Source organism: Helianthus annuus, chromosome 16, assembly GCF_002127325.2.
Source record: "Helianthus annuus cultivar XRQ/B chromosome 16, HanXRQr2.0-SUNRISE, whole genome shotgun sequence".
In the NCBI taxonomy this organism is placed as follows: Eukaryota; Viridiplantae; Streptophyta; class Magnoliopsida; order Asterales; family Asteraceae; genus Helianthus; species Helianthus annuus.
Window position 1 is genome coordinate 6,644,335 of NC_035448.2, and position 57,446 is coordinate 6,701,780.

The 57,446-nt window shown below is 36.2% G+C and overlaps 3 protein-coding genes across 6 annotated transcripts; 1 reads left to right on the plus strand and 2 right to left on the minus strand.

Moving 5' to 3' along the window:
• Positions 1-26,054: 26,054 nt before the first annotated feature.
• Positions 26,055-40,666, minus strand: LOC110914975 (N-terminal acetyltransferase A complex auxiliary subunit NAA15). Of its 3 annotated transcripts, none has more exons than XM_022159591.2 (26): positions 40,462-40,657; positions 39,057-39,135; positions 38,406-38,488; positions 38,159-38,308; positions 35,596-35,711; positions 34,436-34,541; positions 34,280-34,351; positions 34,073-34,188; positions 33,869-34,001; positions 33,275-33,352; positions 33,149-33,202; positions 32,988-33,058; positions 32,830-32,884; positions 32,657-32,752; positions 31,952-32,080; positions 31,790-31,872; positions 31,484-31,714; positions 31,260-31,392; positions 30,146-30,253; positions 29,880-30,011; positions 29,394-29,450; positions 29,115-29,212; positions 28,475-28,533; positions 28,252-28,360; positions 27,455-27,543; positions 26,055-26,575 (listed from the first exon to the last, which is right to left on the minus strand). In XM_022159591.2, exons 1-26 carry the CDS (start codon positions 40,510-40,512, stop codon positions 26,415-26,417), a joined length of 2,649 nt encoding a protein of 882 aa, XP_022015283.1. In that variant the 5' UTR covers positions 40,513-40,657; the 3' UTR covers positions 26,055-26,414. The 3 variants fall into 3 exon arrangements, with proteins under 3 accessions (XP_022015283.1, XP_022015281.1, XP_022015280.1); XM_022159589.2 differs by having other exon boundaries at positions 27,455-27,546; XM_022159588.2 differs by having other exon boundaries at positions 27,455-27,546; positions 32,988-33,202; positions 40,462-40,666.
• A 2,286-nt stretch (positions 40,667-42,952) lies between these two features.
• Positions 42,953-49,076, minus strand: LOC110915903 (DNA-repair protein XRCC1). 2 transcript variants are annotated; one of them, XM_022160654.2, is made up of 8 exons: positions 48,922-49,076; positions 46,434-46,558; positions 46,161-46,349; positions 45,917-46,028; positions 45,026-45,111; positions 44,800-44,916; positions 44,616-44,702; positions 42,953-43,426 (listed from the first exon to the last, which is right to left on the minus strand). In XM_022160654.2, exons 2-8 carry the CDS (start codon positions 46,536-46,538, stop codon positions 43,121-43,123), a joined length of 1,002 nt encoding a protein of 333 aa, XP_022016346.1. In that variant the 5' UTR covers positions 46,539-46,558; positions 48,922-49,076; the 3' UTR covers positions 42,953-43,120. The 2 variants fall into 2 exon arrangements, with proteins under 2 accessions (XP_022016346.1, XP_022016345.1); XM_022160653.2 differs by having other exon boundaries at positions 46,434-46,627; positions 48,922-49,073.
• Positions 49,077-53,511: 4,435 nt separating this feature from the next.
• Positions 53,512-54,570, plus strand: LOC110918909 (F-box/kelch-repeat protein At1g15670-like). Its single transcript, XM_022163187.1, has one exon. It carries the CDS (start codon positions 53,512-53,514, stop codon positions 54,568-54,570), a length of 1,059 nt encoding a protein of 352 aa, XP_022018879.1.
• The last annotated feature ends 2,876 nt before the right edge of the window (positions 54,571-57,446 follow it).

Here is a 57,446-nt window from a genome sequence, read left to right on the forward strand (position 1 = left end):
ACATTAGAAAAATTTGAAAAATACAAAAACATGATAAAATTCAAAAATGAGTATCGTTGAGAAAAAGAGGAAATGATAGTACATCAGTGGACTGTCACAGCATGCTAAAGAAATGGAAATTAAAATGTGATAAACAATCTTACTGTGGATGTGTCAGTACGTTTTCGCACATTTAGTAAATTGTGACGAGATATAAACTAAATTTCAAACTTGCTTGTTCTGTGGGTTAATAACGACTTGAATATATAGGTAACCCCTGAAATCTTGTTTGAAAGGTCCCTTATTCTGAGATACTAGGTCTTTATGCTCAGTGATATCTGGGGTATTATCCCGGGACTTCTGCTGTATGGCAGTACTGACCTAGTCCCCGGATAATGCTTTCTGCAAATGCTTGAAACATAGCATCGCCTTCAGCAAGCTGATGAAACAATAAAATTGATAGTCGCTGTTGTTGTAATCAAAAGATCCTCTAAAGGAGACACACCGAAAAGTCGAAGCCGTCATCTCTTTGCGTATACGGAAGTATCGACCTGAGCTCTCACGGCCCTTGCAATCTAACCCTGAACAGATATCATCTGTGGTATACTCACCTGTAAGACTGAATATTGGGATCTGGATACGGGAGTATATTCAAGAAGTAGGACACACGAATAAGTTAGTATCTAAGACAAATTAATATCGTATCTCGAAGCAATTGAACTTTGTGTGAAAATTTAAGTGGACAAACATACTGACAATCTAGGTGAATTGTTTAGAACTGAAAATGTAATCAAGCTTAACGGTGTTAGTGACATGTCTCATAAACTGATATGATCCTCTTACACGAACTCACAAAAATATTGTCTGTAATATTTTAGATTCTGCTTTATTCTGATTCAACAAATAGTGTTTACTTTCTTTCAGAAAATCCAAAAAGATTTTGTGTGTGTTTTAGCATAAACTTTTGAAAAAAATCAAAAAGATTTTCGACAAACTGATATTGGAAAGCTGATTTTCAAAGTTCCGAGTGCTAAACATGATGACATTGTTGTGAGGGGGAGTGTATCTTAATGGTCAAAATATGTTTTAAATCAACAAGTGGTTCATCATATGTGTGTAATTTGAGAGAGAGTAGTTGTTGGTGAATATGTTATGAGAGGAAGTTATCTGACTATGTCAGGAGTTGGTGCAATACAAATTGTTAAATTTAGAAGATTTACTTCTGGGTTAAGTATGTGCAGGTTTATCCAAGTTTTGATCCTGAAAATTGAAGTCTCTATAGTTTGAGCCAGGTCTCGATCTTGGAACATGAAGAAGCAGACAACGATCCTGTATCAGATATTGCTGAAGAACAAAGGAATGCCAGCAAATCGAGAGGGGGAGTCTGAAGATAGAGAGAGAGAAAAGCCCAGAGACTAATCAAGACTGAAGATGTGAAGACACAGCATTGTCGTAACTCGATGAGCGACTCCATCAACATCTGAGGGGGAGTTTGTTGGTGCACTACATCTGTTGATTTCGTCTTGAATCGAGTCATTCATTGTATTGTATAGGTTAGGGCGCGTTTTACGAGAAAACTGGAGAGTATATGTGTTTAGGCAGTTAGTTTCGCTCATTTGGACATGAAGTTCCGCTTTTCTGTCATTGTAAAGGTTCCGCTTATGTGTCATGTACACATAAGCGAAACCATGAGGCCTATATATAGCTGTTCCCATGAGCGAAACAATAGAGAACCATTCCATTGTATTCCACGCCGAAGTGCTGCCGGTGTGACGATCGAGCTGTAATCATTGTCAAATCAATAAAATCAGTAGATTAAGTGAAGATTCAACTGTTTCTACCTACATTTCTTGTAATTCCGCACCTGAAACGTAGTTGAACGCCTCTGAACGACTCAATTGGGTCAGAACACGATCCTACAACTGATTATTCAACGAAGAGCAACACGATTTATCAGAACTGTTATCTGATCTTCCGGTTGTATCCGAGGACAAAATCTTTTCGAGATACTCCCTCGCCTTCTTCCTTTTCTTTCTCAGTCTGTCTTTCTGCCCGTGAGAAAGTTTCACTTTCTTTTCTTCCACTTTCTGTGTTTTGGGCTTTTCTTCGACTTTGACTGATTTCTTTGCCTTTTTCTGAGATTCAGCCCTCGATCTTCCCTCTTGTCACACCCCAACCGATGGCGGAATCATCGGGGCATGGCACTGAGCGAAACAAATTGTCCAGAAGTTTCCATAACAACTATCATTACCATTCAATTTATATAATACGTCCCATACCGTACCTCAAATGGCAGACAAATTATTACAGATAACATCTAGTCAAATATTCTGTTCCGACAACTCAGATTTAAATATAAAAATTTGTTTATCTATGTCTAGAGACTCAAGCTGCAAGATCTACAGACAACTATACTCTAGACTTTTATTCTAGCTTCGCCTTCCTAGCAGATAAGCATCTTAAATACCTGTCACATACGTTAAAATAAAGTCAATACATAACATGTAAAGGTGAGCATACAAGTTTGATAATAGCATAATAGAGTTCGAAATAGTTTACGCATAACAGCACGTACACAGAGGAAAACGAAGCATGTTAATTATCGACATGGATCTATCGATACCAATGACTGCGGGTTGACTGCCCGAGGCAGTTCGCAATACATGATTACCACCGTAATCCATGCAAGTAATTGTCCTTAACAACCCCCGTGTGAACGGGTGCTGAGTCCAAACTATAGTACTATCGTCGTTAAGGTAGGTAGACAGCATTCCACGTGTAAACATAACAACAAGCATTCATTTAGTCACGTAATACATGCGGTAACGGTTAGCGTTTAAAGTAATTGAGTAGTGTGTTCGATTGTGATTTAGAGTAAGTAACATATGTAACACCCAAAAGTGCTAAAAGCAAAAAAGGATCGAGTATACTCACAGTGATTGATGGATTGAAGGGAGCACTTGAGAGTAGGGTTAGCCTGAATAGTTCGATAGAATAACGATAAGCAACGCGTAAAACGGAAAAACAAGTGTTGGAGGGTCGGACAGCTGGTCGATCAGACGGTTGTCCGATCGAACGGCTTGACCGTTCGGATTGGCATTCCGTTCGGACAGCCTGTCCGGTCGGTCAGTAGGCCGATCGGATGGCTGTTCGAGTGGATTGTTTCTTCCTTTGAGAAGGAGGTGTTTGTGTATGATGGTTTGACTTTTGAAGTTTTCGTTGTAGCATTTTGAAAACATTGAAGTATCTTTACCTTTCAGGTCGATCGATCGAACGGTCCGTTCGATCGGCCAGCTAACCGGTCGGTTAGGTACTTCAGCAAACAAGTTCTTATCAGGATGTCACCTGATCGGACGGTTGTTCGATCGGGTGGCACTCCAACGCGTTGAACATGTTGAAAATCGATTAAGTGTTGAAGCATAGTGTCTCATGATCCGAAGAGTAATTCAGATCAGACGATAGTCCGCTCGAACAGTAGTTCGTTCAATACTAGACTTCATGGAATTGGTCAAGTGAGGGGCCAGGTGCTAGCCGATCGGCTGGCCTGGTCGATCGGCTGATTGTCCGATCGGCTGGGCAGTCCGTTCAGACAGTCAGTCCGATCGGTTAGCATCCTGACCTGATCAGCCTATTCGTCTAACCCTTGGTTGTTCTGATTGTTTGACGTTATATCGAGGTGTTTTGACAACAAGTTGAACCATAGAACCCTCGTTCTTACTTGTTCCTCCTGATCGGACAGGAATCACCCAAATCCGGCCGGTGTACTGTTCGGAACGGAGTTTAACGTTTAACCTGAAGTCGGTGAACCTCGTGGATAGAATCCGGATCTTTAGTCGTGCAACCACCAAAATGATTAGCAAGTCGGCACAAGCTCCGTTTCTATCGGTTTGAAGGCATTGAGGTTAAAAGAGTTGAAAGAAAGTTGGAAAACCATCTTTCAATCCTTTTCACCGAGAAATGTTCAGATCTATGAAAGATCTTTGCTTGTTTATGTGGAAATCGGCTAGATCCAAGTGATTCTTGGTGGATTGAAGCCAAAACATGAAGTTCTTCAAGAACACCATGATGACATCATCCTAGAACACTTGAATCTTGATGATTTCACGGTTAGAAATCAAGATTTGAAAGACAGAAAGGTGTAGGAGTGTGTATAGATCAAGAAAGTACAAGATTTAGGATGAAATCTTACCGGAATCGGAAGGAATCTGAAAAGAAGGGGAGCACGAGCTGGTCGGTCAGAGCTTTCCAAAAGTGGTAAAGATGACAATGACAGGGGTATTTATAGGATGCCAAAAGTGGAAAGGGCTGGCCGATCGGACAGCCTGTCCGATCGGACAGTAGTCCGTTCGGCTGGGCCGTTCGATCGGCTGAGAGCCTAATCGTTCAGCTGCCTGATTCGAGCGTTCGGTGCGACGATTTTTTTGATATTTCAATTTCGATTGCGATTGATGAGAATACGATAGAGTTTCCTATTCAAATTACTTTTAATCCCAACCACTATATCTAACATACAATCGTCTATGTCTCGCGCTGTCTTTTCGTCACCAATAATCATAATTCGATTTTGATTGAGTTCGATTAAGTTTTGATCCGAGTTTCGATTGATTATCTCACATAACATAAAGTAAACATGCACAGGTAACACACAAGGCACACACACATATTAACCCAAAAAATCGCGTAATTCGAGTCTCGAGTTCGATGATGATTGGATTAGCTCGACTATTGATTAGTTGACTTTATCGCATTGTTACTTCCTATTATTCACAGTCGTAAAGCGGTTCGCGTCGATAAATAAACTTCGATTAATTCGATTGTAATTAATTACTCCACATAATACAACTAACGTAAGCATGAACACAAAATAGACTAACTAAGGTCAAAGGAGTCAGTCTTGACTTTGACTTTGACTTTCGGTAACACGGGGTGTTACAGCCTCCCCTTGTTTAGGGAATTTCGTCCCGAAATTAGGCTGAAAGCTGTACATCACCGCGAATCACGTGTGAGAACTTTCTCTCTCTAGACTTTCACTTGAACAACTGCGGGTACTTCGCCTTCATGTCGCTTTCGAGTTCCCAAGTGAACTATGCGCCTCGTTTGCCTTCCCATCGGACTTTTACATTAGGAATGCGCGAGCATCTGAGTTGCTTGGTTTGGCGATCCATGATTTCGATAGGCTTCTCCACGAAGTGTAGCGTTTCGTTTATTTGAAGGTTGTCGAGAGGTACAATTAGATCATGCTCAGCCAGGCATTTTCGGAGGTTTGACACATGGAAAGTCGGGTGGACATTACTGAGTTCCTCCGGTAGTTCGAGTCTGTAGGCGACTTTTCTGATCCTTTCCAAAATCTTAAAAGGTCCAACATATCGAGGCACTAGTTTCCCTTTCTTGCCGAATCTGACCACACCCTTCCAAGGTGATACCTTTAAGAGTACGTAGTCGCCAACCTCAAATTCAAGGGGCTTGCGTCTTTTATCGGCGTAACTTTTCTGTCTATCCTGGGCTTTCGACAAGTTGTCTCGAATCTGGAGGACTTTGTCAGTCGTTTCTTGCAATAGCTCAGGACCGGTTAATTGCGAGTGACCGATCCCATGCCACACAATAGGCGATCGACATCTTCTTCCATATAGGGCCTCAAATGGTGCCATTTGGATGCTGGTATGATAACTGTTATTGTACGAGAATTCGACTAGCGGCAGATATTTGTTCCAATTACCGCCAAAGTCTATGACACATGCACGGAGCAAGTCTTCGAGAGTACGGATCGTTCTTTCAGTCTGTACGTCGGTCTGATGATGGAATGCGGTACTTAGGTTAAGCGACGTACCGAGTACTGCTTGAAACGTTTCCCACAATCGCGACGTAAACCGAGCATCACGGTCAGAGATGATGTCACGAGGCATACCATGATTACAAATGATCTCGTCGGTGTAGATTCGGGCTAATCGTTCTACCTTGTAGTCTTCCCGTATTGGTAAAAAGTGGGCTGATTTGGTCAAACGATCAACGACAACCCAAATGCTGCCGTGACCTGATGACATGGGTGGAAGCTTGGTTATGAAATCCATAGCTATACTCTCCCATTTCCATATAGGGATTGGCGGTTGTTCGAGTAAGCCAGACGGTCTTTGATGTTCAGCCTTGACCCTTGCACAAGTCAGGCATCTCTCGACATAGAGAGCGGTATCCCTTTTCATACCCGGCCACCAGTACTTGTAGCGAAGATCCTGGTACATTTTATCGGCACCGGGATGAATAGAATACTGAGATTTGTGAGCTTCGTCCATTAAAATCTTTCGCAATTCGGTCCGCTTGGGGATCCAAATTCGGTCCAGAAAACAGAAGATCCCATTCAATTTGCTTACAAGCTGAGCTCCATCGTGATAGACTCTCTCCTTCTTCAAGGTGCGTTCATTAAAGCAAGCATGTTGGGCTTCGCGGATGAGGGTTTCGAGATCGTGCTGGGCTTGGGTATTACGAATACTGAGCAAATAACTCCGTCTACTGAGCGCGTCGGCAACGACATTTGCTTTGCCTGGGTGATAACGAATCTCACAGTCGTAATCGTTGAGGAGTTCTACCCATCGGCGTTGACGCATATTGAGTTCTCTCTGATTAAAGATGTGTTGTAAACTCCTGTGATCGGTGAAGATCGTACACTTGGTACCATACAGGTAGTGTCGCCAAATCTTTAATGCAAAAATAACCACGCCTAGCTCGAGATCATGGGTTGTGTAGTTCTTCTCGTGGATTTTGAGCTGTCGAAAAGCGTAGGCTATAACCTTGTCTCGTTGCATGAGGACACAACCAAGGCCAAGGTTGGAAGCATCACAGTAGACAATGAAATCATCGTCCCCATCGGGCAATGAGAGAACAGGAGCATTGCAAAGCTTATGCTTGAGGGTTTGGAAAGCAGACTCTTGTTCGGTTCCCCAAACAAAAGACCTATCTTTATGCGTAAGAGCGGTAAGCGGCACAGCGATCTTAGAGAATCCTTCGATAAATCGTCGATAATAGCCCGCTAATCCGAGAAAAGAACGGACTTCAGACGGGTTCTTTGGTGTAATCCAACTCTTAACTGCTTCAATCTTCGCAGGGTCGACATGGATACCTTGACTATTCACGATGTGACCCAAAAACTGAACCTCTTCTAACCAGAATTCGCACTTGGAGAACTTGGCATAGAGTTGGTTCCCCTGGAGTAACTCGAGAACCAAACGTAGATGTTGCGCGTGTTCGGATTTTGATTTGGAATAAATCAAGACGTCGTCGATGAACACGATGACGAAATGGTCAAGATACGGCTTACACACACGATTCATCAGATCCATGAAAACCGCGGGTGCGTTGGTTAAACCAAAAGGCATAACAACGAACTCATAGTGGCCGTAACGAGTGCGAAAAGCGGTTTTGGGTATATCTTCTTCCTGAATACGTAACTGATGATAGCCTGAGCGTAGATCGATCTTCGAGAAACACGTAGCACCTTGTAGCTGATCAAACAAATCGTCGATGCGAGGTAGGGGGTAACGGTTCTTGATGGTTAACTTATTCAACTCCCGGTAGTCGATAGACATCCTGAACGACCCATCCTTCTTTTTGACGAAAAGGACTGGTGCGCCCCAAGGAGAGGTGCTCGGGCGAATAAAGCCTTTTTCAAGTAACTCCTGGAGTTAGTTCGAGAGTTCCCGCATTTCGGATGGTGCGAGTCGATAAGGGGCTTTGGCTACGGGGTTAGCTCCAGGAATGAGGTCGATATGGAAGTCGATATCACGACTGGGCGGTAATCCGGGAAGATCATCAGGGAACACCTGAGGAAATTCACGGACCACAGGGACGTCTCTGATATCTGTCTTCCTTTTCTTTTCCTTCTCCGCTACTACGATGTTGGCCAAGAGAGCTCTGTATTCCTTGCGGAGATATTTGCTAGCTTGGACACATGACATGAGCTTGAGACCTTTCGAAGCAGTTTCACCGTACACACATAATAAATCACCTTTCGTGAGCGAGAATCGAATCATCTTGTCGAAGCACACAACTTCAGCATGGTTTTCGCGTAGAAAGTCCATGCCTACTACGATGTCAAAACTTCCGAGCTGCATCGGAATAAAGTCGATTGGAAAGATGTAATTGTTGAGCTCGAGAGTACAATCACGAAGAACAGAATTAACGACGACAGTTCTTCCAGTAGCGACTTCAACTTCGAATGACGGGGGAAGATAAGAACGCTTACGACTAAGGAGCTTCTCAAATTCAAACGACACAAAGCAGTTATCGGCTCCAATATTAAACAAACACGATGCATAAATACCATTCACAAGGAACGTACCATTAACCACGTTGTTGTCAGCCTGGGCTTAGCGAGCATTGATGTTGAAGGTTCTGGCGCGTGCTGCTTGTTGCTGTTGCTGGGGCTGCTGCTGCTGCTGCTGTTGGGGCTCTTGCTTCACAACCCTGTTCGGGAACATGTTTGCAAAGTGGTTAGGGTCACCACATGCAAAACAGACTCGAGCATTGATCGTGGGTGCCTGAGCTGCGTGTTGGCCTTGCGGGGCTGGGAGTAGAGCTTGATGAGCAGTGGCCTGAACTGGGGCTTGACGAGGACCATAGCGACAATTGGCAGTAAAATGGCCGTACAAATTGCAATGAGCGCAGAAGCGACAGGCAAGACCCACCAGGTGATGATATGAGCATGTCGGGCAGAGCGGGTGGGGACCTGTGTAAGCACGCTTTGCTGGCGGCGCTTGAGTAACTGGTGCTGGTCGATGATGAGACTGCTGCTAAGCCGGTACGGCTTGCAGAGGAGCAGCAGTGGTAGTGACAGCACAGTTCTTGTTGCTGGAGCTGTTGTTGTTGTGCTTCTTCTTGCGGCGTGATGACTTGGATGGTTGAGCAGTGGCGGTTTCGGCGGTTGGTGCAGTGGTAGCTTGATGCAGAGACTTGGAGGGCTTATCCCAGAAACCAGCTTCTACTCGCTTGTCGTTGATCTCGGCGGCAAGCAAGTAAGTCTCTTCAATTGTTGACGTCTTCGCGGCGTGAACAAAGTCGGCAACACAATCGGGCAGAGATCGAATGTACTTCTTGATGGCCATGTCTGACGTCTTGACTTGATCGGGACAGATGATGCTAAGCTGTTTAAGGCGAGCAGTCAAGGCAGCGTTATCTCCATCCTTCTGCTTAATGTTCCAAAACCCGTCCTCCAGCTTTTGGCGTTCATGGGGAGGGCAGAATTCGTCCATCATGATGGCTTTCAGCTCTTTCCATGTCAGCTCATAAGCTGCTTCATTCCCGCGTTTGTTTCGTTCGGCCGTCCACCAGTCTAGAGCTCGGGACTGGAAGACGCCGGTTGCGTTTAGGGTACGAAGATTTTCTAGACAGCCGCTTTGGCGCAGAGTGACTTCGATGGAATCTAACCATTGAAACATAGCTGTTGGGCCATCTTCTCCGGTGAATTCCTTTGGTCCGCATGCCTTGAACTGTTTAAAGCTGAAAACAGTCTTGGTAGCGTCTTTGGGAGCTTCAGTTCTCGACTCCTTGGAAGATTTGCTGACGTTTTCATAGACATCGCTCACAGCTTTTGCTACTTACTTGGCGATGATAGCAGCAAGACGTCTGTCTCTCTTTTCTTGGCGGTTAAGTGGGGTTCGGTGTCCGGATGACGACATGGTCTGCAACAGACATCGTCGTAGGTCTCAGACACATCAAAATCGAATCTCACCTCACACGTCTACTACTTACTAAAGCTCAGGAACACGTCGAAACACGTATCGCATAAACACATAAGCACATAATCACAGATTCACGTAGTCACAGAAGCACATAAGCACGTAGGGCACAGAAGCACAAAACACAGAAAACACATACGTATTTAATCATAGAGGCAGATAATATCACGTAATCCTCCTACCAACACACAGTAGCACTTACAGTATCCTGACTGCCTTTAAGTTTTGCGAGTATTTGAATATAGCGATCGCGTATAGCATATTGAATAGCATAGTATATTTGTATAGCATGTCGAGTATAGTATAAGCGTATATCGTAGCATAATTTCATCTAGATTTGCAGCTACTTATTACCGTTTTGAGATAGAAGAGCAATGCGAGTCGTGTGTGTCGATCGAAGTGAAAGCAATAATCGAATAAATCTAAAAAATTTAAACACATAAACAGATAAATTCACATAAAACATAGAAAATCGACGAATTATCAGAGTTAGCAGTTGCGGGCTCAGAATCGAAACACATAAAATCGAGAAATAGATTGTCTGCGGCTATTAGACATTGACTACCCAAAGCGATTCGACTATTCTCAATAGACTTGTCGTCACATTTCGACTCTCGGGATCGTGTTTCCGCCTCGATTCTTGGGCATTCAGCACGTATTCCCTAGGTCATACTCGTGAGTTCAGGTCGTTGGAGTCCGTCGAGGCCTTGGTGAGATAAATAAAAGTCGGAACAAGTTGTCAAGGTTAGGGTTTCACCCCTGGCTTAGCAACTTCTTCCTTGTTTTTAGTAAAATAGAGGAGATTATTCATCAAAATATGGATTTCACTCCTGATTTGGTATAATTCTCCTCGTTAAAACAAGCGTCCGTTATTGAAAAATAGTGAAGAAATCATTGATAAAGCAATATTGACCTGGCAACTTAGTCGAGAGTTTGCGGTTTTCACACCTAATCCCGACTTAGTCACTCGTCGTTGTCTGAAAATTCGAGTGCGGTGATGATGAGAATTAGCAGGATATATAGCACATAAGCTTGGTCTGTTGGTTCCTAACTATTGTCTAGGTCTCTAAGACTTCGACCCGGACTAGGTCGAGTCTAGCCTAATTCCCTATAGTTATGGCTCCGATACCAATCTGTCACACCCCAACCGATGGCGGAATCATCGGGGCATAGCACTGAGCGAAATAGATTGTCCAGAAGTTTCCATAACAACTATCATTACCATTCAATTTATATAATACGTTCCATACCGTACCTCAAATTGCAAACAAATTATTACAGATAACATCTAGTCAAATATTCTGTTCCGACAACTCAGATTTAAATATAAAAATTTGTTTATCTATGTCTAGAGACTTAAGCTGCAAGATATACAGACAACTATACTCTAGACTTTTATTCTAGCTTCGCCTTCCTAGCAGATAAGCATTTTAAGTACCTGTCACATACGTTAAAATAAAGTCAATACATAAAATGTGAAGGTGAGCATACAAGTTTGATAATAGCATAATAGAGTTCAAAATAGTTTACGCATAACCAGCACGTACACAGAGGAAAACGAAGCATGTTAATTATCGACATGGATCTATCGATACCAATGACTGCGAGTTGACTGCCCGAGGCAGTTCGCAATACATGATTACCACCGTAATCCATGCAAGTAATTGTCCTTAACAACCCCCGTGTGAACGGGTGCTGAGTCCAAACTATAGTACTATCGTCGTTAAGGCAGGTAGACAGCATTCCACGTGTAAACATAACAACAAGCATTCATTTAGTCACGTAATACATGCGGTAACGGTTAGCGTTTAAAGTAATTGAGTAGTGTGTTCGATTGTGATTTAGAATAAGTAACGTATGTAACATCCAAAAGTGCCAAAAGCAAAAAGGGATCGAGTATACTCACAGTAATTGATGGATTGAAGGGAGCACTTGAGAGTAGTGTTAGCCTGAATAGTTCGATGGCATAACGATAAGCAACGCGTAAAACGGAAAAACAAGTGTTGGAGGGTCGGACAGCTGGTCGATCGGACGGTTTTCCGATCGAACGGCTTGACCGTTCGGATTGGCATTCCGTTCGGACAGCCTGTCCGGTCGGATGGCTGTTCGAGTGGATTGTTTCTTCCTTTGAGAAGGAGGTGTTTGTGTATGATGGTTTGACTTTTGAAGTTTTCGTTGTAGCATTTTGAAAACATTGAAGTATCTTTACCTTTCAGGTCGATCGATCGAACGGTGCGTTCGATCGGCCGGCTAACCGGTCGGTTAGGTACTTCAGCAAACAAGTTCTTATCAGGATATCACCTGATCAGACGGCTGTTCGATCGGGTGGCACTCCAACGCGTTGAACATGTTGAAAATCGATTAAATGTTGAAGCATAGTATCTCATGATCCGAAGAGTACTTCAGATCAGACGATAGTCCAATCGAACAGTAGTTCGTTCAATACTAGACTTCATGGAATTGTTCAAGTGTGGGGCCAGGTGCTAGCCGTTCGGCTGGCCTGGTCGATCGGCTGGGCTGTCTGTTCGGACAGTCAGTCCGATCGTCAGCATCCTGACCTGATCAGCCTGTTCGTCTAACCCTTGGCTGTTCTGATTGTTTGACATTATATCGAGGTGTTTTGACAACAAGTTGAACCATAGAACCCCCGTTCTTACTTGTTCCTCCTGATCGAACAGGAATCACCCAAATCTGGCCGGTGAACTGTTCGGAATGGAGTTTAACGTTTAACCCGAAGTTGGTGAACCTCGTGGATAGAATCCGGATCTTGAGTCGTGTAACCACCGAAATGATTAGCAAGTCGGCACAAGCTCCATTCCTATCGGTTTGAAGGCATTGAGTGTAAAAGAGTTGAAAGAAAGTTGAAAAACCATCTTTCAATCCTTTTCACCGAGAAATGTTCAGATCTATGAAAGATCTTTGCTTGTTTATGTGGAAATGGGCTAGATCCAAGTGATTTTTAGTGGATTGAAGCCAAAACATGAAGTTCTTCAAGAACACCATGATGACATCATCCTATAACACTTGAATCTTGATGATTTCACGGTTAGAAATCAAGATTTAAAAGATAGAAAGGTGTAGGAGTGTGTATAGATCAAGAAAGTACAAGATTTAGGATGAAATCTTACCGGAATTGGAAGGAATCTGAGAAAAGAAGGGGAGCACGAGCTGGTCGGTCAGAGCTTTCCAAAAGTGGTAAAGATGACAATGACAGGGGTATTTATAAGATGCCAAAAGTGGAAAGGGCTGGCTGATCGGCCAGGCATCCCGATCGGACAGCTTGTCCGATCGGACAGTAGTCCGATCAGCTGTCCGATCAGCTGGGCCGTTCGATCGGCTGAGAGCCTGATCGTTCAGCTGCCTGATTCGAGCGTTCGGTGCGACGATTTTTTGATATTTCGATTGCGATTGATGAGAATACGATAGAGTTTCCTATTCAAATTAATTTTAACCCCAACCACTATATCTAACATACAATCGTCTATGTCTCGCGCTGTCTTTTCGTCACCAATTATCATAATTCGATTTTGATTGAGTTCGATTGAGTTTCGAGTTTCGATTGATTATCACACATAACATAAAGTAAACATGCACAGGTAACACACAAGGCACACACACATATATTAACCCCAAAATTCGCGTAATTCGAGTCTCGAGTTCGATGATGATTGGATTAGCTCGACTATTGATTAATTGACTTTATCGCATTGTTACTTCCTATTATTCACAGTCGTAAAGTGGTTCGCGTCGATAAATGAACTTCGATTAATTCGATTGTAATTAATTACTCCACATAATACAACTAACGTAAGCATGAACACAAAATAGACTAACTAAGGTCAACGGAGTCAATCTTGACTTTGACTTTGACTTTCGGTAACACGGGGTGGTACACCTCTGATCTCACTAGGCAATCTCTGGCAATATGTCCTTTGATTTGACATTCAAAGCATCTTCTCGTCCCAAAATTCTGACTTTGGCAGTTAACAGCAATGTGTCCTTGATAACCACACTTGTAACACACTCTGTTATCGTACCATTCACCACTTCCAAACCACACACTTAAATCATAACATTGTTTGGCTTTGTGGTAGTCATCACTCCTCTTGTAAGCTGGATTTGACTTTTGAGCATTGTGGTCAAACCTGCACCACTTATTACCAACTTTTTGTGAGTTTTGATTTTCCAATTTTTGTGGTTTTTTATCACGATTGGATGATCGAACTGATGAGCTTTTATTCTTGTTTTGAACTTTTTCTGAATTTTTAACACTTTGTTTTTGTTCTGCATTCTTCTTCAAAGGTTTCTGTGATGAACATTCACCTTTTTCTGTAGATTGCAAAACAGTTTCTTGAAATTTTTCTTTTAACTTAAAAAATATTTTTCTTTTCTCATCTTCATCATCAGTTTTCTCATCACAATCTTCAATTTTGACTTTGTCAAAATTTGTGACATTGTCACTTGTTGGAACTGAATTGATCGGTTTTGGACAAAGATGATTCAGAAATTCTGACGATGTCACAAAACTTTTTTCTTTTCAAGCTCATCAATTTTATTTCTTGCACTCTCAGCTTCATTTTCAAGCTGAGAGATTTTCTCAAGATAAGAATTTATACTTTTTCATTTTCAACTTTATTCTTTTCAAGAACAAATTTTTCATTTTCTAAAACTTTTATTTGATCTTGAAATTTTATTTCATTTTCTTTCAAATTTTTATTTTCAAGTTTTATCCAAAAATCTTCATTTTCTGAAGCTTTTATTTTGCTTTCAAACTCTTTTTTTTTCTTTTAAATTTTTGATTTCCGATGTCAAACTGTCAACATCTCTCAACAGTTTGACATTTTCAGATTTTGATTTTTCACAGTTTGAGCACATCCCAAGAATCTGTTTATCATCAGCTTTCTTTTCAACCATCAAAGCTGGAATTTTTTCAACTTGTTTCTTCTCCACTTGAACACTTTCATCATTACTTTCATCATTTGATGAATGATCGAAGATAGGAGCTTTTTCTTCAATCTCTTTCTTTAACACTGGTTCAGGATTTGAAGATCCAAGTTTCTCAGATTCTTCATTCTTTGGAATTTGCTTTGTCTCTGTCTTGTATGTACCTGCACAAAAAATTTTAACAAAATCAAGAGAATTCATATTTTCATCAATATAACATCCCTTTTTAATGTCATATTTCATGATATTTTTTGCTGCAAGACATACACAGACTCTTCTTCTTATTTCAACCAACACATCCAAATTTATGTCTTTTAAATCCTTTTCTATATCTTTTAGCAAAACCTTCTTTTTCTTATTGTTTTCATATTCATGAGTTTCAAGTTTACTGATGAACCCATTTAGAGATAACTTTGAAAAACTAGAATCCTCTTTTAGAGTTTTCAAAAATTCATCCCATTCTGCAGGTAATGCATCTGCAAACTTTGATATCTTTTCAGCATCTGACATTCTTATCTCGTAATTCTTTAGATAGTCAATTAAGGTTCCATATCGTTGTGCTAACTCATCCAACTTTTCATTTTTCTTACATAAAAAGTCTTCAAAACTTTTAACCCAACCAGTCTTTTTCACATCTCTATAACTACTATCCAAATACTCTCGATACCAATTATTAAATCTTTCAAGATCATGGTTTTCCATGTCATCAAACATTTTCATCATACTTCAAACAATCTGACAAATTTCACACAAAATAAACTTTTCAAACGAAATCACTTCAAGTGAAATAACCTGCACAACAATTTCACACGAAATCAACTGTTTCAAACGAAATAGTAATATGAACTGATCAAACGAAATATGATTTCGTACGAAATTACTTTATTTCAAACGAAATTAACCTCTTTGGAACGAAATAGCTAATTTCGTGTGAAATAGTACACTTTCAAACGAAATATGTGATTTTGTGTGAAATTATCAAACGAAATTACAACTTGATGCGAAATTACTAATTTCGTGTGAAACTCTTCAAACGAAATTACGCTTTGATGTGAAATTAGGCTATTTCATGCGAAATAAGAACCTAATTTCATGCGAAATACTTCTGATGTCATCATCTCGAGCTGTTTTTGTCAAAATTGATCAAGTTCTAGGCCGAAAATCAGTCCATTTTAACCGTTAAAACTTGATTAATTTTGAATAGAAGGTGTAGAAAACAGAATTTTCCAGCGAAAATGAGCTAAACGGTAAGAACTCTTCCTCCTGAGCTCTGATACCACATGTAGGATCGTTTTACCGACCAAACGAGTCGTTCAGAAGTGTTCTTAGACAGAATCAGAGGCGGAATTCATTGACTCAGTCTTCGTTTAGCTTGTATTCACTTTTAATTGTCTTGTTTATTGATCTGACAAAGATTTACAGCACAGAGACACTTCGGCTCCGGAATACACCTTCGTAATTTCGTACGAAATGAAACATCAAGACACCTATTTATAGACTTCTAATTTCGCAAGAAATAGCCATGCTATTTCGTACGAAATAACAACTGCTAATTTCGTATGAAATAGCCAAGTGCTATTTCGTGCGAAATACCTTGAACACATAATTTCGTGCGAAATTACACTATGTAATTTCGTGCGAAATTACATTACAACATACATTTCTCGTTTTTCATGCCTTGATCTTTCAATACTAATCTAAGACTCGAACGAAGACAAAGTCGATAGACGTATGCACTAACAGACATGAAGTGTATAACTAGGGATATTAACCTAGTTAATATAGTTTTTTATCAGTGAAGAATAAGTGAGTTATGAACAAACCAAAATACTAACCTAAACCTAAGGGGCTAAAGTTGGACAAATGAGAAGTTAAAAGATTAAAAGCTTAAATAAAACTAAAACACACACATAGGGTGTGTGTGTGTGTGGTAAGAGATGAAAGAGAACATGAGTTTTCTCTTTGATCAAGTGTACAAATTCGGCAAGAGTAAAAGGTGAAATCAAGTAATTTTGTTGCATGTTGAAGGATTTAGGTCATTTAACATCAACTAAGCCTAAGGTATGTTTCAATTTCACTTTTGGTGGATTTTCTAGTTTAGAGAATTCATGAAATAGAAAGGTCTAGCGGAAATTGTAGCAAGATAATGTAAATTGATGTTGTATTGGTGTTTATAGACATCATACTAACTCGTAAGTATGAATTACTTGAACAAATTAGGACTTTTGTTAAGTGTTCATAAGTGACTAGAAGTGGGTTTTGACATAAGAGTTGAACCCATGATTATGATGGTCAAATTGTGTATTTGCTTATAGTAACTAAAAATACATCTTAATTGATTGTTACTTCAGGCATGAAATGGTTGACTTATAATGAGACAGTAGGATGATGAAAAATTGAGCTAATAAGAAAAGCTTCAAAATTATACACATAAGGTGTTTGGTGAAATGTCTAAGTGAAATCTAGATGCTAATATTACATGAAAAGCTTTGATCAAGAATCCTATGAATGGTTGTTAGCAAGGATTGATAGAATAGCTTAATATGATAGCCTAAAATTGATTCCTACCAAGTATTTGATAAAATGCCTAAATGAGTTTATTCAACTTGTTAAATCATTAGAGCATTCACAATTAGTTCTTTATCCATATCTATATAATTGCACTAGAAACAACTATTTTTTCTCTCTTTTTTTCAATTAAATAATATTTTTATACCTTTATCATTATATTTCTCTCTCTTTTCCACTCACAACCACTTCTAAAAATATTAAAAAATTTATAAGGGGTGAACAATATTTCCCATATATTTGCAGATGAACAGTAACATTCTCATATATTTTCTCTCTCCTCCACTCACAACCGCTTACAACCACTCAAAACCACTAACAACAATTACTTATAAATATAAGTAATCTACTCCAATGTTTTCAGGACCGGACGGATCGAAGGTTGACCCGATCGCCTTACGGGGTCAAAGGTCGGAGCGGTCCGACCGGATTACGTCATAGATTATATAAAATATATATATAATATATATAGGGTAGGGATAGTGTACATTAATTCAGAAGTGTGAGAACTGTGAGAAGTGTATTATAACACTATATATAACACTATATAACACCATATAAACACCGTATGGTTAGACGGTGTTTATATAGTGTTATATATAGTGTTATAATACACTTCTCACACTTCTGGATTAATGTACAGGATCCTCTACCTATATATATATATATATATATATATATATATATATATATATATATATATATATATATATATATATATATCACCTATAAAATTATAAATTAGACATAAAATATATTAAAAAGGTTGTTATAAGTAATAAGTATGCTTTAAATAAAAATAATAAACTAATTAATAAGTTGATTAAATAATATAATGATCAATAAACTGATAATACATAAGTTGATTACATACTATATAATTAATAGAATAATTATATGTAAGTTATCTTTGTAAATGTAATTTATAACTAATAAATAAAATAGGAGAATAATAAAGTGAGTCAGCAGCCCACGTGGGTTGTAGGGCACTTTCCAATTTTCAAGAAAGGATAATAATTCAAATAATAACAATAATCTTTTAGTTTTAAAAAACATAAAAGAGTATCTTCTTCTTCATTCTCTGCAACAACGTCGGCCGGAGATTTAGGTTTTCTTCAAATTATTTATTTTTCTTCTCTAATATAATACTCAGCGGTATCCCTAGTATTTCCTCATGTGTATCTGAATATATAAAATCGAAAATAATTTTCTTTTGTATTTTCGTCAAGAATGTTGAGGGTATCCGGTGCAACCTCTGCCTTCTACATAGATCCGCCCCTGAATGTCGAGGATGTTACAGGTTAGAAAAAAAAAAAGTGAAATGGAAACCGGCCCGACCTCTCCGGTTCACTAAACATTCGGCCGAACCGTTGGCAACCGGCCAAACCGCCGGCCCACTGCAAAAACGGCTTGAACATGTGAACCGGCCCTGTATTACTAGCGGTTCCCGGTCCGACCCGCCGGTCTGGTCCTTGTTTAAAAACATTGATCTACTCACATATTTTTAGGGGTTTCAATGCGAATGCTCTTAGTATATGACAATTGGCAGTTTGACTTTTAAAAGTCAAACAGACCTATAACATATTAGAATGAAAAAGATGGTTTAAAAATCCATAAGGTGATGGTCATGGTATATGATGACTAATCTAACCATCTTTTGGATATTATACTACTAGTATGATGCCCGCGCGATGCGGCGGGGGCTACACTTTGCATTGCAACACTTGTTTCTGGTAGTTTTCTTATTCGTATAATATTTATGATAACATTATTGTGGTGGATATATGTCATAAGTGTTATACATATGTAAAGTTTTGTTTTTTTATAAAAATTAATAATCAAAAGACAAAAATATTGTTTTTTTTTATAAAAATTAATAATCAAAAGACAAAAAATAAAAGATGAGTTGTTATAATTGTAAAGTATGTTTATTTTATTGGTTAAATTATAAAGTATAAATTTATTATTTAAAATTCATAACTTTTTTTAAATATCCACATAGTACTTATCTAATAAACTTTAAGTTTAAAATTTTTGTTTTTATAAAAATAAAAAATAGTATTTGACTCGTAAGTACGTTTTAGACCTTTAACTTAAATTGTTAAATTTCGTTTTTTTACAAATATAAAAATTTCATATTTTTATAAAATTTCAAGAACTGTTTTTATAAAAAAATATAGGATGTTAAGAGTTTATATCTTTATTAACTTTATATCATGCTAAGTTCAGATTTTTAGTTCCTAACTAATCTTATCTATATGAGTCTGCTTTTTAACTTATAATCCCTAAAAATATGCAACACAATTCACTATGTGTCTAGTTAAGTTGGTAAACAATTCTTTGAGACTGACTAATATTATCTATAACAATATAGTTGAATTTATAGTTCCTAAAAATTTGCAACACAATTTAGTATTTATCTAGTAAAAATTGTAAATTTTTGGAGTATTTTATTTATATTACTTGTTACAAAAAATGTTTATAAAAGAATTATTTTTTTATAAAAACAAAATGATTTGTTTATAAATAAAGTAAAAAAACTGTTTTACACATGTAAAGTTTCGCTTTAATAAAAAAATAATCAAATGACATAAAATAAAAGATAAGTTGTTATAGTTGTAAAGTAAGTTTATTTTGTTAGTTAAATGATAAAGTTTATAATTTTATTCTTTAAAGTTCATAACTTTTTTTTAAATATACACATGGTACTCATCCAATAAACTTTAAGTTTAAAGTTTTTATTTTTATAAAAATAAAAAATAAAAAACAGAAGTGCATTAGAGTTTAATTTTAGATTTGTCACCCCTTTATTTAGGAAGTTTGTTGTGGCTAGTTTTAAGTTTTTATAAGATATATCTAAGTATAGATATTAGGCAGTTTTAGTAAAATAAAATATGACACATAATATCTTCATTTTATGTTACGTTACTTTTAATTCTTTTTGTTTTTGTTTGCATAGATGGAGCCCATCTTTGTAGATTAGGCGCATTAGATCACAAGTATTAAGTACTTGTACATTAAAGCATTATCGACTTGAGCAAGACAACTACCGAAACGTCGACAAAAATGTGTAGGCCGTCATGCTATCTTTCGATTTTTTTTCAAACAGTATAGTTTATAAGATATGTCAAGAATACGTAAAAAATTATAAGTTTGTTGTAGATGGGTGAATTGTAACTAATTATCTATAATTTTGTTAAAACCTCAGGGATTTAAGTGTAATAAGTTTAGGGGCTAAAAAATAAATAGTGTTTAAAAGACCAAATTACCCTCATTTTAGTGGTCTTTCTATAAATAAAAGGGAGGGGGAGTTCTTATTTTTTGGGTATCATAAAATACCCCTTCCTCATGCATTATAATATAGTATAGATAGTTTGACTCTTAACAAGCTAGGTGAGAGCTTGGAAAGAAATGAGTCAAACGGGTCAAAGTTGCGAGAAAACATGGACGGACGAAAGTTAAGTATAGCTTACACCTCTTAAATAGAACCCCCCCTACTTATGTAACTGGTAAAGAACAAGATGAACAAAGAATCAGAGGAATTTTTGAAATAAGATGTTCTGATGCGGACCAATACGAGTCGAACGAGTAAAATGATAAGTAACCATATTTTGGTGGTAAACCAATGAGTTTTGAAGAGGATACTCTATGGTGTAAGCCATAAAGGGTCAAATTGGTAATGTGGTAATTTGATCACGTGTTGACAAATTACTCATGTATTACTCATGTAATCATCAAGACACGTTTAAATCATTCAAAAACCGAGTTACGTTGTGTAAATTCGATATTCGAGACCCAATCAACCAACTATTGTGTCATACTATGCTTATACATTATGTTAGAAACTCAAATTTATATATATAATAAAAGAGAAATGCATAGAACAAACAATCTCATAACATCAGGGACCAAAAAAATAAAAATATATATATATATATTAATGGGTCAATTTTCTCCAAGTTTTCATCTTTTCCACCACCTGTAACCCTAATCCATCACCTATAAATACCACACTCATTCCACCGCTTTTTCTTTGCATCTTCTAAAGAATTCTCCAACTTTTGAAAGTGAGACTCGTCTCCTTTCACCTTTTTCTTCCTTTCTTGTTTTTCTTTTGTTTTCCATACTTCACCCACATTGGAAAAACCTCTACGGAATGTCACCCAATGTTCACCATGGTGAACAAAGGTGGTGCATCACCAAAATGAGGACCAATCTTGGGTTTTATTTTATAACTTTCAACCTTTCATTATTGTATGTCATTTATATTTTATACATGCCCAACCAAGATCATCACCTAAGTTGATGATTCTTAGTATAACAAAGGGGTAAAATGGATGATAATTATCCTACCACTATAACATGGTCATTACATTACTAACTCATTACTAATAACTACTATATTATCTAACTTATTAATATTATTATTATTATTCTTATTCATGCCTAACTTACATAATATTATTAACTAACATATTATTACCATGTATAACATTACTAACCCATGCTAACTCTTTTAATCATGCTACTAACTACTAACTCTTCTAATCATACTACTAACTCTTTTAATTTAGTCATTTACTTATTTAGTCTTACAATTACATCATTATTACCAATTCATTAATTATTATTATATATTAAAATATATTAAATTACTAACTCTTTTAATTTTGTCATTTGCGTATTTAGTCTTACAATTAGATCATTATTACCAATTCATTAATCATTATTACATACTAAAAATATATATGAATGTACTAACTCTTTAGTTTTTGTTATTTACTTATTTAGACTTGCAATTTAATTATCATTGTCAATCCATTATTTAATATTATGTACTAAAGATATATAAATATTAAATCTAGTCATGACATCAACCAATTTATGGTGGAAAGTTGTGTGCAAAGGTAAAACACTTATCTTAGAATAAATTCCTAACATATGGACTTCTAGTAGGTGAATTAGTGCCCATGAAATACACATAAATTTATAGTGTCCAAAGTGAGTGTTTAGACAAGATAATATTTTATGTGTTTTTATATGTATTATTATTATGAATTATTACTTATTCAAACCTCATTTACATTTCAACTCTTAAATTCTTGTACTTACACACCTTTTTTCATCCTTGTTAGGATAACTTGGTGCTCCAACCTCACAAGTCAATCATCTCATGTTTGTGAAAACCTTTGCAAATTGTGAGTATACTCGAACCCTTTTCCCTTTAAACACACTTTGGGTTGCAATATATGAAATTATAAAAACTCACCTACACACAATCAATCATATTAACCAAACACTCAATCTATGAATACATGCTATTTGTCATACATACATGCTAGAAGTTAATCCTGTGTACTCAATCTGCTACCTTAACGATTATAACACTATAGGAGTAGCACGTCACCCTTATGTGGTATTGTTAAGTATTCAATCTTGTACGATCTCTCCCTTATCTGGAAAGGATATGCTAGTGGACACTTTGGTTTGATTGATGGTTTACACATGCTAGTAGTATACAAATTGACATGTTAGAATGAGACTTTTATTCTATATTATGTAAACTAAACTTGTATGCTCACCAACCATTGTGTTAACATTTATTATGCATATATTGCAGGAAATTGATGATGATATCCAAGAAAGAAATCTACTTAGGTGAATTTAGAAACGCACCAAATTTAATGTCTTTTCTTTTATTTGAGTACTTGATTCTATGTAATGTCTTTCTTTACAATGTATCGAACAGAGTCATGAAATAAAAATGGATTTATTCAAATATTGTCACTTTTAGTTGTATGATGCTTTGAACAATCATCCATTCGCTCACGCCTCGATGTTTCCGTCATTGGTTGGTGAAACGCCCATTTCTTAGTCTGTCAAATACCAAAGTTTAAACAATAAAATTTACGTCCAAATTTAAACTTTTACATATTATTAAAGTAAACTTGGTTATGCATACAAAAATTTAACAATTTTTAACTAGCTACAACACATCCAACGTTTATCAAAAGTTACGAACACAAGTCTTAGAGTAAAGTTTAACAACTACCCTTTAACTACGTGATAACAAAAGTATTTTGACCTGTTTACTAAATTTAAACCCGGAAGCGCGTGAGGGCGACATGGGGTGTGTTCGTCCGAGCGTAGCATGCCATTTAAAGTGATTAAAGTTCGAGCAGTGCTCAAGTTAAAAATCAAATTAAATTATCTTGGGCTTGACCCAAAGAACAACGCAAGAAAGGTTTCGGGGACGAAACCTCTTTAAGGGGTGTAGACTTATATCATTCCAAAAATGGACTTAGTAATTATTCCAAATTAACCAGGGATGAGCGGGTAAACTACCATTAGTGGTAAAAGGTTAACCCATAAACATTAGGATTTAAATAAATAAATCTAATGTTAAATAAAAGGTGAGTAAATGTTTATAGAAAATAAAGTTTATAAAAGGCTCGGGTCATCGGGACTTAATCAAGGTCGGGTAGTAACATTCCCGAGCTTGGTAAATTGAATTACCATGTTCAATTAACAATTGACATAAAGTGTATAACTAGGAATATTAACCTAGTTAATATAATTGTTTATTATTGAAGAATAAGTGAGTTATGAACAAACCAAAATACCAACCTAAACCTAAGGGGAAAAAGTTGGACAAATGAGAAGTTAAAAGATTAAAAGCTTAAATAAAACTAAAATACACATTTAGGGTGTGTTTTGGTACGAGATAAGGGAAAGAGAACAAGAGTTCTCTCTTTGATCAAGTGTACAAATTCAATAAGAATCAAAGGTGAAATCAAGCAATTTTGTTGCATGTTGAAGGATTTAGTCCATCTAACATCAACTGCCTGAGGTATGTTACAATTTCACTTTTGGTGGGTTTTCTAGTTTAGAGAATCCACGAAATAGAAAGATCTAGTGGAAATTGTAGCAAGATAATACAAATTGATGTTGTATTGGTGTCTATAAACATCATACTAACTCGTATGTATGAATTACTTGCACAAATTAGGAATTTTGTTAAGTGTTCATAAGTGTCACAACCAACTACTGTTTTTGTTATCTTTTGAAAACAAAAAAAGGTGAGGATGCTCAACTTCTTCTTTGAAATTAAAGTAGTAGATTGATTTTCTAATTCTTTTGCCACTCGTATAAATCTTATCATTTTCTAAACCAAATAGCAAACATGTATCAGGTAAGAAGGTTACTTTGATGCCTTTGTCACAGAATTGTCCATAACTTAGAAGATTATATTTCAAACCTTCTACATATGTCACTTTGTCTATTGTAAGTGACATTCTTGTTCTTGAATTATGTTTTAGAAACTGGCATTCTTGTTCTTGAATTATGTTTTAGAATACGTTGTTTATTTTATTAAGTTATTGGATTTCCTCATGTTTTGTAAGACGTGTTTCGGATGTACATGTTTAATGTTAAAGTTTAATAAAATGAAAACAATTGTCCGGTTTTGTATATAATCTATACAAGTGTATGTCATGTGTGGGTTATTAAAAATATATGAACAAATTAGTTTAATGGTTTTTATATACATAACTTATTATACTATGTACGAATAAAAAAATTAAACAAATATGATTATAGATTAAAAAACGATTTAAATTTGTTCTTATTGTTCTTGTTGTTCTTGTAATAGTTTAGTGTTTTGTAATGATTCTCACACTATGCATATTGCTTCAAAGTTAGAAAGGAGATCAGATTTCAGCTTGGGCATGTGTTAAGCAGATTTGATTTAGGAATTGCAACAATTGTTATTTGGATGTATAAATGACTCACCAACAAGTTCATTTTCTTAACAAATTAAGGCTAGCAAGAATTTATTTGTTTGATTAAGATCACCAATATTGACATAAACAAGTCTCATTTGTGTTTTTTATAAGAAGACAAAATATGTCATAATCTAAACTGTGTTCAAATCTATGTGCCCCATCATGTTCGATGAATTTCATGGTGTCTTTGTTCACTTTTAAAATAATTTCTATATATATATAGATAAAGAAAAAAAATTGTAATTCACTCTAAAATCTAAAATCTAAAATCAAATACCAAGGAAAGTATTATTAAGTGAAAAAAAGGTGTATTGTTTTTTTACAATATCTTCTAACCCACTTGATGTAATTTCCATGTGTAATTTAACATGAACATAGAAACATTTAGTGGGCCAATGGGTGGGCCTACAAAATACGTAATGCACTAAAACCAAAATTTATGTTCCTTATTACCATGACAAAACTATGGGCCTGAAAACTTTGGTCCCTACTTTGGTCATTGTAGTTGATTAAGTGGGCCCAAAGTTGGTGTATGGATAAGATCTAAAAAACGTGTGCATATATGTGTCCATGGATACAGATATTTAACAACTGGATAAAATGGATGCCACGTGGATATGAAATTGGGCCTTGAGGCTTGCCTTAATTTACATTTTAAATGCAAGTAAATCCTTGAATTGACTACTTTTGAATCGTCCTGCACTCCTGTGTTTAATGTATAAAACTGATTAACAGTTTAGCACAAAGTAATTTATTTATAATTAAAAAAAATAAAAGACCAGTCAAATATTGCATTAGAACCGTCTGACCGGTTAAACTAGACACTTACCAGTCCAGTTAGAAGCTAATGGACCGAACATAAACAAATCTCGCCTCTCTCTTTTTTTGCCTACAGCCGGTGTTTTTGACCGGCCGGGTAAGCAACTAAGGACGCTGGTTCGATATTCGTTAACATTGGTCTCAACATAATATTTTCTACCCCCCCCCCCCCCCAAAAAAAAAAAAAAATGTGATCTCCATTCTTAACACACAAACTTGATACTATATCCCTACACACATTAATGTTGATCAACTTGTTTATAGCAGTAAAAACCCTCAATGCCAAAATTTTCATAGCATTTGTACAAGTTTGAAAAATAAAAAGTACAACATACTTTTGGGATCTTCTCGACTCTTCCTCTATCGAAAAGGAAAAAAAAACCTCAAAAACCATACACGTAAACAAGTATACACCGTTTTAGAAACGTAAAAACTCTACGACTAATGGTACAAAGGTTTATGGTGTCTTTTTTTTTGTTTTACCTAGGTCGGCTGTCGTGTTATTTAATCATTGTACCAAACCCGCAAAATTAGTGCATGGAAGTTTGTCAATTTGAAGTTATACCCAAGAAAAAATTTGCATTCTTGTGTTTATCTAGATTGCTAGATTTTTCAATGCACTTGATGGAAGAAATTCAACTGAACCGTTTTCAGACTCCGTTTGTTTGGAATCTTTGTTTAAAGCATGAGTAGAGCAGTTTCGGCCTTCAAAGTAGGTTGAGTATGGAAAATATTCTGCACATCGGAGTTTCCACCCTGCAAAATATTTTATATATATTAATAATAATTAAATACTAACGCAAAAAAAAAAAAATAAGAGTTAATTACTGTTTTCGTCCCTGTGGTTTGTCAAAAATCAGTATTTCAGTCCATTAGTTTAAAAATTGCGATTTCAGTCCCTGTGGTTTCACTTTCGTAACCATTTCAGTCCATGTGGTTTCACTTTAGTAACCATTTCAATCCATTTATTATGTTAGTACAGGGACTGAAATGGTTACGAGATGGACTGAAATGGTTACAAAAGTGAAACCACAGGGACTGAAATCGCAATTTTTAAACTAATGGACTGAAATAGTGATTTTTGACAAACCACAGGGACGAAAACATACAATGAATATTACACCTTATTACAGATTTAACGTCCAATTTTCCAATATTAGTGTCATCCCGTAAATGTTCACGAATCGCATTATGAAGTTCATTTTTGTCTTTACGTTTCTAAATTACAGAATAGGGTTGTAATTTATCTCAAACGGGCCAAGTAAAAAATAGCTAAAAGGAGAACGGATGAAATGGGCTACACGTCGCCAAAAGTTTATTTTCAATGTACGAGTCCTAGATGGTTGTATTTGAAGTTATAGATTATTATCGCAATAATAATGTGTTTTTGTAATAAAAACTGATACATCAATCATCACTATAAAAACTGACAACTTTTTGGTGGTCAACTATACTAGTTTGACCCATACCAAAAAATGATACATTTCAACAAAAACCCAGTTTGACCCATTACCCGACCCGCCCATCTATAAAACTCTAGGGTGAACTAAATTCTAATTCAGTTTCAGCATTTGAAATTTCATCGGCAACAGCTACTCAGTAAGAAATATCAAGAAAAAAACATAACAAACTTACTTGTTGCAGCATCATTATCATTGAAAACCGTCCCCAACATTTTGTGAACTGCAACACAGTCTTTTAGCTTCCATTCTCTAACCGATCCATTACTGATTAAGAAAAAAAAAGGTTCTCTTAAAATTAAATGAAGTATAAATAATCAAACTGAAGTGAAACGAGCAACGGTAATACTGTTGGAACCAAAAAATAAGAGTAACTAGGGCTGCAAACTAACCAAACGTTCGGCGAACAGTTCGTGAACCGTTCGGCAGGAAGTTCGTTTGTGTTCGTTCGTTTATTAAACAAACAAACAAACACGAACAAGAAATTCCGTTCGTTTAGTTAAATGAACAAACATGAACAGAGGTCGTGTTCGTTCGTTTACGTTCGTGAACGTTCGGTAACGTGTTTGTTTATGTTCGATAGTTCATTAGTGTTTTTAGTTTTTATATCCATTTAAACACTTCAAAATTCTGACAAATTAAATATCTAATAAGTGTCGGTGTATTATATATTATGTTCATGAACGATTATTTGTGTTCATTTGTTTCATTTGTGTTCATGAACATTATTTTGTGTTCATTTGTGTTCGTCAATGTTCTTTTTGTTTGATTCCTAAAATTAACAAACAAACACAAACGAACACGAACAAGTTCATTTCCTTAACAAACGAACACGAACATAAAATCTCGTTCGATAAGTGTTCGTGAACAGTTCGCGAACACATATATTTCTTAACAAACAAACACGAACAAGGTCTTGTTCGTGTTCGTTCGGTTCATTTACAGCCCTAAGAGTAACAGACAAACACTGACCTCGACACAAGATTATTGGGTGATTCTTCTATCAATTTAATCGCATCACCCTTGTTCCGTTCTAGACAATAAATCATCTCGGCTACTGCTGCTCTGTGCAATAAGGAATCTGCATTGCCACCATAACAATCATCTTAAAGGTAAAACAATGATCATGAATGTGGACCCAAATCATTAAGAATATAACCCAGTGTTGTAAAGTAAAAAGAAAAAAGAAAATTACCTTTATGTTGCTCGAGGAAAACAGTATTTGCTTCCGTCAGAGATTTACCATGCAACTGACTAAAAAAAGACAAAGGCTTGATTAACAATAAATAAAAAAAGAAAAAAAAACGTCAAAGATGAGGTAATCTTCAGAAGAAAAATTAAAGAGTAAACTGCCATTTTGGTCCCTGTGGTTTGGTCACTTTTGCCACTTTAGTCCAAAACTCAAACTTTTTGCATCTGGATCCCTGTGGTTTCAATTTTATTGCCATTTTGGTCCAAAAATGAAATCAGATCATATTTTTCTTATAAAATCCTGCAATTTTGTCATTTTCCTCAGAGGTAAATCAGGTCATATTTGTCTTATAAAATATGGTATTTATTTATAAAAGAGAAATGATCATTTTGCCCCTGCGGAAAATGACAAAATAACAGGATTTTATAAGGCAAATATGACCTGATTTCATTTTTGGACCAAAATGGCAATAAAACTAAAACCACAGGGACCCAGATGCAAAAAGTTTGAGTTTTGGATTAAAGTGGCAAAAGTGACCAAACCACAGGGACCAAAATGGCAGTTTACTCAAAATGAAATCAAATCAGCATAGTACAGAAGTATAATGATCTTCATATATTTTTAGAACGCCGTAGAAAATAACCTGAAAGTTAGTCGCTCTGCTTCCAAGACGCCCGAAATAAGTTTTTCACCATCAGTGGCAGGGGCTGGCATTGATGCAACTTCATGGAAAAATCTCAACTGCAAAAATAAAATAAAATATAAAATAAGTAAAACCGTTGATCTTGAACAAAGAAAGCCATGTGCACTACTTTCTTATAAAAAATGACATGAATAAACTCATAAAGCATAAATTAAAAAATAAAACTGCCAGCAATCAGATGATGTGTATGCAATGTTTCTACTTAATTAACTTGCATACCAAACATCGATGAGCATCTGGGTTTCCAGGATCCATTCGTTGTAGATGCTTCAGAGCCTGATTAAAGAGAAAAGCAGTCAAGTTATTATCCAAGTCAAATAAAATAAATCGAAATTTTATCAATTGTACCTCTAGGACGGAAATAAAACTTCCAACAATAAAAAGTAAAAGGTTTTATTTTCGATGTAATCTTATTTGATTGATTCTTCATCACTACAATCTTTTATTTTTGTAAAGTGCTTGTTTTTTATTATTTTTATTGATCAAATTAACTATAAGTACAGTTGAGGCATTCTCATATAATTTCAAAATTTAGTAGTATCGCATTTACCTTTGTCAAAGCACAAACTAAAATACCAATTTCATAAAATAAAATTTAAAAAAAAAAACTTTTAACTTATAACAGCCTGTATCATCGAATAACTAATAACCATTTGCTTGACACTAAAGCTTCCAAAAGAACATCATAGACTAAAACAAAATTACCTGCAATGCAAGTAAAATCTTTTTCTTTCTCAGATTTACTTCAAAAGAAAGCAAATGTGTCTCCAAGAAATCGGATGAATGTTTTTGCAGCAACTTCAGATACTTTCCAGCTTCCATTAAAGGATCTTCAGTCTAACAATAACAAAAGTTATAAAAGTCGCATACTATTCTTATACAAGCAACAACTTTTAGTAAATGCATAAAGGGCTTTAAAAAATCAAAAATAAAAAAAAAAGATTTAAATAATTGCATCACAAAAGGGGTACCTGCAATAGCTTCTCTCCATGTGGATCCGGGTCAACTGGTTTGACCTGTCGTTTACCAGATTTAGAAACGCCACCAACGTTTGCTTCCTCACTCTTCACTTCTGCCTCCTATAAAACATTAAAAAAAGAGTAAAGATCAAATTGACAGAGAATCGGGTGAGCAGAAAACCGATTTAACCGAACCTCACAGAAAACGAACCGAAATTTACGACGGTTTTACATTTTTTGAAAACCGAAGCGGACCGAATAACCTAAAAATCATAACTTTTAATGTTTGTTATATATAGAATTAGGAAATATTAGTTTTATTCTTGAATGTCAAGTATTTATAATAAAAACATTAACATGAATATCTATCATTGAAATGATTTATCCATTGCCTACAACAAATAACAAAATTTAACATGTAAATTAAATGATTTTTAAAGTATTATAAGAGATATTGTCTTAATAAAAACTTTGGAGAAACATAAAAATATATTAGGAGGTTAGGTTTATGTGAAAATTACTAATTGAAAACCTTAAATATAATAACTTAAAATTAAGGGGGTGTTTGGCCTAGTTTTTATTTTTGGCTTATGCTTATATTTTAAACTAACTTATAGCTTATTTTCTATCATTTGATAAGATCTTTTTAATGTGTTTGTATTAGTTTATAGCTTATTTATATCATTTGCCCTTACACAAAGAAGGTTTCTTCAAATAAGCTAAAAAACCATCATCAAATAAGCTTATTCAGATAGCTTATATAAGCTAATAAGCATAAGCTTAAAAAGCTAAACCAAACATCAAATTAAGCTTATTTTGTAAAAAAAGCTAAAAAAAGCTATAAGCTTTGTTAAAAAAGCTAGGCCAAACACCCCCTAAATATAAACATCTAATAAAGATTCTTGAATCATGGATTATACTTTTTATTTTTAAATCTGTCGTAATTGTGTTCCAAAAACCGAAAAACCAAACCGTTGCAAAAACCGAAATAACCGAAAACCGAACATTTTGGATACGGTTTCGGTTTACCTTAAACCGAACCAAACATGCACACCGCTAACAGAGATGACAAAACCAAATGTATTCGACTATTTGTAACCCTTAGTACATAAAAAAAGCTTAATACCTTTTTAGCTCGTGCTTCAGCCTTCCTCTGTTTTTGCCTCAATTTCTTCTTTTGAGAAGCAGGTAATTTTGCAAGTTCATCTTCTTCTTCCGTTGATGACTTTGAAGGGGTATCATACAGCTTGATGTAGCATCTGTATTAGTATAAAGAATAAGAAAACCATCATGTAAAAAGGGACAAAAAGGAAGAAAATAATAATCGAGAAGAATGTCATTAATTCATACTTTATAGCTCCAATTGCTGCTTTCCTAAAGTAATCATGTGCATGAAGCCGATCTTGAAACCTTAGCATTTCGATATAGGAACGCAGGGTCATTTTTCTTAAACAATAAGAATGGAAGTCAAACTGGTCTTCTGTGATGTCAGCATAATGTTTCTCCACAGCTAAGAACTTTTTTAAAGCACGCCCAAGATCACCCTGCCGGAAGTAACTTTCTCCACACGCAAGTTCGTACCTATAAATGAAGATATTTGTTAGATATTGTTGAAACTTTTAACACATAATTGTTAAGATTGTAACGGTCACCAACCACATGCATTGCATGTCATGAAGATTATTGTGTTGTTCTCCATCTTTTGTGAATAATACAGCTGTCTTTTCTGCAAGTAGAACCTATAAAAGATAGTAAATTTGGTTAAACAAACATACCAGTTTTAAAAAATATATATATATATAATTTGGTGCTATCAACCTGGTCAGCTTGCAACATTCTTTTGACACATTGGCTGTTGACGTATCGATCTGCAAGATCCATGCATCTAGCTTCATCTGCCAGCTCAGCAGCAGCAGTGAAGTCCCCGCCATGTTTTAATATTTTGCTCTGTGAATAAAAGAAACTCCATTATGATTCACTAATATTCATTAAGATAACTTTTTCCTGCAAGTTATCAGGCCTGGTAAATTAACCTTCATACAAGAGTAAAATGCCATTTTCATCCATGAGGTTGGCCAGTTTTGCGACTTTCATCCAAAGGTTTGTTTTTCCACATCTAGATCCAAAATGTTTGAAAACTTGCCATTTTCATCCGGCTCATTAACTCCATCCATTTTCTCCGTTAAGTCAGGGGTATTTTCGACTTTTTTGTTAACTTAAAGGGCAATTCGGTATTTTAATAACTTGTACATTATGCTAAATGCTTGTACATAAAGTGAAAAAGACCGAATGCCCTTTAAATTAACAAAAAAGACGAAAAATACCACTGACTTAACGGAGAAAAATGAATGGAGTTAATGAGTGGGATGAAAATGGCAAGATTTCAAACCTTTTGGATCCAGATGCGGAAAAACAAACCTTTGGACGAAAGTCGCAAAACTGGCCAAACCTCAGGGACGAAAATGGCATTTTACTCTTCATACAAATGTATACAAAATGAAACAACGGATAGCGTAAACAAACCTTAACGGAGTATAGATCAATGACAGTCGGAGTGTGTTGCAAAGCCTCATTGATTTTAGCAAGAGCAACATCATACAGCCCACGTCTGTCATAATGCTACACAAGCGAAACTATACGAAAATAAGTAAAAAACAATTTATAAATCAAAAAGTAGTCATAAAGTGAGGACAAACTTGAGCCAGATAAAACAAGATCCACATCAGCGTTGAAGGGGGCTCTTTTTCCGATCTACATATTAAATCCGACACAACAATTTAGCGGTATTCAAAAATGTGAAGAACCGGTAGCTATTAGTCTATTACATTATACATAAATGATAAATCACAATTACCTTCCGGGGTATCCACCAGCGGTTTTAACTGATTCCTCCAAATCAAGGAGCAACTTTTCAAGAATATCAGCCTGTAAAAAAGGAGAGAGATTTATCATAGTAATATAAGGAATCATGAAGTGAAATGATCTAGATGTTTCTAGATGGTAGCTTGCACAAACCTTGCCAGGATGATCATATAAAGGAGAAAGATCCGAGAAAAGTGAAGGGACTCCCTACATTTTCCGTTAGTAAAATTATAAGCTGTAATTTATTAAAAGGTCAAAAAGTAACAAACTTGTAAGTACCTTTGTTAGGAGCGGCTTAATATAGTTATCAGCTGCATCTCGAAATTTTACATCCTCTAGAAAATCTAATGGGATTCTCTGAAAATAAAGCGGCATGCCTTAGATATCGAAAAGAGATAACAATTAACATAAAGAGTTAAATGTCATTTTCGTCCATGAGGTTTGGCCAGTTTTGCGATTTTCGTCCAAAGGTTTGTTTTTCCGCATCAGGATCCAAAAGGTTTAAAATCTTGCCATTATCATCCAGCTCGTTAAATCCATCCATTTTTCTCCGTTAAGTCATCGGATTTTCGTCTTTTTTGTTAACTGAAAGGGCAATTCAGTCTGTTGAATACTTGTACATTTTGCTAAGTGCTCGTACATAAAGTGAAAAAGACCGAATTGCCCTTTAAGTTAACAATAAGAACGGAAATACCCTAGACTTAACAGACAAAAATGGATGGAGTTAACGAGAAAATGGCAAGATTTCAAACCTTTTGGATCTAGATGGGGAAAACAAACCTTTGGACGTAAGTCGCAAAACTGGCCAAACCTCAGGGACGAAAACGGCAATTTACTCTTAACAAAAAATATAAATTTGGAACGGTTAGTCACCTTAACAGCAGAAGACCAGGTGTATTGCTGCCCAAGTGACTTGTATAACGAGTCCAATTGGTCAACTTCATCAGAGGAATATTGACCATTTTTCGAATATAGTCCAACACATTTTTGCAATCCTTCATAGTATCTAACAGCACAAGAGCCCAATTAATATCATTCCCCCGCACTAAAACTACAAATAAATAAAAAAAATTCTACCTGTAATTGTCGGGATTCATTGATAACAGAACTCTGTGCAATTTTTCACCTTCTTGAAGGCGATTAAGCTTCACAAGAAGAGAAGCCTCCACTTCCTTGTAGGATAATTTATCAACCTATGATAATATTTGCAGAAGGTAATAAATTAGGCTAATTTTTTTAAATATACAATACAGAAGAAGAAAGAAAATGGAACGATGAACATACTATCTTCAATTCTTTCTTGTGTAACTCAAGAAGAGCTTTTTCAAGCAATCCACATTCCTCTAATAAAGATATCTGGAGAATGAAACATGCAAACAAAGTAATAAAATGGTTTTGTGTAAGGTAAGTTATTATGGCATTGAGTATTATATATATTACCTTGTATAACAGCATTTCACCATGTTCACAGCGTTCGTTATCTGGAGGATAATCTTCTTCAAGAGTCCCTTCATATGCTTCTAGAATGTCAATGGCTTTGGATGCACTGGCAAAAAAACATGACGCCTCAATATGAAATTACAAAATTTAGTGGTTATATGTATAATTGTGATTGTGGGCCCTATTCACTTGATAGGAGTAATAATTACTAGGGTAAGTTCATATATATACAATACATAATATTATACTTTCCTTTCAACACATAAACGTTCTCATATTTACTCATCCCATGGTAAACAAAATAAAATCAGTTACTCATAAGTTATAACGAACTCATTTCACATGATAAATGAAAAGAATCCCATGCACTGAGAGGATTCACAGTAATAACGTTAAATGTTGTTTTCTAATTCATTTATTCAGTTAAACACGTTGTATAAGTAATAGATCCTGTTTTATATACCATAAAAAAGGTAAAGATGAGTTTAAGTCTTTTCAAATATAAACATGAGAATTATAGTCTTATGAAAAGGTAAATTTCAGTATTTCACGTTATGAAATTTGGTGGGGTAAACACGAATTCTGAACTTTTATAGGGCAAAAAATGAAATAAATCTCAATGTTTATGGGAACCAAAATATGGAGAACTTGAGATAAGAGAAAAAATGATACTAAACCAAATGAAACCTAACAAATTAACACTTATCATGGTATATATAGGGGAAGGTTCTATGCAGAACACTAAATATTGCGAGAACACGCAGAACAAAATAAATCACTCATTTTTTCAATCCTAAAAAGTAAATGAAAATGTTATAAATGTAAGATTTATTGTTTCTCACACTAGAATTTAAAACAAAAATATGAAAAATCTTCAGTTTTTAAATAACCTACACACATGTAGGTTATATGTAGGCTAAATTAACTACATGTATGTAGACTATAATACTATATGTAGGGAAAATATATGATTTTTTATTTATATATAATACACATATGAATGTAAGAAACATAAAATTTAAGAAATATGAACCTTAAATCCCAAAATTTAGTGATTTAGAGTTGTTCTTTTTGTTCTCGCAATAATTAGTGTTCTGTAGTGATCCTTATCCTATGAAGATAATAGAAAGTTCAAGAATATAACCAAATATCACATTTACTTTGAGTTCAGATGCTGAGAAACTGCAAAACCGATCCAATTCATTCGATGACTTGGTTTCAATGTCAGCAACTGTTGTCTGGTTTCAACAAAACCAGCCAAGTCTCGCATTTGTGCCTGAAAATGAAAAATATGTTTAAAAACTGGTACACGTTAATTACATAAAATCGACCAATCAAAATGTAGCTGTTTTCTCATATGATTTAAATAGTATTAACTATGAGAGTCCGAGACACTAATTCATAACCAAAAAGCAAATTCACCTTAATCACTTTAAAGCGATCAAATAATAGCTCTTAACTTTACCCTGTTGGATTCACTCTACTGTATGATTCTAGCTTTTAGGGTTTTAGATCAAGTTAAGAACTTTACAACACATGACTACATCTCTAGCTTTTAGGGTTTTAGATCATGTTAAGAACTTTACATGACCCCAAAGATCTACAAAATAATTAAAAGTAAAATACCAGCTATCAAATTATCCACCTCATAAAAGGGCCTCAGATACTTAATAATCAAACAATCAGTGTCAACAGTAAACATTCGACATCACGTCTTCCAAATCCTTAACCTACGAAGTGTCGAATATCCTTCCACTTATAAGAAGCTAAATCACAATATTTAATAAGATATTGCTAGATATCTGTAATGTGTGTTCATAATAAAATCTGGTTCTATAAGTACATCCACTTAGACTATAACACTATGTTGACCCACTCCTTGGGTTGGTTGCCAAGTGGATTTATTTTTAATAAAAAAGAAATCAATATTTTTTTGGGAAAAACTCACTATGGGGACCCAGTCCTTGGGTTGGTTGCCATGTGGATTTAATTAAAAAAAAAAGCACTTTATGGGGGAAAAACTCACAACCTGGTTGCCATGGCAACCAAGGTTGCAACCCAAAATCATGCCACATGTCAAATTGCTATTAATCCATATTTTTCTGTTCTTTTTCCTTTCCTTACAACTAATGTCAACTTTAATTTATTTTTCTAATAACTTGTAATATTTTTTTTAATCTAAAAGACACCATCTTTTATAAATTAGTCTAGTTTCAAAATGAAATAGTTATTTTCAATATTTATAATACAACAACCACATTATAAATATTTATAATAAATTTGATATAAATTTTATTAAAAAGTGAGTTTTTTTAATACAACTCTCCAATCCTACGTTTGCAATTAAACTACAGTAAAATGCCATTCCATCCCTAAGATTTGGCCAGTTTTGCGACTTTGTCCAAAGGTTTGTTTTTCCGCATCTGGATCCAAAAGGTTGGAGATCTTGCCATTCTCATCCGGCTCATTAATTCCGTTCATTCTTCTCCGTTAAGTCAAGGGTATTTTCGTCTAAAAAATGGTTTAGATTGGGATGCTAATAGATGTGAAAGGTTGGGTTGGGTTTTAAATGCGGGTAGTCTTAAACTCTTCACATAACAATGCTTATAACTCAATCTCGGTACAGAAAGTGAGACATCGAAATATTTCAACATATATTAGCTTAAACCACAACAAAAGTAAATCCTTTATATTAAGACTAGAAGTATGCAATTACAAACATATTCACCAAGATGACCAATTTCTAAATATCCTTCGTCTTAATTCCAACCACAAAATTACACTACCAATACGGATTATATAAGAATAAACACCATTACATTAGTCTCATGATCAACCATAAATTTTATCTTTGAACTTATATGTATGACTCACAGATCTTACAAGAATGATAACAAGTTTCTTTTAAATCAACATAACACAACCTTCAAAACTCAAACATATCTTATTAGATACTCTTAACAAACCTATATGTTCTTCAAACTATAAGTACTTCTCATTCATGAATGTCTTAAGATCTATGGTCTAATAAATTTTTTTAACCCTTGTGCTCTAAATTAAAGAACCAGCCATGCTATAAAAACACTCGCATGTCATTTTTAGTATGGTGTAGAAAATTGGATATTGTATCATCTACTATGATATCATCCATAAAACTCAATCAACAAATGTTATAACTCACTCAAAATATTCTATCATAAATAACTCCCAAACCATTTGAGACCAAAGCATTCGACCGCTATGCTCCGGTTGCACTTATGTGATCATTTCGTAATCTATGAAAGAAAGAAATAAGCAAATGACAAGATACACAGAACCATTAGTGCAAATTATAAGAATCAATATAAGATAGGACATAATCCTAAAGAGACGTTACACACAAATCATAGCAACAACAAAGAATAACTATTACAGATTGTTCAAAACCTGGTATCCACTAAATAACAACGAAAAAACACAACTTAAAATATATTCTTTTTCTCGTATGATTTAAGTAGTATTAACAACAAAGAGTCTTAACTAATAACTAAATCTAATCAGAAAACAAGTTAACCTCAGTCATTTTGTCCATAATCAAACATTATCTCTAACTATGCCTGGTTGTATTTACACTAAATCCAATCGAAATGCAGACTCATAACTGCTCCAAACGAGAAGAGAACTTATGAAAAGAAGAAGTGGTGAAAATGTGAAATGAGTGCTACAAAGAGTAAGAATATCTACCTGCAATAACGATAGGTCTCTCAGTATTTCAATGTTATCTGGATCTATCCGCAGAGCATTCCGGTAACATTTTATTGCCTCCCTATACTCTCTATCTGAACGATAGAGAAGACCATACACGTGCCAACAAACATGGCTTTTCAAATCATTCTACAATTAAAAAAAACGATACTGTAAAATCCATATCATACCACAAAAGTTGCACTTACAGAAATTTTAGTGAAAATAGAAGGAATATGTTTCAGACCTTTAATCCCAACCGTACTAGCTCGTATGCTTCTGGCTTACGATCCATACAGTTCAGTGTTAATCCTTTCATTGAAAGAGTTTCTAGAATCCGAAGTATCACAAATGAAAAACATTTAATAGATGGAAGACAAACAAAATGCTTAATCATGATAATACAATCATTAACATGCTATCTATAGACTCATGATTCTATTTTTGTAAAAGCTATGTGTTTGTACATATTCTATCAAGCTATTGTGCAACGGTTCAAGATAATCAAGTTGAAAAAATATTTCAGATAAATGGCCTGGATGATAAGGTGTATGATTTGCAGTCTCAGTGGTCGGTAACAACTAAAAAGGTCACCTTTATCTCTCTCTGTTTAAGGACTTACATGTTTACATCTGAACTCAAGAGCTATATTCAATATGATTTTAATGCTTACAACAAACAAACATGACTAATTTTATAAGCAACGGGTGCTTGTTTTCACTCCACATTGGAATCTTTAATCTAGTATGCAACATATATAAAAACATATGTGAAACATGAGTGCAGCATTGTTTAGGAACAGCAGAATGCTACTTATACTAGATTAACTAAGACAAGTAGCATTTCCTAAACCAAGGCTAAAAACTAAAGTTGCAATAGGTGATAACTTCTAACAGACCTCCATGATTTGGAAACTTCTTCAATATAGCATCGGCAGCCTTCAACCCCTTCTTGTACTGTTTGGTTTCGTAAGATTTCTGCCAAACAAACAATCAATAGAACATTTAATCATTTCATTAGCAAACCAGTCAACAATCAGACAATGATGCTAGTCCTATTATTAACCTAGTGAGCGCGCCCAAATACAACAAAACAAAATGATTTTTAAAATCACATATTAGGCACATTTGTCGTTTAACTAGAGCGTGATGTTCAGTCCTTAATCACCTTCTTGGTTTTAAAATGCGTGCATAATACGTGATGCGCACCATGAGCTGATGAGATCACGCTGCTTTTACATGATGCGAGGATGATGCGCCCCAAATCGCATAATGCACTGGCATTATGCATGCATTTTCCTAAAATCAACCACTATAGAGTACAATTGTACAATAATACAATGAGCTTGTAGAAGGTGCTTAACAAGCTTGTACAATGAGCTGAGGAAGTTGTTAAACGAGTTTCTACATAGATTACTTGTACCTTTTGCATAGACTACTTGTACACTTAAAGAGTTCAAGGCTTATTTTGGTTATATTGACCTTCTTGAACCTTATTTTGGTTTCTACATAGATTACTAGTACCTTTTGCATATACTACTTGTACACTTAAAGAGTTCAAGGCTAATTTTGGTTATATTGAACTTCTTGAATGGTACTAGAGCTATTTTCTTCTATTTTTTTTATTTTAATCTCTAAAATTTAAGTGTTTAAAGTTAACAAGCTATAATATTAGGATTAGGTTCAAGAGTGAACACTAGTGTATTTGCGAACTGAGCGAACTAATTCTGGCCATACACGTGAGTAAATCAATGGCCAGGATTTGATGATGAAATACACTAGTGTATTTTACGATTTGATGATGAAATACATAGTGTATTTTACGATTTGATGATGAAATCCTAGCCATACACGTGTGTAAATCAATGGACAAAATTTGTTCACTAAGTTCGCAAATACACTAGTGTTCACTCTAGAACTCCACCCTATAATGTTATCTATAATCATTTTTTTAAATAACAAACGCCTCACATACATGATGCGCGCGCATCCCGCATTACCAAGATCACCATGTGGCATCAGTCTAAGTAGCTATTAACACAAATGAGATGTAAAAAAGTGTCAATAAATGATATTTACTATATATAACATTATGTATATGCAGCTTGCTAAACTGTATTGTAAATTTGTATAGTAACATATCTAACAATGGCAACATCAACATGCTTTTCATAACTGAACCTAATAATCCAAATTCATCTACAACAGTTAACAATAAGTTAAACACTACACAAACCCTAGGGTTCCAAAACAACAACAGCAAATCGATTAACTAATTAAATCGATAACGAATGAAGAACTTACGACGATTAACTTGAACAGATTGGCCTCTTTCGGAGGCAGAGAAGCGCCCATTGTTTGTGTTGTAAATTAAAGGGTTCTAGAGAGAGAAAGTAGGTGTAGAAAACACACACACGAATGGTTGATAGTTCAGTTGTAGAGAGAGAAAGATGTAGTGGTGGCGTCTGTCTGACTGACTGTTGCAACCCTACTGAAGAACGAAGGGTTTTTTATGTGGCCCGGGTCCTATATTTTTCTTTTCTGAGAGTTGTCGATAGGGGTGCAAACGAGCTTAGCTACTCGCGAGCTACTCGAGCTCGGCTCGAAAAAAACTCAAACGAGCCGAGCTTAAACGAGCCCGAGCCTAAAAAACAAGCTCGTTTAGTAAACGAGCCCGAGCTTCGCATATGGAGCTCGAACAGGCTCGCGAGCCTCAACGAGCTTTTTGTTTATATATTTTTATTTATATATTAAACATATATTTATATAATAATAATTACCATTTATATAAATATAAAAAATAACTTAATTATATGTATAATAATAATTATAATTAGTATAAATTAATTAATAAATACTAAACGAGTCGAGCCCGAGCCGAACTCGAGTTTGAAAATTTACTTTCAAGCCGAGCTCGAGCTTTAGAAATAAAGCTCGAATCGAGCCGAGCTCGAGCTTTCATATGTTAAACGAGCTTGAGCTCGAGCCTAGTCGAGCTCGGGCTCGGCTCGGCTCGTTTGCACCCCTAGTTCTCGAGACGGCTCTACTTTTATTGATAAGTTTGTATATTTAGGTTGAGGACCTTTTTGTTTTGAACGGTAATTCCTTGCCCAGGTTTGAATATGGGAACTCCTCTTTAAGACGATACGATGTGGGCGTAGATCAATGGCGTTTATGTCTTTTCACGCCGCACACACCACACCGTCGACTTGAACATGGGAACTCCTCTTTAAGACCATACGATCTGGGCATGGATCAACGGCGTTTATGTCTTTCCACGCCGCACACACCACACCGTCGAAGGTGTTGTGAGTGCCGTTTAGGGATGGGGGTGCAATTCTCCACCGGCGTTGTGAATAAATGTGTATCAACGTGGCGCACTATGAATGAGGTGCCATATAGTCATTGTAAAATCTCGAATATGAAATTTCTCGCTATGAAGATCGATCACCTAGACGACGAAGAGAGGGAAATGTACAAGAAACTTATGTAGTTTTTATTTAAATTATGTAACCTTTTTTTAGTTTATGTACTTTTTTATTTACATTTTCTAATCTTTTTTATTATTGTTAATTATTATATAGGTATTTTTTTTAAATAAATACACAATTTATATAAAAATAATAACAAAAAATAGGTGTCACGTGTCGAATAACGCCACTGTTCCACACCCCGCATTTGGCACAACGTCCCGTTTCTGACGTGTGCTGACGTGTCGTTCAAGTGTCGAATAACGCTCATTTTTCAAGCCCATCATACCGTATGGTCTAAGAAGCATGTGTCTCTATCAAGTGGTAAGAATAATCGAGTTTGAGGCGACAAAACCCGATAGTCTTGTGAAACAAAAGCAGGTCAATGAACGTGAAGGCATAAATGGGAGAAGTTACACCACAAAGATATCACCTGTCAACTTTAGATATACAAAAGAACATTCTATGAACACTCTTACAAAAGATAAGACACAAAAAAAACATTGCTTAATGGGCTAACCTAGACTCCTAGAGATTGTTATCATGTCAACTCAAGCTTCAAGCTTCTACAGTTAACTAAAGTATATAACCATAACTCAAATCATAAAAATTAGTTATAAGAACGATCATGATCAACCATCAATTTCTCAATATATTTGATTACTTCGATTAAAGCTATTCAATCATATCGCCTATGGTCCGATTATTCGGTTGTTCTGCTCATCGCGTACACATAGTCACCTACAACCCACTTGGCTACTTCACATAAGATCCGCAAAGATCAGGGCTTTCACTTTGGCAAGGCTGTAAATACTAAAAGCGTGCTACAAAACGTGTCGAGTCAAATCCAATGTACCTAATCTAGGGGAGTAAACAAGCCCAAAGGCTCGAGAGCTACTCGTGATCGGCTCGGTTAAAAGCTCGAACAAGCCGAACCTTAAAGAGCCCAAGATTGAAATAGAGCTCGTTTAGTTATCGAACCCCAACCTGGAATACAAAGCTCGTTTAAGCTTGCAAGCCTAAATGAGCCCAAACAAAATTTTAGTTTTTTTTATATATAATAAAATAATAATGATGATAACATTGGCGAGCCAAGCTTTGGCTCATTTAAGCAATATTAAAGCGAGCTCGAGCCGACCTTTTAGCTCATTTAAGGTTGTTCTCAAAATAGCTCAAGCTGCGTCGAGCCGCGCTCGAGCTTTGGCTTTTACTTGCAAGCCGAGCTCGAGCTCAAATAAGTAGGCTCGAGGCTAGTCGGGCTCGGCCCGGCTCGTTTACACCCCTAACCTAATCCACTAAAACTAGCATATAGCAGTCCAAGCAACTAAAGAAACTTGTCAAACCCCATATGAACCGCGCCAGTTGACAATAAGGGTCAAACATAAAGGACCAAAAACCAACTTCTTCTTTTTAGATAACACAAAGACTGTTCATAGAACCGTGATAAGAGCAGGCAAAAACTCAGAACAGTCAACCAAAGTGGTTATCACTTGTCATTTATGAAAGCTAGAAGCAACTCTATCAAATGCTTCCTTTACTTCTTCTTCTGTCATCTCAATTGTATCATCACTGTCATAATTTTCTGTTTTTTCACTTTTCTCGATCTTCGCTCGTTTCTTTTTATCCGTCGTTTTTTCATCTTCTGAATTTCCGAGCTCAAATTCATAAATGCGTTTGCACACGATAGCTTGGTGGTAAACGTCTTTTTTAACCGGACTATCTCCGGCTATGTCAAGCTTGTTCAGCTCTTCAACAACCCGTGGGACAAAACTCCAGTCCTCAAGTATTTTTTCCAAGCCCTGTAGACAAATTTGTAATATTTTAAATACATAGAATGGAAAATTTTATGGAGATATTGGTAATTAGGGGATGCAGAATATAACAGGAATCAACTCATTCATAGGTAAAACAGATGAGTCGCGTAGGATGGCTTTGGGTCAAGGAGAGTAATTAGGCTTTGGATTGACCCGAAACAGTTTCAATTTCAGAAGGTTATTATTTGTGTAACAACTAGGAAAATTGTCCGCGCGCTGCGCCAGAAGTTTGGATGGTATCGGTTTGCGTGTTGCATCGGTTCAACCGACTCGTATCGAAACAAAAAACTATAAAAATAAGTACCGGCATAAAATAAAGTTGTGTTATGTCCGAAGGGATATCGACACGTGTTTTGCATCAATCAAAAACCATAAACATATATATTGGTGGGATACCGTTACAAACTTTGTTTGATCAGGATCGGTTCGATTCGTCACGGTTCGGACACAGCACTTGCACTCGCTATAGCCTACGACACCGAAAAAATACTATATGTAGAACACAACTCCGTTTTCAATAAAGTTTATCTTGGAATGTCGAGGAAAAAATAAAACGTAACCAGACATTTAGCTTTTTCTAAAAAAAACTAAGGAACGAAATTCGTAAGTGAAAAGTAAAAGTATTGAATTAAAGGCGTGTATTCTAATAAGTATGATATAAGCCATTGAAACAAAAAAAAAAAAAAATCAATGGTTTTGTTACACAAAAGTTGTAAAATGTAACAAAAAAATATAGCGAAAACCATAAAAATAAAACTTGTAAATGTGTGTACATTAATTTACTAATTAATGTTGCAAAATCATGTACTTTTCTTTATTTATTAATGTTGGAAAGTTGAATAAAAGAGAAAAACCAAGAACATTAGTGGTCAAAATGAAAACCAAAGAAGTATCCTGTAAGCCTTGAACTTGTTTTTTACTATTATTAATAATAATAATAATAGTGTGTTACATATGAATAAAAGATTATATATTTCAATAAATACATTTTTTTAAATGAAAACATTTGAGGAGGACGTATGAACTTTAATTACAATTCCGGTACTTTTGACCCATTTGACCCGTACCCCGTTTAACCAACTTTTTTTGTATTCTACCTAGTAAGAAATTGAACATAACAAGTAAGCATGCCAAAATTAGAACCATGTAGCAGACATTACAAGAAATTACATACCCGTCCCTCCTTGAGAGAATCTATCGCATCCTGCAAACATGTCAGGATTCCTTCAGCTGCTACCTTCTTTATCTCACTTGAATCAGGCTGAGTAATAATGCGCATGAGTGAGTTGGCTTTAATGCTTTATTGTTTTCTTCTTACTTTCTTAGCATCTCAGAAAAAAAAAAACGATCTGCCTTACCTTTTCCTCTTGACTGTTCAACCATGACATCGTTTTTTTCATGTCATCTATTGCCCATTTCTTCACGTCAGAAGTTGAAAACTCCTTTTTAGCAGGCTTATGGGCTGTCTGTTGACTCTGTTTCAGATATCACTTACAAAAACGTCACTATAACCATTATTTCAATCATACAAGCAAATAGCTTGGCACGTTGCTCGGTAATTAAACCAAAAAAGGCAAAATAAACCTTGCTCGAAGAAGACGCTCGTGGTTTTGAATCCACAAACTTATCTGCTTGCTTATACGAGCTCTTTGATGAAGATGGTTTTAAATCTGCAAGCACCAATTATATCAGATGCCAAATGTAAAACAAGACAGTTTTCAAATCCTTAAAATTGATGAGCGGAAAACCGACACAAGAAGAAAAATCACAAATACAAAGTTTTATACCAACTAAAGACAGTTAAATTCGGTACTACATTTATACACGGGTAACTGCGAAGTGATTAACAGTAAATAAAGAGACAAACTTTAGCTTTGAAGAAACTTATGGCTTGTACGAGATGTCAATTAAAGCAGTTAATATGAAGATATACTAATTAATACTTCAGTTATATTACATGAACATTTACATGACAGAAATACGCCCCGCTTACGGTATGCACATATAATGTATATATGTGTGGCCCTTGGGGGCAAAAGTGAAAGTGCACTAATTTTAACGTTATTTTACTAATTTCGTAAAAATAACGTTAAAAAGCGAGGGACGGTTAATCATGCATCATGTGGTGGCGTTGATAGCCGAAAGACAAGGGGGTACATGCGCTAATCGGCTTTTGTCCCAATTGCTGAGTGTTATGTGCCTTATGTCCAAGGCTTGATGCAAAACTACTACCGAGCCGGGGGTCTCACTGGAAGCAGCCTCTCTATTCCTACAGGGTAGAGGTAAGGCTGTCTACATCTTACCCTCCTCAGACCCTACCTTAGCTGTGCTATTGGTGGGATATACTGAGTATGATGATGATGATTTACATGATAGAAATGCTGAGATGGTAGAAATCAAGTACAATTATAAATGACTAACTAGCTACATATATGTATATGTACGCATGTGTTTGTGTGTATAGAGAGAGGAAACCTTGGCTAGGTCCAGTAGAATTGCTTTGATGCCTCCACGGTTTACCAGCATGCAAAAGGAAAGGTTCAATCGCAACAAGCTGTTTCTGGTCATAACACTCGGTTATCCAACCCTAAAATAAAATTATCAAACTTCGTAAGATGCGTTGTAACACACTGACAGTCATATATTAGATAATACATAGCATATTAGTAGATGGATTTACGCCGACGAATAAATATGAAAATGTGATAAGAAGTTAAACCTTGGAGACAACGGTTCCATTATCAGCCTCAACTTGTCGAAACTTCGGGGTATTAGTAAACGCACAAACCAGCAGGGTGCATTTGTCGTTCCAATCACCTTGATACTCTGCCCCCATCTCCAATGCTTGCGACCGTAACGTGCTGCGTTCCGGATTAACAAACCCTGAAAGTACAAATACAACCCCTTCCTACAATCATCAAAATTACCATTAAGAGATTTACCGTAAGAAGAAGTATAATAACAGCATATAGAGTTGTAAACCAAATTGTACCATGAGTTTGGAAAATTTATCAGTAGATGTGCGTTGGCCGGCTGGCTGTTTTTCTTTGTCGTTTTCCTTACGACCGGAGTTGTTATCGGCATCCCTTGCGCTCATCCATGAAGGGAGAGCCCGCCCTGCGGGTTTATGACTTCCGGAATCAGGCATGTCAAAGAGTCAATACACCTACTTGAAGCAACTTTGACCTGAATATAAACCATTTACCATCCAGTGTGTAGCAGTCAAAATATTTTACAATAAGGCTGGCACCAACAGTAAAAACCGTAAAGAACAGCCACATTTCAAAACTACTACCCCATCCAAACCCTAGTGTTCGTTTCACGAATTGGAACGGAATCTGGATGAAATTGGAATGTAGATTCCATTCCTTATGTTGTTCGTTTCAACAAAAAAGGAACTGGAACAAACAACATAAGGAATGAAATCTACATTCCAAGGGATTTAGATTCAATTCCAATTCAATTACCTAAAGTTTGCAGCAATCGACTCTACATGCAGCTCAATACAAGTTTCGTACTTAGTATTCAAAATGCCGAAACCGAAACAATAAATAACTGATACTGACAAAAATGGACAACAAGTAATTTTAATTTGAAAATCGTTTGTTGTGATTTTGTTAGGATGAATCTATGTTGTCAAAGACGCAAGGCGCAGGCGAGGCGCATCGGCCTCGCCCGGAGCCTAGGCGCAAGGCGCAAAAAAAGCTGGGGCTTTTTTAAGAAAAGCGCACATAGAGAAAAAAAATATAAAAAATATGTTATGCTTTGAAAATAAATAAGATTCCACATATATAATTAAAAAAACTATTATACATGCCATTTAAGATCATGGAGCTAATAGTTAGTAGCAATTTGTAAGTTTTGGGTGTGTGAATAAAAGTCTCAAAAGGTGGTAAATATTTTGTCCCACATCGGCGTGGGGACAAAGTGAGTGGTTGTTTATAAGGTAAAGTCTTTACTACTCTATTGTAGTATATATATTAGTTTTTTTTTTTTATTAATTTTACAATAGTAAATATATTAGTTTTTCATTCTTTTATTATTATTATTATAATGATTAATTGGCAAATTGGATTTAAATAATCCGAACCGGCTGTTTTTGGCCCATAATAATCCGAACCGAGTTTATTCCCGACAGTGGTCCCAACTATTTCATTTTGTTTGCATAATGATCCGCCGTTAAAAATAACTTAACGGAGTTAAGTTTTTTTCCGAATCACAAACCGATGTTTTAGGGCTTTTGATCTGAACGAGGATACAAGTCCATTGATGTAAAGCTTACCTTGAAACAATGCTCCAAACGGCTTGATTTTTGTTAAGTGGAAGTTTAAAGTTTAAACACCAGAATTGAAGCACCGTTTTCGTCGTTTGGAGCATTGTTTCGAGGTGAGTTTTACATCAATCGACTCATATCCTCGTTCTGATCAAAAGCCCTAAAATATCGGTTTACAATTCGGAAAGAAACTTAACGCCGTTAAGTTATTTTTAACAACGGACCATTATACAAACAAAATGAAATAGTTGGGACCACTGTCGAGAACAAAACTCAGTTGGTATTATTACTGGCCAAAAACAACCGGTTCGGATTATTTAAATACAATTTGCCTAATTAATTTCGAGTATAATTTGTTGGGATATTGGCCTCTAATAATCCCTACTAGACGTCAATGTCCATTGGCAGACCCACCTTTTTTTATTCCCCCTGACAGTCCCACCTTTCAACTATTTTTCCTCCACAGGTCCTCAGTTAAAAAAACTTAATGGAGTTATGTTTTTTTTCCGAATTACAAACTGAAATTTAGGGCTTTTGATCAGAACGAGAATACGAGTCTGTTGATGTAAAACTTACCTCTAAACGGTGCTCCAAACAACTTGATTTTTGTTAATTGTAAGTTTAAACACTCGAATTGAAGCACTGTTTTCGTCGTTTGGAGCACAATTTCAAGGCAAGTTTTATATCATTCAACTCGTATCCTCGTTCTGATCAAAAGCCCTAATACGTCAAACTTAACTCCGTTAATTTTTTAACTGAGGACCGGTGGAGGAAAAACAGTTGAAAGGTGGGACTGTTAGGGGTAATAAAAAAAGGTGGGACTGCCAATGACCAATGACCAACGACGTCTGGTGGGATTATTAGAGACCAATATCCCTAATTTGTTTTGGATATGATTTATGAAACATAAGTTCATCGGTTTATAACTTTATATACAATTTATACAAACAATATGCATGATATACAAACTGTATGATGATATCTTATACCTATAAACAATTTACCGAAATGAATAAACACCGAAAACACTCCGGTGAATATAATGCTTGCTTGAACTGCAATCTAATGATACACACACAATCGCTGAAATAACGATCTAAACCTAGAGCAGACTAATTGAACGTATACGAGTAATTAATGGCGTGTATAGCTATATTATGCGTAATAGAACAATGAATCACTGAAAACTAAGAGGTTGCATACTTACCGGTGGCTCCGGTTACGGTCGGTGATACCAATACTTCGCCGGTGGTTTTGGTCCTCTAGGGTACACACAACATAACGACGGTTTAAAATTTAGAAACTGTTGAACCCAAAACTCTATTGCACATCCACGTGTCAATGGTGTTAACTAGTGTTTATAGGGTTTGGGACCAAGTATCAATTCGGTAACTTGTTTAGCAATGTGGTGGTGGTCCATTGGCAAAGGCAAAACTTTAAAAACACCTAAGTTGGTAAGGGGGAGGTCTTGGGTTCAACTCCTACATACGACAGGGGATTAAAGAAATTAGTCGTTCAAAAAAAAATTCGGTACCTTGTTTATGTGTTTTTTTTAGGTCGGTGCTTTCGATTCTACGGTACGGTACTTTTGGGTTGCCGTATCGGTCAATTTTGGTACTGGTACCATTTTATGCGTCTTTCAGGATGGTTACTTTTATTTCGGTACCAGTATGGTTCAATTTCTTTAAGTGATTTTGTTACCTTTGACTTTACGAGCTCAACATACATTTTTTTCCTTCTCATTCTATTTCTTAGCTAAAGAAAGAAAACAACCATTTCGTTTTATTATTCATAAATCTTCGTTAGAGAAGATTTGATTGTTATTATTATTGTTAGTCGTGTTTGAAATGGCACCCTAGTATTTAAATGGCACCCTTCAAGGTATTGTATGGTCGTAAGTGTCGTTCGCCAATTTGTTGACACGAGATCGGAGAACCTCAAATCACCGGTCCCGAGCTCATACAAGAGACGACGGACAAGATCTTGCAAATTCGTGATAACCTACTCAAAGCTAAAAAGCCGACAAAAGACGCAAGCCTTTGGAATTTAATGTTGGTGATCACGTACTTCTCAAGGTATCCACTTGAAAAGGAGTGGTTCGATTTGGTAAGAAACGCAAGTCGTTCCTCGCTTCGTAGTCCTTTCAAAATTCTAGAAAGGATTGGCAAGGTAGCGTATCGACTGGATCTACCTCAAGAACTCAACAACGTTCATCCGACCTTTCACGTTTCAAATCTAAAGAAGTGCCTAGCTGAAAAAGGACTTCAAGTTCCGCTCGATGATCTCCAAATCAACGAGTCCTTACACTTTGTGGAAAAAGCGGTCGAGATCATGGACTGAGGAACCAAGCAGCTAAGGCGCAGTCGTATTCCCATAGTCAAGGTTCGATGGGAAGGCAAACGTGGTGCTGAATTCACTTGGGAACTTGATAGTGAAATGAAAACCAAGCATCCACATCTTTTCGTTGAGTCTTCCTCTTGAATAAATTTCATGACGAAATTTCCTAAATTAGGGGAGCCTGTAACGCTTTGCATTTTATACTTTCCTTAATTAGAAAGTGTAATCATATTTCTATTTATGGAAACTTGTATTCGTATCATGTTCGTATTCCATTTCCAGTTTTGTAATTCGAAACCAATTTCATTTCATAACTGTAACTGTCAAATACAACATAGGAAATTCAAGTTACAACATTTGAAAAGAAAAATACTACAAAGTTCAACAAAATAAAGTAACCAAATCTAGTATTTCAATGTGTGTTTCTAAGTCGTCCCTGCTAGATTTCAACAGGATCATCATCATCAACCTGCAACATGTTTAAAAGTATAGTTCAACACAAAAGCATTGGCGAGTACACAAGTTTCATTACATAGCATAAGTATAAAAGGTTGTTTCAAATCCAACATGGCAATTTATATAGAAGGTTGAACTAGCATGCATAACTATAGGTCAAACCCGAGTGTCCACAAGAATAATGTGCATCCCTCGCCACCAAAGTGAACGAGAACGTTGTGTATAATAACTTAACAATACCCCGACGGGCAGTGTGCTACTCCTATAGCGCTATATTTGTTAAAGTAGGCTAGCTAAGTAAATGTCAAATAGAGTAGAGTGCATGTATGTATTTTAGCATAAACAACCTAAGCATAATAAATAGCATGTTTGGTGGATTGAGTGATTGAATAAGTTTGTTTGTGTGAATTGTGTATTTTGATAAGTGAAACATGTTACACCCAAAAGTGCGTTAAAGCATAAAAAGGGTCAAGTGTACTCACGGTTTTGCAAAGTTTTTTTTTTGAAATCCCGTGAAGAGTTTCGTAAGTTGGAGGGCAGAACACCAAAGTCACCCTACATGGGGGAAACGAAAGTGTGTAAGTAATGGAATTTAAACGGAAGATTCGGATTGAAATTCAAGTACAAAAAGTATATAAGTATGGAAGTATTATCTAGTCTAAGTACTCGTTTTTGACACCAAGTTATGTGTGATTTCATGGGTCCTAGTTTGCCCATTAGAATCAATAACGAGATTCTTATATTCATAGTTATAATAGCCTAAGTTTATGACGAATAATCATGACCCGATTATCATCACAAACTTCACCCAAAAAACCCATTAGACCCAAAAATACTAAAGTGGAAGTCTGACAAACAGACCCATGTATTGACTTTGCTCAAGTCTTTGAAAACATATAAAGGGAGAATGCACTTGGTCTGAATCCAGTTGACCTCTAAGATCTTTTTAACCTTCAGCTTGATAGGAATGAAGATGATACTGATTACTTGGATTTTGAGCTCCAATTCAAAGGGCAAATCCGGGAAAGGTTGATGAGAGAATAAAGATCTACTGATTTCTAAAGTCTGCTGATTTATAAAGGCTGTTATACACAAAAATCTGTTGAAGTCTAAAGTCTGTTGAAGACCTATCATGTGTTGAAGTCAAAAGGATTGCTGGAAGTCAAAGGCCTGATCAACCTTGATTTCGCTTTGGTGAAAGTTTGTGAGGCAGGTGATTGTGTGTTCGTAGTTAATGTTTGTTGAAACTTAAGTTGTATTCAAATTCTATTAAGTTTGTTAGTCATTTTTTATATGTACTTATGTCTATAAGCAGTTTACATTGTCAATAGGTGGGTACTCTGTTTTTTGGAAAAGAGAATGGAAATAATCGTATGTAACTGATATATTAACCGATGATCTATGTTTATAGTTGTCTTTTAGCTATAATAGATAACACGTGTTGATACAATATCTATATACCTATCTATGCTTTCTATTAAAATGTGTTATGCATGGTTTTCTAAAACCACCCGTGTTTGCACACGGGTCTTACTACTAGTATTAATAAATGAATACTTTTAATGCCACATCTAATATTAATAAAAGAATTAAATTAAAAAAGATAAATAAAAATTGTAAGACTGAAGTAGCAAATGACATGTGACATTATTATTACTAAATCAATGAAAAGAATGCCATGTGACATTAAAAATATTCTTTTATTAATATTAGATATTATTAAAAATCATTGAACTACAAACAGAATTATATATGTGTCATGAACATAGTCACAGGAAACGCTAAAAGACCCTTGTATCGCGTACCAGATCGGTCGTACCGAATCGCGGTACAGAGTCGTCTCAATCTCCGCGTACCGGATCGCTAATTTGGACCGTTCCCGATTGTGTACCATAATAGTGTTCCAATCGGTGAATACACGTTTTTAATTAATCCAAAACGCGTTTCCGTTTGTAGTGGCCGGCGTTCCGGTACAGCCAGATTCATGTACCGGAATTTGAAAACCCATTAACTTTTTCCCGCTTTTTATATATTAGAGGTAACTGAATAGTTTTTTTCCCGCCATTAACTTTAAACATCAGACTTCAGTCTCGTTTCTTAGAAAGTTACAAAACTGGGCCAACAAAAAAAAATGGGATATGAATCCAGAAAGTGATTACTTGGAAGGCCCTAGTTCGAGGTACGAGGTACGAAGATATGCAATGGGAAACTTAGAAGGAGAAGAACTAGAAGACAATGGCGACTCAAACGGAAAGAAAAAACAAAGGATAGATTGAGTTTTATGAAATTTATGTATTGATTATGAATTTTCTTTTATGAAGTTTCTATTTTGAATTTTGATTATGTTTTTGAAAATTTAATGAAAGATCTATTTTATACTTTTTTTTATGTATATGATACCTGTACCAAACTACGGTGGTACCTCACAGGATACACCGTACCACGTACCGAATTAGCGTTCCCAAATGAACCTCCCCCAACGTACCGATTTTTAGAAAGGCCCGAATTGAATACCAGTTTTCGTACCGTGTACCAGAGGTACCGCGTTCCATGTGACTATGGTCATGAACCGATGGCATCATCAAATTTGGCTAACAATATTACCAAATCTAACGGCAAATTTGTCGGTTTCATTGATGTCAACTAAAAGTCTAAAAAAAACTAAAAGTCTAATTCAAGTCGGTTTCATTGATTGTCAACTAAAAGTCTAATTCAACAATACTTGAGGGCACACACAGATAACGTCAATAAATAAACAATTTGACAAAGACCAATCCATATCTTCTTTGTAATTTAATAATTGAATGAATGCTACAGTCGCCAACAGAAAACTTCGTATATCATTGTCTTCTTAAAAATATTATATGGCCAACAGATATACTACAATCAATAGAATCACCCAATTGCAACATCTTTAACACACAATTCATCTATAAATGGTCCAATTCATTAGTCTTAATTAACCTATATAAACAATTTCCGCAAATCACTTGTTTCTTCATTCATGGATCGATTTCAAGATCTTCCTCATGATATTGCACTTCAATGCTTTATTCGAGTTCCTTTCAATCAGTTTCATACTATCCGATCAGTATGTAAGGCTTGGAAAGCTGAGGTTCACTTGCCTGAGCTTCTCCGGCTCCGGAATTCCACCGGAAAAGCTCAATCTCTCGTGGTTCTCTCTCAGGCGAAGATGAACCCGGCCGGAAAAAGGAAGTGTTTGGATGTTCCGGTGTACCGGTTGGTTGTTTTCGAGCCGGAGACGGGTAGCTGGTCGGAGATGCCGTGTTTACCGGAGTTTGAAAACGGGTTGCCGTTGTTTTGTGGGATGGTTGCTGTCGGGTCGGATCTTGTTGTTATGGGCGGGTATGATCCACGGACTTGGGACTGTCTTAATTTGGTTTTTATTTTTGATTTTTTGTCGTCCAAGTGGCGTCGTGGTGCTGACATGCCTGGTGGGCCCAGATCGTTTTTCGGTTGTGCGAGTGATGGTGATCGGACGGTGTTTGTTGCCGGTGGGCATGATCTCGAAAAAAACGCGCTTAAAACCGTATGGGCGTATGACGTGACGAACGATAATTGGACCCAATTACCTGACATGGCAAAAGAGCGTGATGAGTGTGAATGCTTGTTCTACCGTGGCAAGTTCCATGTCATCAATGGATATTCAACAAACATGCAAGGTCAGTTCCATCAGAGCATTGAGGTATTTGACACGTCTGCCAGAAAGTGGTCAGAAAGCAATGGCGTGTTATCAGAGACCACGAACACTCCCCAAATTTATGTCGAAGGTACCGATAAAAAACTATACACATGTCATGCTAATGACGTGGTCGTGCTAGAAGATGACATGTGGCAGTTTGTTGCAAGACTACCTGCTGAGGTGACAAACATGCAGTGCCTAGTATCGTTCCTTGGACATCTCTTGTTGATCGGTACACCAAAATACGGAGAGCCTAGTAATGCTTATAAGGTGGACTTAAATAAACGTGTATGGACGAAACTCCAAACACCGGTCGAGTATTCTGGTCATGTTGACTCTGGTTGTTGGTTGATTATTTGAATTCTGAATGATATAAAATGCTAAAAAAACTGCATATATGAAAAGATTACATTATGGTATTAGTCCGAGGGGTATGGTCGGGCGTGGGTTGGGGGCATGGTGCTACACGTGGAGTATGGGGCACCCAAGACCAAAAGCCAATTTCAAAGGGGTATGGTGGGGCGTGGCTGGGTGGCGTGGCTAGTGCTCTTGGCCAATGAAGTTTCACCATGTCATGTGGGTAGCCCCGCCCAACGCCCGGGCTGAATCCCACGCCAATGGGGCCACGCCCAAACCCAAGCCCACCCGGGGTGGTGACTTCGGCGTTTCTCTCAATCCCCCGCCCCACACCCATAGTCTTACGCTTTGTTCCCGAGTTAACTTAACGAGGGATAAGAAGAGAAAGTAAAAGTGAGAAAGGAAAGGACGAGAAAGGAAAAAAAAAGATGACTTTCCCACCGCTTCCTCCCAAATCGGAAGGAAAGAAAAATTAAAGAATTTAGCCTAGTTTTCCTGTCATTTCCTTCCTTAAATGAAACTCGGGAACACGACATGTTTTATTTTCCTTTCTTTTCCTTCCTTAAATGAAACTCTGGAACACAAAATATTTTTACTTTCTTTCTGTTTCCTTTCCTTTCCTTCTGGAACATAGTGTTAGTAGAGCTTCAAACAATAAAGATATACAACTTTGAATCTGACATGTAAAGTTATAGTCCTAGGAATCGGATACGATCACAAGTGGGGAAAAATTAACCTAATGAGTTTGTATTTGTTTTGTCTCATGTAATCTAAACATGTAAACAAAAGACATCATAATATCTCATGTTATCAAACCTATTTGTATATGCCTAAGTGGCTATTACGACTAGGGCTGTTCATGAGACAAGCCGAGCGGACCTTTAATCGTGCTTGGCTCGTTTACAAACTGAACCGAGCGGAGTGGCTCATTTAAACCGAGCCTAAAATCAAGTGAGCATTTTCCGAGCAGTAAATAAATATTCTGAGCAGGCGTCGAGCGAAGTTCGAGCGATCTGGACAGGCTGTGTCGCGAGATTTAAATTTGTGAGAGAGATAGTGACGATGTTGGGTCTCAAGTTTTTATGTCTTTAAAAAAGGCACATTTCATGGCATAATATTTTTCTTATAAATAACAATGTTGTGGCCGACGAGTCAACGATCATATTGTACGAACAATGACGTTGAGAGCAGGAGACGACCGACTTAGGGTAACGACATGAAACATTGAGGCGATGAATAGACTGTCGTTTATCGGTTTAGGGTTTAACTTTTAGAATTGATAAGAAATTTTTAAATTGGCGTGCTTGGGTTAGTACGTATAAATATAGTTGTAAATTTGTATATAGTGGACCAAAATCTAATAGATAAGTTTAATTTATGCTGAAGTATGTATGTATGTCTGTGTAATGTGTGTATGTATAATTTATATGTGTATATATATGCATATCCATGTTTATATATGTATATATATATATATATACTAATTTAAAATGATAATTCGAGCCGAGCGGACCTTTGCACATATTTGGCTCGTTTACAAATCGAACCAAGCAGAGCGGCTCGTTTACAACCGAGCGTCAAATCGAACGAGCATTTTCCAAGTAATTTCCGAGCGAGCGGCAAGCGATTTGAACAGCCCTAATTACGACTATCAGGGCTGTGAAATAGTTGTTGTAAACTGATTGAAGATGGACAAAAACATACACGTAATACGCACTCTCATGTTTGCGAACAATGAAAGACATGCATAATTTAGCTTGCATCGTCTAATCCTTATCGACCACTTACCAGGCCGTATGCAACGTTATTGAACAACCACATGACTAGTGAATGACTTATGTATTAGCCATTGCTGCTTTAAATTACAATTACAATGAATATCCATCATACCCGATGATGGATATTCCTAAGAAAATACAATATGGCCCCTCTACTTTTACTAAGTTTATTATTTAAACCTTACACTTTTTAGTTTTCTTACGTTGATTTTTATCGTTTTGATTTAGTTATTATTTTTACGATAATTGTTTTTTATGTTTCGATCTAAATTTTACAAGTTAACACGCTACGACGTGTGTGGTTCAACATTGTTACGTTTATTTATTATGGTTTCACTATCACGTCGCAATGCGCATATCCTAAGTCAACTTAGTTATTCTTTTATATGTTTTACATTTTGATTTAATTTGTGCGAGTTAACACGCCACAATGTGCCCACATAATTCAGTATTGTTACTTCTCCTTTTTTTATATTTAATGGTTCCGCTGCAAAGTGGGGTCCAAAATACTAGTTATAATATAAGACTATTGGGTATGGGCTTCGGCACAGGGCCGTCCCCCCCCCCCCCTCCTTAGGCCAGTCGCACACCGCCCCCTAGGGGCCCGGCTCGGCACTTCCGTCACAATTATAACGCCGGAGACGGGGCTAAAGTGGTGGGCCCCCTTTACTTCTTCTCTCTCTCTCTCTCCTTAATATATATTATTTTTTATTAAAGTGGGTAGTCCCCCTACACCCTTGGGTAGTCCCCAAGAGGATGCTTCTCCTCCCGTGAGGACGTGACGTCTACGTGGCGGGTAGTCTCCAAGAGACTATCCAAACCATACCCACCGGTCAAAGAGATTATCATTGAAAACAGAATCCTGCGCTTCGGATTGGCTCATAATTCTATGTTACTAATCTAACGGCGTATCTATGGGTTTCATTCCTTTGGGGGATCATAAAATAATGTCAACTGGGCACATACAACGTTTTGACAATCCGACAAAGACACCATCCAGTGGATCACAAAACATGTCAAAACTTTATAAATGCAACAGCCGCCAACAGATATTTTCAATATCAAATTGGTGCCCAAGCGGCCAACAGATCATCCAGTTGC

Coding starts and splice junctions, on each gene's coding strand:
- LOC110914975 (XM_022159588.2), bottom strand. CDS start 40,512: ATGGGCGCTTCTCTGCCTCCGAAAGAGGCCAATCTGTTCAAGTTAATC. Junction 32,081..32,656: donor TTGATCTATACTCCGTTAAG/GTTTGTTTACGC, acceptor TTTTATTCACAG/AGCAAAATATTAAAACATGG. Junction 30,254..31,259: donor CTGAAGCACGAGCTAAAAAG/GTATTAAGCTTT, acceptor AATGTTTTATAG/GAGGCAGAAGTGAAGAGTGA.
- LOC110915903 (XM_022160653.2), bottom strand. CDS start 46,589: ATGCCTGATTCCGGAAGTCATAAACCCGCAGGGCGGGCTCTCCCTTCA. Junction 46,350..46,433: donor ATAAATTTTCCAAACTCATG/GTACAATTTGGT, acceptor TGATGATTGTAG/GAAGGGGTTGTATTTGTACT. Junction 44,917..45,025: donor GAGCGTCTTCTTCGAGCAAG/GTTTATTTTGCC, acceptor TATCTGAAACAG/AGTCAACAGACAGCCCATAA.
- LOC110918909 (XM_022163187.1), top strand. CDS start 53,512: ATGGATCGATTTCAAGATCTTCCTCATGATATTGCACTTCAATGCTTT.